Below are 72,089 nucleotides of genomic sequence, written 5' to 3'. Positions count from 1 at the left end.
TGAAAACTGTAACAATTAATAAGAAACTGAAATAAATGTACTGATGCAAGAAGAATACACAGCCCCCTCATCCCATAAATGACCCACCAAGACAGACTTTTACTACTATTACTACTACTACTATTATTAAAAGTGACCTCTCAGGACTTTCTTTGAATTGATGCCCCTGCTTTTGATGAATATGATGAAGATGAAGCATGTCCTAAGCTTCAAGGTACAGGCACAACCTTAAATTCTGAGGGCCCTTCATCAAGGTCATCCCTATCATCCTAAAACTTGGCAATCTTAATATATGTTTTAAAGACAGACTTAATATATGTTTTAAAGATTCTGATACCACACTGGTACAGAAGAGGGTTTGCTGCATCTGTGACATTACGTGTTTCCAATTAGGAGCCCAATTAGAAAAGTAAACAATATTTAGGGTCCAATCTATGTCTATTCCCACTGACACTTCTGACAATAATAGGAGCAGTATGTCCAGAGGAGAAACCAGAAGACATGGATCCAAACACACACATCTCAGGTGTGTTTGAATGGTTAGCAGAAAATAATGTCACATGTTGCAGAATTAGAAAAAAAAATCCACAACTGCATTAGAGACAAAAACACTGACATATTTAAATCTCTAATTTCTCTAACTTGGGAGGATGCTAAAGTTAAGAAATAAATGAAGGTAGGAAGTTACTGGTGAAATTCAGAGGCTGTAAGAGGAAAGCAAATTATTAAAAGATGACCTTCTGTATTAGTCAGCTCAGACTGCCATAAGGAAATACAACAGAGTGGGCTGCTTAAACAACAGACATTTATTTTCTAAAAGTGTGGAGGCTAAAAGTCCATGATCATGGTGCTATCAAATTTGGTTTTTGGTGGATAGAGGGGCCTGGTGGGCTATAGTCCATGGGATTGCCAAGAATTGGACATGGCTAGAGTGTATGACTGAGTATACACACACTCTATTTAAAGTTATTATAAAATGTTGACTATATTCCCTGTGCTGTACAATATATCCTTGCACCTTTTTTATTTTATACATAGTAGTTTGCACTGTTAATTCATTACCCTTATCTTTCCCCTCCCCCCATCCCTTCTGGTAATCATTAATTTGTTCTTTATACATGTGAGCCTGTTTCTGATTTGTTATATATATAATTTTAATTTTTTTAGATTTCACAAGTAGGTGATAACATGCACTATTTCTTTCCCAGTTGACTTATTTCATTAAGAATAATACCCTCCAGGTCCATCCATGTTATCATAGCTACAAAATTTCACAATTTTTAAGACTGAATAGTATTCCATTGTATATCTATATATCACATCTTCTTTATCCATTCATTTGCTGAGGGACACTTTGGTTGCTTCCATATCTTGACTATTATACATAATACTGGTATCAATATTGGGGTACATGTATCATTTCGAATTAGTGTTTTCATTTTCTTCAGATATATACCAAGAGTGGAATTTCTAGATCATATGATAGTTCTATTTTCAGCTTTTTGAGAAACCTCTGTATTGCTTCCCTTAGTGGCTGTACCAATTTATTTTCCTAGCAACAGTGTACTAGGGTTCCCTTTTCTCAACATCATCACCAGCATTTGTTATCTGTAGACTTTCAGATGATAGCTGTTCTGACAGGTGTGTGGTGATATCTCATTGTGATTTTGATTTGCATTTCTCTGATGATTATCAATGTTGAGCTTGAGCATCTTTTTGAATATCTATATGCCATCTGTATATTTTCTTTGAAAAAATGTCTATTCAGATCTTCTGCCCATTTTTCAATTGAGTTGTTTGGTTTTTTGATGTTGAGTTACCTGAGTGGTTTATGTATTTTTGGTATTAACTCCTTGTCACTCATATTTGCAAATATTTTCCCCCATTCAGTAGATTGTCTTTTCATTTTGTCAGTGGTTTCCTTTTCTGTGTAAAAGCTCTTGAGTTTAATAAGGCCCCATTTCCTTTTCCTCAAGAGATAGATCGAAAGAAATATTGCTATAATTTATGTCAAGTTGTGTTCTGTCTATATATTTTTTAGGAATTTTGTGGTTTTCAGGTTTGTATTTAAATCTTTAATCCATTTTGAGTTTATCTTTGTATAAGATATAAGAAAAGCTCATTCTTTTATGTGTAGCTGTTCAGTTTCCCCAGCACCAATTATTGAAGAGACTATCTTTTCTCCATTGTATATTCCTACCTCCTTTGTCATATATTAATTGATCATAGATGCATAGGTTTATTTTTGGGCTCACTGTTCTGTTCTGTTGATCTATATGTCTGCTTTTGTGTATACTGTTTGGGTGACTCTAGCTTTGTAATACAGTATGAAGTCAGGGAGCATGACACCTCTAGCTTTGTTCTTATTTTCTCAAGATTGCTTTGGCTATTTGGGGTATAAATTTTAGAACCATTTGTTCTAGTTCTGTGAAAAATATCATGCATGTTTTGATAGGGATTACATTAAACCTGTATATTGCTTTGGGTAGCATTGAAAGTTTAGCAGTACTAATTCTTCCAATCAGTGAATTTGTGAGTGAAAGTGAAAGTGTACAGACTGAAGTAAGCCAGAAAGAAAAACACCAATACAGTATACTAATGCATATATATGGAATTTAGAAAGATGGTAATGATAACCCTCTATGCGAGACAGCAAAAGAGACACAGCTATATGGAACAGTCTTTTGAACTCTGTGGGAGAAGGCAAGGGTGGGATGATTTGAGAGAATAGCATTGAAACATATATATTATCATATGTGAAACAGATCGCCAGTCCAGGTTCAATGCATGAGACAAGGTGCTCAGGGCTGGTGCACCTGGGATGACCTAGAGGGATAGGATGGGGAAGGAGGTGGGAGGGGGGTTCAGGATGGGGAACACATGTACACCCATGGCTGATTCATGTCAATGTATGGCAAAAACCACTACAACATTGTAAAGTAATTAGCCTCCAATTAAAATAAATAAATAAATAATAAAAACTTTGGGGGAAAAAAGAAAGTGTTAGTCGCTCAGCTGTGTCTGACTCTGTGACCCCATGGACTATAGCCCACATGGATTGCAGCCCAGGCTTTTCTGTCCATGGAATTCTCTAAACAAGAATACTGGAGTGGGTTCTTATACCCTTCTCCAAGGGATTGTCCTGACCCAGGGATTAAACCCAGTCTCCTGCATTGCAGGCAGATTCTTTACCATCTGAGCTACCTGGGAAGCCTGAACATAGGATATTTCCCCATTTATTTATATCATCTTTATTTTCCTTCTTAGAGTTTTCAGAATTCAGCTTTTTAAGTCTTTCACCTCCAAAGTTAAATTTATCCTTAGTTACTTTTTTATTTTAATGCAATTATAAGTGGAATTGTTCAATTGAAATAAGAATAAATGAAAATATATAATTCAGAAATCTCATTTTCAATCCCTGTAAGCAGATACCTGACAAAAGAATGATCTTAATATTAGAAAATATGTGATATTCACATGAGGAAAACTAGAACACTCTACCTAAATGCTTTTTAGTAAAAGATGCTTATATTAAGAAGAATAATTATTTTAAAGTATCAATCATTCACCCATAAATTATAGTTTCAATAAAAATTCCAGTGATATTTTCCCATGTAACAAAGTATTCTAAATGTATTTTGAAAGAATACAAAGTTATTATAATGGAGAACTTTCTATAAATCAAAGTAAGAGGGAAGGATTATTATTATAAAATATAAAAGTGTATCATAGAACTATTTTTAAAAGTCCATTGGTAGCAGAGCAACCAATGAAATATATTAAAGAACCCCCCAAAATAAGCTATAAAATAATTTAGTATGTGAGAGAGGATTTTTAATAAATCACTATAAAGTGAAAAAGCATATAGTAAACTGACTTTATAAAGTTAATTAACTATATTAGAACAACAGTATCAAGTTGTTATATTATACCATATACTAAAATAAATACCTACTAGATTAGGGAGTTAAATATTTAGTATTTCTTTCATTCAGCATATATTTATGGAGTACTTGGTACTTATGTCATAGATTGTATTCTGGGCACTTGGCTAAAGGATTAAACAAAGTAGAAAAAACTTGTCTCTTAAGGTCAGTGGAGGAGAAAGAAAGTAAACAAGCAAATATATCTAAAGTATAATACCATATAGTTGTAAGTATAAAGAAGAAAAATAAAGTGGGAGAAGACAATAAAAACTAGTGGAGATTCCATGTCAGATATAGGGGTAGGGAGTAGTGACACTTTGTAAGGGAAGAGGATGTTTAAACAGAGATCTGAATTCAGTAAAGGAGCAATCCATCAAGATGCCTGAGAGAAGGCCATTCTTGGTAGAGAGAATAGCAAGAGCTAAGAGCTACAATTAGGAATATGCAGGTGATGATATAGGAGCAATAAGAAGACCACCATGGCTGTCACAAAGAGAAAGAGAGAGAGTGAGTTGAAAATGATAACTTGTCAGGGGTCAGATCATGTAGAATTTTGTATGTCATACTGCAGGGTTTCGGTGTTATTCTAAGTATGATAAAAAGCCATTGAATAAAGAGAGTAAGCAGCTCTTTTGAAAATAATTACTGCAGTTTTTGTGTAGATGATAAACCATGGCAGGGCATGGAATAGGGTGGAGGGAGGCGGTAGTAGCTGAAAAGGAGGAAAATCAGTTGGGAGGCTATGCATAACTCTTGAAGACAAATGCGGGTGGCTTAGATAATGCTGAGAGTGGTGAAGATTAGGCTAAATGGTCAGATTATGAATGTTGAAAGGCCCAGATGGATTTACTGGTGGAATGGATGTATACTTTGAGAGAGAAGTATTCAAGGGCAATGGTAAGGTTTTGGTACTGAGCAAATGGTGGTGCTAATTGCAAGATAGGAAGAGTACATCAGAAGATAGTTGGAGATGGCTAAGACGTATCAGTAGCTCTTTTTTGGTTATCTTAACTTTGTGATGGCTACTAGACATGTAAGAAAGACATTCTGGTTGTTGTATATAAATTCTGAGAACAGGGAATAACTCATCTGTTTATAGACTACATTTACAATAGACAGTAATATCGAGGAAGTGAGTATAAATATAAAGGAAACTGAAAGATGGAGCCCCCAGGTGATCCACAGTTTTTGCAGAATAAGAGAGTGGATCTAGCAAAAGATTGAGAAGGAGTAAAGAGTAAGGTACAAAGAGAAACAGTTCAGTTCAGTTCAGTTTAGTTGCTCAGATGTGTCTGACTCTTTGAGACCCCATGAATTGCAGCACACTAGGCCTCCCTGTCCATCACCAACTCCCGGAGTTCACCCAACTCATGCCCATCGAGTTGGTGATGCCATCCAGCCATCTCATCTTCAGTCTTCCCCTTCTCCTCCTACCCCCAATCCCTCCCAGCATCAGAGTCTTTTCCAATGAGTCAACTCTTCTCATGAGGTGGCCAAAGTACTGGAGTTTCAGTTTTAGCATCAGTCCTTCCAAAGAAATCCCAGGGTTGATCTCCTTCAGAATGGACTGGTTGGATCTCCTTGCAGTCCAAGGGACTCTCAAGAGTCTTCTCCAAAACCACAGTTCAAAAGCATCAATTCTTCGGTGCTCAGCTTTCTTCACAGTCCAACTCTCACATCCATACATGACCACTGGAGAAACCCTAGCCCTGACTAGATGGACCTCTGTTGGCAAAGTAATGTCTTTGCTTTTGAATATGCTATCTAGGTTGGTCATAACTTTTCTTCCAAGGAGTAAATGTCTTTTAATTTCATGGCTGCAGTCACCATCTGCAGTGATTTTGGAACCCCAAAAAATAAAGCCTGACACTGTTTCCACTGTTTCCCCATCTATTTCCCATGAAGTGATGGGACCGGATGCCATGATCTTTGTTTTCTGAATGTTGAGCTTTAAGCCAACTTTTTCACTTTCCTCTTTCACTTCCATCAAGAGGCTTTTTAGTTGCTCTTCACTTTCTGCCATAAGGGTGGTGTCATCTGCATATCTGAGGTTATTGATATTTCTCCCGGCAATCTCGATTCCAGCTCGTGCTTCTTCCAGTCCAGCGTTTCTCATGATGTACTCTGCATATAAGTTAAAGAAGCAGGGTGACAATATACAGCCTTGATGTACTCCTATTCCTATTTGGAACCAGTCTGTTGTTCCATGTCAAGTTCTAACTGCTGCTTCCTGACCTGCATATAGGTTTCTCAAGAGGCAGGTCAGGTGGTCTGGTATTCCCATCTCTTTCAGAATTTTCCACAGTTTATTGTCATCCACACAGTCAAAGGCTTTGGCATAGTCAATAAAGCAGAAATAGATTTTTTTCTGGAACTCTTTTGCTTTTTGATGATCCAGCAGATGTTGGCAATTTGATCTCTGGTTTCTCTGCCTTTCCTAAAACCAGCTTGAACATCTGGAAGTTCACTGTTCACATATTGCTGAAGCCTGGCTTGGAGAATTTTGAGCATTACTTTACTAGCATGTGAGATGAGGGCAATTGTGTGGTAATTTGAGCATTCTTTGGCATTGCCTTTCTTTGGGATTGGAATGAAAACTAACCATTTCCAGTCCTGTGGCCACTGCTGAGTTTTCCAAATTTGTTGGCATATTGAGTGCAGCACTTTCATAGCATCATCTTTCAGGATTTGAAATAGCTCAACTGGAATTCCATCACCTCCACTAGCGTTGTTCATAGTGATGCTTTCTCAGGCTCACTTGACTTCACATTCCAGGATGTCTGGTTCTAGGTGAGTGATCACACCATCGTGATTATCTTGGTCTTGAAGATCTTTTTTTATACAGTTCTTCTGTGTATTCTTGCCACCTCTTTCTAATATCTTCTGCTTCTGTTAGGTCCATACATTTCTGTCCTTTATCGAGCCCATCTTTGCATGAAATGTTCCCTTGGTATCTCTAATTTTCTTGAAGAGATCTCTAGTCTTTCCCATTCTTTTGTTTTCCTATATTTCTTTGCATTGATCACTGAGGAAGGCTTTCTTATCTCTCCTTGCTATTCTTTGGAACTCTGCATTCAGATGCTAATATCTTTCCTTTTCTCCTTTGCTTTTCACTTCTCTTCTTTTCACAACTATTTGTAAGGCATCCCCAGGCAGCCAAAGAGAATCAGGGGACTATAACAACCTAGAATTTAAGTAAAGAAAATATTTTTCAAAAACAGAGATTTATTGATTCTCAAGTAAATGAATATAGAGAATTATATTTAATAATCTAAAAGTGATGGGTGGCTTTGGCAAGAGTAGATTTAATGCAGTATGAATGAATATTTTATTGTATAGTTTCAAGAGAGAATGAGAGATGAAACTGTGGAAACGAGTACAGACAACTGTTTTGAGTAGATTTCCAATAAAAAGGTGAAACACATGGGTGGTGGAGAGATTTTTATTTTACTTTATTTTCAAGAAAGTAATTATTATAGCATGTTTTCTGCACTGATGTGTATGATCCAGTAGAGAAGGAAAAATTAATAATACAAAAGAGAAAAGGGATAATTACAGATGCAAAGTCTGAACATGTTGAGGGTGGATGGGATGTTAGGCAAAAGTAGCACTATGTTAAATTCATGAGGGAGAGTTATGGTTATATGCTAAAATTAAAATAAGATAAAAATAGAATAAAACAATGAAAATACTATAATTTGATGTAGGTGGCTCAGCAGTAAAGAATCCATGTACCAATGCAGGATATGTGGGTTCAATCCCTGGCTCAGTAAGATCCCCTGGAGAAGAAAATGGCAACCCACTTTAGTATTCTTGCCTGGAAAACTCCATGAACAGAGAAGCCTGGCGGGCTGTAGTCCCTGGGGTTTCAGAGTTAGACACAACTGAGAACTGAGCATAGCAACTAAAGTGAAAGTGAAAGTGAAGTCGCTCAGTCGTGTCTAACTCTTTGCAACCCCATGGACTGTAGCCCACCAGGTTCCTCCATCCATGGGATTCTCCAGGCAAGAGTACTGGAGTGGGTTGCCATTTCCTTCTCCAGGGAATCTTCCCGACCCAGGGATCAAACCCACATCTCCCCCGTTGTAGGCAGATGCTTTACCCTCTGAGCCACCAGGGAAATCCCATAGCAACTAAACAACAACAAAAAAGGAAAGGATAATAATTTTTTTCAGTAATATATACATTAATGAGAGGAAAATACACACCTGCTAAATGTCTGATGGACAACCAGAAAGATAAATTATGGGAAATCCATGATAATAATATTATTTTAAATAATACATACAAATATGTTAATTTGACAGTAATACAGCATTCATAAATATACATAACCAAGATTAAGGGACAAAAAGGAAGTTTCAGAACACTATATTCATAGTACTATCTTAATTAAAAGAAGAAAGGAATGCATATGACTTTTTTGTATCTATTCACTGAAAATATTTGAAAAATATGCATTAACTTAAAAATGATCCATGAGAAAGTGTGAGATAATGTCTGTATTTCACTTTGGATCCTTCAGTGCTATTTGAAATTTTTTATAGAAACATCTGTTGAATTTAAAATGAAAATAAATCAAACAAATAAAAAAGGAATATACTGATAGATGCTACCCATAAAAATAAAATTAAACTTAAAAAAAAAAAAAAGTAGAAGGGAAAATGAACCAGAAACTATCATATACCACACACACACGCAAACAGACAGCCCTAATAGTTAAAATGAACAAATTCCGATAGTAGTAGTAATTCATTCATTCAACATTAAAAAGTATATGTATTTATTATGTGGTTACTAAATACCAAACATTTTTAGATAGTGTATATGCAAATGTGACTGTGGAACCCTGTCCTCAAGGAGCTTCCAATCCATGGAAGAGACAGAGAATTAAACATGAAATTATAACTCAAAGTGATAATGCCTATGACAGGGAAAGGATGGATTCCATAAAGAACACACGTATGATGAGTTTCTAATAGTAACAACATCTAAGCAGAAGCCCACCAGGCAATCAACAGTTATCCAGAGAAGGAGGAACTTTTCAGGTAGCAACAACAGCATGTGCAAAGGCCTAGAACAAATAAAAGCAGTACACACTGAGGGAACTGCAAATTAGTTTCGTTAATGTGTTCCCATTACTCACCACAGTGCCTAACATCCAATACTTGCCCAGTAAATAGTAAACTGCAAACAGTTTTGTCCATTTCCAGTGACAGCAAAGTTGAACACTTGAGATGAGAGTTTTGCAAAATAAATAAATAGCTTAAAAATTGTACATGTTCTAATCTAGTAAGTTGAGTTACTCTCCTGAACAGTTTTAGTTTCAGAAAAAAAAAAAAAGTCCCAGATCTGTATACAAAAATACCAGTTTCCATTTGACTTATTGACTTTCAATAAGTCAAAAGTAGAGGTAGCATGTCATAAGTGAAAAATATTCCAGTAGATTATCTGTTTTGTATCAACATACTTGAGGAAAGTTTAAAGTTCTCAGGAAAGACCTTGCTGATATAAAAATGTAAAGTACAAAAATAACAAACTTTTTTTTTTAAGGATGTGCTATGAACTGGAGGAAATGCAGTAAGATGTTGACCATTGATATTAGATGCGAGAACTACAAACAACACTTTTTCTTCCTTCTACCTCTCTATAATTTATACATTTACTATACTTAAGAAAACTACTAAAAATTAATTGTTTTTAAAATATTTACCAATTACCTTAAGTTTAAAATATCTGTAGACTTCTGTGATGCCGTTTAGAAATAATACCCTAAAGCCTGGTAGTGACTTTGAGAGCTATGTTATCTCCATATTAGTTTTATCTGCTTCCCAAAAGTAATTCAAAGGTAATTCCTAAAAATTAAAATTGGATTGGCCAAAACCGTTTATTCACAGGAAGGAAAAAAAAGAGGGAGAACTGTGTAGAAAGGGTTTGGCTTTGTAGTCAGCCTTGCTAGAGAGGAGAAACTTGAAACCAAGGAGTTCCTGGCAACGTGTAGAATGAGAAAAGACAGCCAATAGTGGATTCTGTGATAATGACAGTACAATAAAAGGAGGGATGATTTACTATCTAGGTTTTAAACAATTTATTGTAGATTCAGGTCTTCCAGTAAACCAGTTTTTTAGTAATAAATGTGTCAATGAGGTGAAAGTTTTTCTTGATATGAGATTGAATATTTGACTGCTTTTATTTTATTTTTTTTTAGTCCATTATAGAATTTTAATAACAGGGCACATTCCAGACAAGGGAATTGTACAGTAGCTATTGTAGACTTCTCTTTGTATAATAAAAAATAATCTCCTTGGTGCTAAGAGTTCTTTGTGTGTGTATATATATATATATACATATATACATACATATATGTATATGTGTGTGTGTGTGTGTGTGAAAGAAATTTGCCTTTTGTTTGTCAAATATGTTAAATATTTTGCTCTCATTTGATAATTTATCTTTTGACTTTGTTTTTAAGTTTTTGCCAGAAAATTTTAACATATAATTTCCTTAAGCTATAGTCATGTGTGTAAAAAATAAAATATAGTAGCATTTAGTAGCATCTTCCTTCATTATTGAACCTCAATTTCACTTCTGTTTTCAGCACTCTCTCAACCCCACCTCCTGTTCCACCTGATAACAGCTAATTTTAATTCACTTCAGTGTAACTCCAATCATTTCAAGTTTAAACTATGGCAACTCAGGATTCCCTCCATTCCTTTTCCCTCTGTATCTCCCTAGAGTCATGTAAGTTCCAGAGGCCTTTTAGAGGCTTATGGCATTGGGGGAGTGTGATTGGCCTTCAGCTGCATTTTGTCCTGTTTGGTGCTGCTGAGATGACTATAACACCCACTGATGTGGGCCTCACTAAAATGGTTGAGGTCCCTAACTGTACAGCAGTCCATGCTGCCATCTGCTGGTGTTTCCTCTTGTTACTAGGTAACAAGACCTCCTTAGATGTTCAAGATGGCTCCTGAAATTTATATCATAGTTGTGTACTTTTCAGCTGAAGAATTGATGCTTTTGAACTGTGGTGTTGGAGAAGATTTCTGAGAGTCCCTTGGACTGCAAGGAGATCCAACCAGTCCATTCTGAAGGAGATCAGTCCTGGGATTTCTTTGGAGAGAATGAGGCTGAAGCTGAAACTCCAATACTTTGGCCACCTCATGTGAAGAGTTGACTCATTGGAAAAGACTTTGATGCTGGGAGGGATTGGGGCCAGGAGGAGAAGGGGATGACAGAGGATGAGATGGCTGGATGGCATCACTGACTCGATGGACGTGAGTTTGAGTGAACTCCGGGAGTTGATGATGGACAGGGATGCCTGGAGTGCTGCAATTCATGGGGTCGCAAAGAGTCGGACACGACTGAGCGAATGAACTGAACTGAACTGATACTTTTCGGGGTAATTTCATCTTCTCACTTATTATTCTTGAAGGCTACAGAAGGTTGGTGGGATTGCTTTGGCTTCTTCATTCAGACATTCCTGTTGCTCTCATTCCTTTATGAGGATGCAAATGGAGACCCTGTGAAGAGGCCTTTTCCTTTTTGTTCCAGGAAGGAACAGTGGAAGGTACACAGGAAGCAGTGTACCAGTCTTCTTTGCTCTTAGATCCAAACCTTCTTCTACCCTTGAGAGAATTTTAATTTCCTTTTAGACAGACAAAAACTGTCTCAGCATTGTTCTGCCATATTTTTCTGCCTTGAAACTGGGCCACAGAAATGCTGAGAAACTGACAGAATTCTCTTTGCCTATGATGAGATTATCTTCCCTCTTTGTGTTAGTGAAGCCCTTGTGCTCAGTGCTGATGTGTAGATCAACACTGCAGTGAAGGCAAAGGTAGCACAGGAAATAATCCACCTGCTCAAAGTTAAAGGTGTCATCCTGTGTTCATTTTTATGCAGTGAAATATATCCATCCCTCTGCTTTTGCTTCTCGGCTTATGTCACAGTAATTCTAATGTCTTTTTTATATTACAATTTTGCAAAATTTCATCCACATATACTTCTAGAACTTTTATAAAACAACATTTTAAACATGTAAATCTTGGACTTATCTTGCATCTATTTTAGTATACACAAGATATGAATTCAGTTTACTAATTTCTCAAAATGATACTATAGCAACTTAGTGGTTTGGAGTTCTTGGGGGGATATTTTGCCTGAAGTATTCAACTTGCCAGGAATATTCACTGATTTCATGATGGGACCTGTGAACCAGTCTTTAGAGTTAAGAGTAGTGATTGTCAACTTTGACTGCCTATCAGAACATTTGGAGAGTTAAAAATACTGATAACTTGATCCCAGCTTCTCATGTAATTGTTTTGGAGTACAGTCTGTACATCATGATTTTAAAAATCTTTCTGGTTGATTATAATGCAGTAAAAATTGAGTACTATTAAATTATAAACCTGTCTTTAAGGCAAAAAAGAGCATGAGTGAAAGCCATGTGATGCTTTTTCATAGAGCAGTATGGAGCATGTATCCCAGTCACCTTGGATATGTGGGCTTGTTGAAACCCAGATTTCTGTGCCCCTCTCTCAGAGTTTCTGAGTCGGAAGCTGCAGAGTGATGCCAAAGAATTTGCATTTCTAACAAGTTCTCGATTCCTACTAATGTTACTGGTCCAGGGACCACACTTGGAGAGGAAATGTAATAGAGTATTAAAAGAACTTCTGGAGGAAAATAACTCTAGATCTTTTATTTGGTCAGAAGGTAGCATCCACATTTATACTGATACTTTTCATTCTCTCATTTGAATTTCAAAAAGATTATAAATGAAATTTATGCAGAATTTATTATTTAGCTACACTCATTCTTAAGATGTGATTTAAGGTACAATAAAATAAAACATAAATAGAAAGAAGGGGAGAAAATTAGAACATGAGTAAAATGATATCTGGAAAGACAAAATTAAAAGAGTAGTGTACATATGTACATTTGCTGATGTTGGACCATAAATTTGGTAAACTTTCAACAGTGAACATTAAACAAGGAAACAAAATCATAGCAAAATTTATAGTGCTCCTGAGATGAAAACAAGCCAGTACTTCAGATAAAAAACACATCACTGTCCTGACATCAGAGGAAACTTTCCTCTATATTTGCTTTCCAGATAAGTCTATACAACATTGTGAATAACATCTTTTCTCTTCATGTTTGTTACAATGAATGTAGATATTCTGTTGATCAAAGCTTAATTATAATGTTAAAATACTAGGTAATTTGATCACTAGGTTATTTAGAGTTTCTATTTTTCTTAAATGAGTTTCAGAGTACTTTTATTTAAATGATTCCTCAGTCCTCAATATAAATTATTGATTCCCATCAAAATATAGTAGAAGCAGTTATACTGAGGACACATGAGAGTGTTCAGATTTAACATTCTCAGTTTGTTGGTCTTGAGCACAGAAGAACTTTCCTTCATTCTGGATCTTGGTTCTTAGCTTAGAGAGTGAGAGATCATAGAACTTTTTGAGAATCTGGTGATAACAAAGCACCTGCTTTCTAGAAAATAATATACAGATCATAATTATTCATAAATTCTGAATTTATGGACTTGGTCCCTTGCTAAAATGTACTTGTAACCCTAAAAAGTCAATACTCCAGTTGTGGTTAGAACCAGGCAGTGTTTCATCTCTCAGACTATAAACAAGTGTTATTTTTAACAGCACATTTAGTGCCATGTTTTTCACATTTTTTGTGCTTTTTCTTTTTATTTCACTGGTTAAAATAACCCCTAAGCACAGGAAGGCCATGATGTGCCTCATGAAAAAAATGTGTGTTGGATACTCTTTATTAGCTTCATTCAAGGATGAGTTAGAGTGTGGTTAGCCATTAGTTCAATGTTAATGAATTAACAATAAATATTAAATGAAAGCAAAAAAAAAGAAAGTGAAAGTTTCTCAGTAATGTCTGACTCTTTGTGACCCCAAGGACTGCAGCCTGCCAGTCTCCTCTGTTCATGGGATTCTCCAGGCAAGAATACAGGAGTGGGTTTCCATGCCCTTCTCCAGGGGAATCTTCCCAATCCAGGGACTGAACCCAGGTCTTCCACACTGCAGGCAGATTCTTACCATCTGAATCACCAGAGAAGCCCAATATTAAATGTTCAGTCAGTTCAGTTCAGTCGCTCAGTCGTGTCCTACTCTTTGCAACCCCATGAATCGCACCACGCCAGGCCTCCTCGTCCATCACCAACTCCTGGAGTTTATTCAAACTCATGCCCATTGGGTCAGTGATGCCATCCAACCACTGCATCCTCTGTCTTCCCCTTCTCCTCCCGCCTTCAATCTTTCCCAGCATCAGGGTCTTTTCAAATGAGTCAGCTCTCCACATCAAGTGGCCAAAGTATTGGAGTTTCAGCTTCAGCATCAGTCCTCCCACTGAATATTCAGGACTGATTTCCTTTAGGATGGACTGGTTGGATCTCTCTGTAGTCCAAGGGACTCTCAAGAGTCTTCTCCAACACCACAGTTCAAAAGCATCAATTATTCAGAGGTCTGCTTTCTTTATAGTCCAACTCTCACATCCGTACATGACTACTGGAAAAACCATAGCTTTGACTAGATAGACCTTTGTATTAAATGAGGTGTCCTTAAATAGAAACACACATAAAACAAGATTATGTATTAATAAGTTGAAAACCAATATTGTGACCACAGGTTTGCAAAAACCTTTCTCTGTATTTTCCCAAGGAATGTAACCCTTCATTTCCCGTAAGAGCAATGATTCAGTAGTCACTAATTCTGTGTTTTGAGGTGACATTATAAAACATAACCACTCCAGATATCAAGAACTGACTGTATATACCCCAAATTTGCCTTCAGATTCAGGGATTTTTATAAGATACTGAGTATGTGTTAGGTAAGAGTCCTCAATGAAGAATGGATGTACTGAGTTTATTGGGAATTATCTTGAAGGAGTAATATTTCTCTTAATGAGCTTTATTTTAGGGTTATTGGCTCAAAACCAGACTGCTGGGTTTCAAACTATGTCACTCACTAGCTGTATGATCTTGGGCAAGTTTCTTAGCCCAAGCTTCCTCATTTATGAAATAAATAAAGGAATTAAGAAAAGGACTGGAACATCAAACAGTGCATATGATGTTATTAATACTTTAAATTAATTGATTATCAACAGAGAAATATGGGAATAATTATAGTTCTCATTACCCAGCAAAGATAAACTGCTTAATTTTTATACCTCAATGAGTATGACTTCTCAAACTGTTTACCATTCAGCTTCTCATGGCTCTGTTCACAAATGAGTTTGTTGGAATTAATAACTGAAGGAATAGCTCACAACAAAAGAAACTTCTCATTGCCCAACTTTGAGCTGAAAATAATCATGGGAAAAAATAGCTAAGCTTCAAAATGAAGAAAAAAGAGGTAGCAATGAGATTAAAAATATTAAAGTTAAGATAAAAGGCTAAAATAAAGGCAAGAAGCTTAGAGATTGTAAGAGGGAAAAAAAAAAAAAAAAGGAAAACTTACAAAATGCAATAAGGTATTTATGCCCAAGACAAAGCTCAAGGTATATCTGGTTTCCTGAAGGGTTGGGTCCCCTATTGTAACTATGGTATTAACTACTCTGCTACACAATTCTTCAGAGATCTTTAGTAACATAGTACAGGACCACTGAGTTCAAACAACTGGAAGGCTTTAGGCAAAGCATCAGTTTATCTCAGCTAAGTAGAGCACACTGATAGAATAAATATGATAATGAAATAATTTTGTGGACTAAAAAGTTGAAGTTTAAAGACTTCCAAGTTTGTTCTTCTTTATATTGCCTTGGTTATTTTTGACCCTTTGCATTCTAAGATAAGACTTATTTCCACTGAGTGTGTGTCCAATTTAATGCATGATGCAATCAGTTGGCAGTCTTACATATCTTTTGTTAGATATGTGTGTGTGTGTGTGTGTGTGCGCGTGTGTGTGCGTGTGCTCAGTCATGTCCAACTCTTTATAACCCCACAAACTGTAGCTTACCAGGTTCTTCTATCCATGGGATTTCCCAGGCAAGAATACTGGAGTGGGTTTCTGTTTCTTCCTCCAGGGCATCTTCCCAACTCCAGGATCAAACCCACATCTCTTGTGTCTCCTGCCTTGGCAGGTGGATTATTTTTTAATTAATTAATTTTAATTGGAGGATAATTACTTTACAATATTGTGGTTTTTTTTTTTTTTTACCATGTATCATTATGAATTGGCCATAGGTATACATGTGTCCTCTGCATTCTGAAACCCTCTTCCACCACCCTCCCCACCCTATCCCTCCAGGTTGTCACATGGCACCAGTTTTGGGTTCCTGCAGGCAGATTCTTTACTACTGCACCACCTGGGAAGCCCTTTGTTAGATTTATTTCTAGCTATTCGATGTTTTTTTTTGCTTTTATAAATAGAATTGTTTTAAAATTTCATTGTATATTTGCTCATTTTTTGTATATAGAGAAAACAATTGACTTTTAAAATATTAACTTTGTGTTCAGTGATCTGGTTTATTGTCTAATAGTTTTCATGTTCTTTTGGACCTTCTAACCTTCTAATGTACTATTTTTGCCTATGAATTATAACAACTGTAATCATTTCTTTCCAGTTCTTACAATTCTTTTAACTTTTTTTGCTCTCTCCTCCTCTGCATCTCTCTTCCTCTCCCTTTTATCTTTTCCCTAGTCCTCCGCCTCCTTTTTTGCTTAATGGGACTGGTTACAAACTTCATTTCAGTGTTGAATAGAGATGGTAATAGTAGGCATCTTTATCATATTTCATTTCCAGGGAAAAGCTTCAACATTTCTCCATTAATTACATTTTGTATGTTAAAATTATGAATAGATGCACATTAAAAGACATTATTAGCATTTGGAGAGGGCAGCCCCAGAATGGAAAATATATTTTCAATATATAACTTTGGGTAGGAGGGAGACTCAAGAGGGAAGGGATAATGAATACTTATAGTTGATTCAATTTGTTGTACAGCAGAAATAAACACAACATTGTAAAGCAATTATCCTCCAAATAAAAATAAATAAATGCCTATCTTTAACAAAACACTTTTGTTAAGAATATATAAACTCCTAACAATTCATAAATGAGTTTAAAAAATGGGCAAACACCTGAATAAATATTTTAGAAAGAAGATACCTAAGAAGCCAGAGAGAAGTGAAAAGATGCATACATTTATGAGTCATAAAGAAAACAGAAATTAAGACCACAGTGTAATGTCACTATATATCCACTAGAAGGGCTAAAATGAAAATGTGACTGACAGCATCAAGTATTGGTGAGTATATAGAGAGCTGGAAATTTCATAAACAGCTGGTAGGAGTAGAAAATGGTAAAACGACTTCCTGTTTAACAGCATATATTAAAGCTTACTGGCTTCCCAGGTGGCACAGTGGTAAAGAATCCATCTGCCAATGCAGGAGAGGCAAGAGACGCAGGTTTGATCCCTGAGTTGGAAAGATTCCCTGGAGGAGGAAATGGCAACCCCCTCCAGTAGTCCGGCCTGGAAAATTCCATGCACAGAGGAGCCTGGTGGATTACAGTCCATGGGGCTGCAAAGAGTTGGACATGACTGAGTGACTAAGCATGCATGCATGCGTGCACCTCAGTCATACACACACACTCAAAAGCTTACAGAAATCACAGAAAGAAAAGCCACAGATTAGGGGGCACTGGTATACAAGTCTACAGTATATATTCCTCTGAATCCAGAGTTGTTTGTGTGGCAATAGTGTCTTCTCATTACTTTACAGAATTATATATATATATATATAATTTATATATTTATTCTTCCTACTATTAATAGACAATTGAGTCACTTCCCAGTTTTCAGTTAAAATGTAATGCTCCTATGAGCAGTCTTGTACATGCACTGTAATAATCATAATTTGGCATATCTGTTGAATATATAATTGTTTGGACTAGAGAACACGTGGATATTAAGCTTTAGTTGGTTGAAGTTGTACTGTGCTCAGTCATCTCCAATTTTTTGCATCCCCATGGACTGTAGCCCACCAGGCTCCTCTGTCCATGGGATTCTCTGGAAAAAATACTGGGGTATATTTTTGGATCTTTAGGAGATCTTCCAGATGTAGGGATTGAAATGGTATCTCTTATGTTTCCTGCATTGGTAGGTGGCTTCTTTATCACTAATGCCACCTGGGAAGTCCTAAATGTTATCAAGTGTGCAGTATAAACTGGAATATCAGTTACTTCAGGTTGGAATTTAAAAAATTATTTCTTAAATTTTTATTTTTCAAGACTAGTCAAATCTATAAACCTATATTTTCTATCATCCCTTTGTTCAGCATATCCTGCTATTAATCACTTAGTAGCTGTCTTGGTTATCACATTAACTGTTACATATGCCAAAGAGAAAATGTAAAGTGCTTCCTTTAAGTGAAAAGTTGAAAGTTTTTGGACTAAATAAGGCAAAAAAAAAAAAAAAAAAAAAAAAAGGTATGCTGAAATTGCCAAGATCTATAGTTAGAATAAATCCTCTGTTCGTGAAATTGTGAGAAAGGAAAAAGAAATTCATGCTAATTTTGCTGTCACATCTCAGACTGCAAAAGTTAATGACTGTAGTGTATGATAAACCCTAAGTTAAGATGGAAAAGGCATTATTTTGTATAAGATATTATGAGAGACCACATTCATATGACTTTTGTCACAATATATTGTTATAATTGTTCTATTTTCTTATTAATTTCTTACTGTGCCTAATTTAAGTTAAACTTTATCATGGTATATATTTATAGGAAGAAGCAATACATATATGGTTTGGTATAATCTGAGGTTTCCAGCATTCACTGGTGATCTTGGAAAAACATGTTCCACAAATAAGGGAGAGCTACTAAATTGACGTAAAATTTAAAAACAAACAGAACTAACCTACAATACTAGAAGTCAAATTGGAAAAGTACCCAGGAGAAGGCACTAGGGCATTTCTAGAGTAATACTGGTAATATTAATTACTTGATCTGGAGATTGGTTATATAAGGGTGTGTGAAATTTCAGTGAGCTGTACTTGTGGTTTGTACAGTTTCCTGAATGTATGTTGTACTTCAGTAAAAGCAATGAAAACAAACAGAGAGCCTAAGGGATCAAATAAAGCTATTTGATTTTGAATAACTAAAGGGGTACCATAAATGCCTAGTGTGCCTCAGAAGAAAAAGTAATCCATACTTAAAGATATTTGAAATTTATGAACTGAAAGCCTAGACCTCTGTCAAAAATCCTGATGGGAAATTTTGAAAGGCACCCCTTTCAAAGGGGTATTCTGCTTGTACCTCAGAATAGGCAACCTGTACTTCTCCACTAGGAGAAGCAACTATTAGTAGGCAGGAAATTCTGCATTCTCACACCATCAACCCATGTTAACCCCTTCACCAAGAACATTTTAGCAGGAGTTTCTCCATTGAATTCCCCAATTCCATTTGCCCCATAGTGTTGTCTCACAGGGCTTCCCAGGTGGCGCTAGTGGTAAAGAACCCGCCCGACAACACAGGAGACCTAAGACTGGGGTTCCATCCCTAGATCCCAAAGATGCCCTGGAGGAGGACATGGCAACTCACACCAGTATTCTTGCCTGGAGATTCCCATGGACAGTGGAGCCTTGGCGGACTACAGTCCATGAGGTCGCAAAGATCAGACTCGACTGAAGTGACTTAGCAGGCATGTAGGTTCTCCTGGTGATACATGATCATTATTTGGTCCTCATTTGTAACTGAGTCTATTTGTCAGCCACAAACATATGGCCAAATGAATGCATCCACTGGCTGATGAACCTGATTGCTTTATTATATTTTCTTCTTTTCAAATAAGGAAGAAGAAGCATCCCCAGATAAAATATACCCAGATTTCTGAGTTCTCTGACTAATGACAGAATTTTCACTGTCTATTTCTTAATGCTAATTCAATTACTAACAAATTATGAAAATAAGGGAAAACATATAGCATCTCTTAAAACTGAGAAAGGTCCATAAGGATGTCAGAAACTCCCAGGAATTTCTGATACAAAATAATGGATGAGTCCAGACTAGAGTCCTTAGTTGAAAGTTGACTCAACACCTTACTAGGAGAAAATAAATCAGTATTCCCAAGATGAAAATTGAAAACACCCTGGAGAACATAAATTGCCTAATTTGAGGAGAGTTTTAGAGGCAAAGATAAATACAGAGGCAATAAGGACACAGTACTTAAAATTTTTTTTTTGATTTGATCAACCACAATTGAAAGCAGGGCACCTGAAATGTGGCAAGGATCCTGCAGTAACCAGAGAGATCATGCAGTGTTGAATAAAGCTGTCTTCTCTCTCTATTAGAATTTAAAATTGCTCTGGATTTTCCAATAGTTTCCATTAGATAATCAATCATCAATATAAAATGCATTCTCAGAAATAAAATAAATGTATTATTATTTTTAGATATGATTATTTGCCTAGAACACACAAAAAAGAAAAAAAAACTGATAGCAATCTTGATAGTAGAGTCTGTTTATTAATATGTCACACTCCATCAGAGCAACAATGATAGATTAGAAAAGAAAACATCAAATCAGAAACAATAGATACAAAATGGGTAGGAAAACTTTTCAGTAAGAACGGAGAACCCTCAAATTGTGCAGTTATTATAAACATGATAATTCTCCTTAAGAAAATAGAGCAACTCAAAGCAATCCCAATGAGATGCTTTTCTTTTTGAAATTTGATATAATGAATCTAAATGTCAACTGAAAGAATAATTTGATGTTTTATTTTCCCCAAATTACAGCGCTGTATTCAATGAAACACACAGACCTTATAATTATGATCAATCATGTTTGACATAATCGTCAAGATTTAAAAAAAAATAACCCAATTTGTTTTATTCCCAGAAAGTTATTTATTTTATACCTCCTTCAAATCAATTTTCATCTCCAAGCTTCCCCACATCCACAATCTCGACCATAGGCAAATATCATGCTGTTTTCTTTATTTTTTCCACTACAGGTATTTAGGTTAGTTTTTGAACTTTCAGTTCAGTTCAGTTGCTCAGTCATGTCCAACTCTTTGCGACCCCATGAATCGCAGCACTCCAGGCCTCCCTGTCCATCACCACTCTTGGAGTTTACCCAAACTCATGTCCATCGAATCGGTGATGCCATCCAGCCATCTCATCCTCTGCTGTCCCCTACTCCTCCTGCCCCCAATCCCTCCCAGCATCAGGGTCTTTTCCAATGAGTCAACTCTTCGTATGAGGTGGTCAAAGTATTGGAGTTTCAGCTTCAACATCAGTCCTTCCAAAGAACGTGCAGGACTGATCTCCTTAGAATGGACTGGTTGGATCTCCTTGCAATCCAAGGGACTCTCAAGAGTCTTCTCCAACACCACAGTTCAAAAGCATCAGTTTTTCGGTGCTCAGCTTTCTTCACAGTCCAACTCTCACATCCATACATGACCACTGGAAAAACCATAGCCTTGAGTAGACAGACCTTTGTTGGCAAAGCAATGTCTCTTCTTTTTAATATGCTATCTAGGTTAGGAATAACTTTTCTTCCAAGGAGTAAGCGTCTTTTAATTTCATGGCTGCAGTCACCATCTGCAGTGATTTTGGAGCCCCCCAAAATAAAGTCTGACACTGTTTCCCCATCTATTTCCCATGAAGTGATGGGACTGGATACCATGATCTTCGTTTTCTGAATGTTGAGCTTTAAGTCAACTTTTTCACTCTCCTCTTTCACTTTCATCAAGAGACTTTTTAGTTCCTCTTCATTTTCTGCCATAAGAGTGGTGTCATCTGCATATTTGAGGTTATTGATATTTCTCCTGGCAATCTTGATTCCAGCTTGTGCATTTCTCATGATGTACTCTGCATATAAGATAAATAGCAAGGTGACAATATGCAGCCTTGATGTACTACTTTTCCTATTTGGAACCAGTCTGTTGTTCCATGTCCAGTTCTAACTATTGCTTCCTGACCTGCATATAGGTTTCTCCAGAGGCAGGTCAGGTTGTCTGGTATTCCCATCTCTTTCAGAATTTTCCACAGTTTATTGTCATCCACACAGTCAAAGGCTTTGGCATAGTCAATAAAACAGAAATAGATATTTTTCTGGAACTCTCTTGCTTTTTTGATGATGCAGCAGATGTTAGCAATTTGATCTCTGAGTCCTCTGCCTTTTCTAAAACCAGCTTGAACATCTGGAAGTTCACTGTTCACATATTGCTGAAGCCTGGCTTGGAGAATTTTGAGCATTACTTTACTAGCATGTGAGATGAGTGCAATTGTGTGGTAGTTTGAGCACTCTTTGGCATTGCCTTTCTTTGGAACTGGAATGAAAACTGACCTTTTCCAGTCCTGTGGCCACTGCTGAGTTTTCCGAATTTGTTGGCATATTGAGTGCAGCACTTTCATAGCATCATCTTTCAGGATTTGAAATAGCTCAACTGGAATTCCATCACCTCCACTAGCGTTGTTCGTAGTGATGCTTTCTAAGGCCCACTTGACTTCATATTCCAGGATGCCTGGTTCTAGGTGAGTGATCACACCATCGTGATTATCTGGGTTATGAAGATCTTTTTTGTACAGTTCTGTGTATTCTTGCCACCTCTTCTTAATATCTTCTTCTGTTAGGTCCATACCATTTCTGTCGTTTATCGAGCCCATCTTTGCATGAAATGTTCCCTTGGTATCTCTAATTTTCTTGAAGAGATCTCTAGTCTTTCCCATTCCATTGTTTTCCTATATTTCCTTGCATTGATTGCTGAGGAAGACTTTCTTATCTCTCCTTGCTATTCTTTGAAACTCTGCATTCAGATGCTAATGTCTTTCCTTTTCTCCTTGGCTTTTCACTTCTCTTCTTTTCACAGCTATTTGGAAGGCCTCCCCAGACAATCATTTTGCTTTTTTGCATTTCTTTTCCATGGGGATGGTCTAGATCCCTGTCCCCTGTACAATGTCATGAACCTTTGTCCATAGTTCATCAGGCACTCTATCAGGTAGTCCCTTAAATCTATTTCTCACTTCCACTGTGTAATCATAAGGGATTTGATTTAGGTCATACCTGGATGGTCTAGTGGTTTTCCCTACTTTCTTCAATTTCAGTCTGAATTTGACAATAAGGAGTTCATGATCTGAGCCACAGTCAGCTCCCGGTCTTGTTTTTGCTAACTGTATAGAGCTTCTCCATCTTTGGCCGCAAAGGATATAATTAGTCTGATTTCGGTATTGACCATCTGGTGATCTCCATGTATAGAATCTTCTTTTGTGTTGTTGGAAGAGGGTGTTGTGTTGTTGTTTTGAACTTTAGATGATGATATAATAGCTAATCTTTTCTTCTGAACTGATTTTATTAGAAATATCATTTATGTTGTTGATCAATTGTTTATTCTTTTCATTGCTGAGAGTTTTATATTTTGTTAATATAACATTCAACTTTTATTTATTCTTCTGTTTTTTTCTCAATTCTTTTATTGTTGGCTAATTGGATTGTTTCCAGTTTTCAAGGGTATTTGTAGGCAAATAGCCTTGGAAAATAAAAATAGGGTCTCTCCATGGAACAAAGGGTGTGAGTTCGGCTGCTAAATCCTGTCTGACTCTGCAACCTCATGGACTGTAGCCCGCCAAACTCCTCTGTCCTTGGGATTTCCCAGGCAAGAATACTGGAATGGGTTGCTATTTCCTTCTCCAAGGTATCTTTTGGACCCAGGGATCGAGCATACGTCTTCTGCACTGGCAGGCAGATTCTTTACTGCTGAGCCGCATCAGGGAAGCCCTGGAACAAAGGGTAGGCATATTTTAACGCCCATAGCAAAAGACCTGGGTTCCCTAAGCTTAGGATTTTCCTTCTGCAATGTAACCCACTGTCTGTGCATGCTTTCATATGAGTCCATTAGCATCACTGTGAAGGGACTTGGCAACAAAAGAAACTGACCCAAATGTATTGAATATAGAAGAGTCTCCTCTGTTCTAGAATCCAATAAATTGTGGCAAGCCAACTTGGTAGCTTTTACAGTTTTTGATAGTACCTATGTTTAGAGGGATGTTGATGAGTAATTTTCTTTTTTATAATGTCCTTATCAGATTATGGTATCAGTATTATGTTTCACTCAAAACACAGGTTAGTAATTATTCCCTCCTTTATTTTCTGAAAGTATTTATGTAGTATTAGGATTATTTCTTCCTTAAACGTTTGATGAATTTTATTTGACAAATAACATTGGCCTAGAGGTATCTTCATGCCGAGATTACTTCAAATTCAATTTTTGTAATATACAAAAATGTAACCAGATTTTCTATTTTTTCTTGTGTCTTATTTGGTCCTTTGTGTTTTCTTAGAAATATATTCATTTAACCTAAATTGTCATATTTATTATGAAAGTCTTTTATAATATCCTAAATTATTTTTAAAATATCTGTATTGTCTATAATGTAATACTCTCAATACTTCTTTTGATTTTTTTTCTTTTTTATTTTATTTGGTCTTGCATTAGGTTTGTCAATTTATTAACCTTTCAAAAAACTAGTTGTGGCTTCATTAATGTTTCCTCTTTATTTTCTGGTTCATAGGTTTGTGCATTTATATTTATTATGTCTTCTTATTTTGGGGTTTAATTTGTTGTTCTTTAAAATCTTATATAATTGAGTTCAAATCTTCCCTTTCATTTTGCATTTAAGCCATAAATTCTTAGCTATTGAGTGCTCTATCTATATCTTTCTATTTTCTATATGTTCTATTTTATTATTATTTGATTTTATGTTCTTCCTTTTTCACCTTTATGTTCAAGTTTCTATATGACATGATTTTCCTTCAGCCTGAACAATGTTTTTTTTTTTAACATTTCTTCTAGTACAATCATCTGGTGGTTAATTTTCTCAGCTTTTTTAAAATCTGAAATATCACTGCTTCAATCTCATTTTCGAAGGATGCTTTCAGTGGGTGTAGTACATTTAGTACTTCAGAGTTAGTTTTGCCATTATCTCTGGCTGCCATTGTTCATGATGAGAGGTCGCATGTATCCTTATTTTTGTTCTTTTATATATATCTTTCTTCAATCCAGCAATTAACATATAACATTTATAAGTTTAAAGTGTGTGTGTGCTCAGTCACTTTGTCTGATTCTGTGACTCTTTGTAGACTGCCAGGCTCCTGTGTCCATGGGATTAAGAATATGGGGGTGCTCTCCTCTAGGGGATCTTTGACCCTGGACTCAAACCCATATCTCTGGCATCTCCTGCATTGCCCTTAGTGGGCAAAGAACCTGGAAAACCCCAATATATGCCTATATTACAAAATGATTGCCACAGTAAGGTCAGTTAATTTAATATGACTTGAATTCTGGTTGCTTTTTACATTTTTTCCCTTTATCTTTTGCTTTCAGCAATCTGACTAAGGTGTGTTGGGAAATGACTTTACTTGTATTTATCAAATTTGGAGTCTGCTGAGCTTCTTGGATGATCTTTATCAAATTTTAGAAATTTTCAGCTACTATTTTTTTAAGTGCCTTCCTTTTTTCTTTTTCATTCTGTTTTATTCTTTATAGCTTGAATCACGTTTCTTAGACTGGTTGATGTCACTTCTTTGTTCATGTGGCTCTGTTGTTTTTTTTTTTTTTTTTTGCTTGTTTTGTCTTTTCTCTCTGTTCTTCAGCTTGAATATTTGTATTTGTCCTAAATTCTATTGACCTTTTCTTCTTCTATATCCTAACTTCTGTTAAGCTAATTCAGTGGATCTTTCATTTCACTTATTATATTTTTCAACACTAGAACTTTATATGGCTATTTTTGAATATTTACAATTTCTCTTCTGAAAGACTCCACACATTCATTTACTCTATTCTTATATATACTTAAGCATATCAATGAAGGTAGTTTTAACATCCTTATTTGATGATTTCAACATTGAGATCATCTCAAAGTTTCTTTCTATGGACTGCTTTTTATTTAATAATATTTCATATTTCTCTACTTCTTTGCAGATACAATGATTTTAGGTTGTTTGCTGGGCTTTGGGTTGTTTGCTACAATCTGGGATGACAGATTGTAGGGATTCTTGATGATGTTGCTTTTATTTTATCAAATTTTGTCTTGACAAACAGTTAAATTTACTAGATCTCCTTAAATCTGTCACTCAGCTTTTGTTTTGTTTAAGCAAATGTATTACCATTTTATCATTAATCTACTTTTAGTACTTGATTCTTAGTCCTGCGTTTTATCATTTATGGGATCTCAGATGAATGTAGACAGGGTTCAGTAGAATCTCTTCACTCTGACTCAGACAATACTCCACTACATTGCAGTATTTCAAAACTTCAAGTGGCTTGTCTTTTTATCTCTTAGCTCTGAAGCAGCCTCTATATTGAAGTCTTTCTCTAGGTGTACAGCTTAGATGTTTGTCAAACACTCCAGAAAACCCCCTTGACTCCTGGGACTCACATCTATGTGTCTCCATCTATTCTGATATGCTGTTCTGAAAATTCCACCTCCTTTAAGATCCTTTAACCCATACTAGTGTCTTATCTGGAGAAGGCAATGGCACCCTACTCCAGTACTCTTGCCTGGAAAATCCCATTGATGGAGAAGCCTGGTAGGCTGCAGTCCATGGGGTCACTAAGAGTCGGACACGACTGAGCGGCTTCACTTTGACTTTTCACTTTCATGCACTGGAGAAGGAAATGGCAACCCACTCCAGTATTCTTGCCTAGAGAATCCCAGGGATGGGGGAGCCTAGTGGGATGCCATCTATGGGGTCGCACAGAGTCGGACACAACTGAAGCGACTTAGCAGCAGCAGCAGCAGTGCCTTATCAGCTCAGCATGTATGTTGCCTCTGATTTCTTAACCATAGTAGTCAGTGTGTTTCCAAGAAGAGAGCATAACTAATTATGGTGCTTACCACACTGTATCTCTTTCCCTTCTCTCAAGTTCTGTCCTGCTTGTTGAGCAATACCTGGAAACTTCTGCCTTACATATTTTGTTCATAGTCATATGAATGTGTACATATAAGAGGTAAATGCAATATCAGTTTTTCTGTCATTATTTGAAACAGAAATTAAGCAGCAGATTTTGTAAGAAAAACAAGATGAAGAGTGTTGCATTCAGGATACTAGATTATATTACAATATTTAAATAGGGCTGTAATTACTCCAAGATTAATAGATCATATTAAAACAAAGTAATTTATTTATAAAAACTTTCAATACCATGTGTGTGTTTGTGTATATGTGTGTACTCAGTCATGTCTGACCCTTTGTGACCCAATGAACTATTCCCTGGTGGCTCAGTCGGTAAAGAATCCACCTGCAGTGCAGGAGACCCAGATTTGATCCCTGAGTTGGGAAGATCCCCACAAAAGGAAAGGGCAACCCACTCCAGTATTTAGGCCTGGAGAATCCCATGGACAGAGGAGCCTGGCAGGCTATAGTCCATGGGGTTGCAAGAGTCGGACATAACTGGGCGACTGAATAATAACAACAAACTGTAGCCTGCCAGGCTCCTCTTGTCTATGGAATTTTCCAGGTAAGAATACTGGAGCGAGTTGCCATTTCCTATTGCAGGGGATCTTCTAGACCCAGGGATCAAACCTGCCTCTCTTGCCTCTCCTGCATTGGCAGGCAGATTTTTCACCAAGACACCACCTGGAAAACCCCTTTTTCAACAACTATTATGAAGTATCTAGTATATATATATTATACTAGTTCTCTCTTGGAGAACTAACTACCTTGATTTGTATCATTTTTATTTAATTGTTTCTTCCAGTAATATTCTCAATGTGACTTTATATGTAGCAATGTATCTAAAATCTTATATGCCTGAGAATATAAAGTTCTTAAATATTTTAAATGTACTAATTCACTGTTTTTTTGTTTCTAGTGGTGCAAACATCATGTAGAAATAACATCTAGAAATCTGATGTTATTCTAACTTTTGTTTGTAGGTGATCTACTCTTTCTCTTTTTTTGCTTTTATACTTCTAATATTGTGTTTGTTATTTTTCCCCACATTAAGGCTAGTTACCCTCTGTCAGCATACAGTTATTACAATATTATTGACTATATCCCCGACACTACATTTCATACCCAGAACTGATTTATTTTATTTTATTATTTTTTATTATTTATTTATTTATTTTTATTTTTTTACTTTACAATACTGTATTGGTTTTGCCATACATTGACATGAATCCACTACAGGTGTACATGAGTTCCCAACCCTGAACCCCCTTCCCATGTCCCTCCCCATATCATCTCTCTGGGTCATCCCAGTGCACCAGCCCCAAGCATCCTGTATCCTGTATTGAACCTAGACTAGCGATTCATTTCTTACATGATAGTATACATGTTTCAATGCCATTCTCCCAAATCATCCCACCCTTTCCCTCTCCCACAGAGTCCAAAAGTCTGTTTTATACATCTGTGTCTCTTTTGCTGTCTCACATACAGGGTTTTCATTACCATCTTTCTAAATTCCATATATACGTGTTAGTATATTGTATTGGTGTTTTTCTTTCTGGCTTAACATTTGTATATCTTAATTTCCCTGATCTATTTCTCTCATCCTCTCAAAACCTTTCCCTTTGGGCAACCCTGTTTGTTCTCTATGTCCGTGACTCTGTTTTATTATGCTTGTTCATTTGTTTTAGTTTTTAGATTCCACATATAAGTGAAATCATATGATATGTATCTTTCTCTGATTTACTTCACATAATATAATGCACTTTAGATCCATCCATATTGTGCAAATGGCAATATTTCATTATCTTATGGCTGTGTAATACCCCACCTTCTTTATCCATTTGTCTATTGATGAACATTTAGATTGCTTCCATATCTTGGCTATTGTAAATAATGCTGCAGTGAACATGGGGGTGCATATATGTTTTCAAATCACTATTTTCATTTCCTTTGGCTAAATACCTAGGGTTGTAATTTCTGGGTCATATGGTAATTTTATTTTTCAGTTTTTGAGGAAACTTCACACTGTTTTCCATAGTAGCTGTACCACTTTATTCTCCTACCCACAGTAATGAGCATTCTTTTTTCTCTGCATTCTCTCTAATACTTGTTATTTGTTGTCTTTTTTATAATAACCACTCTGAAAGATATGAGGTGATTTGGTGGTTCTGATTTATACTTCCTTGATGATTAGTGATGCTGAACATCTTTTCATGTGCTTGTTGACCATCTGTACATATGCTCTGGCAAAAATGCTCTATTTAGATCCTCTGCCCATTTTTTGAGTTGTTTGGCTTTCTTGATGCTGAATTTTATGAGTTCTTTAGATACTTTTGATATATTATTCTTTTATAAGATTACAATTTGCAAATATCTTCTCCCATTCAATAGGTGACCTTTTTTTGTCAACAGCTTCCTTTGCTATGCAAAAGATTTTTAGTTTAATATAGTACCATTTCTTTATTTTTACTTTTATTTATCTTGCTTGATGGGACATAGCCCCCAAGACATTGCTAAGACTGATGTTAAAGAGCATACTGCCTATCTTATCTTCTAGGAGTTTTATGGTTTCAGATCTTATATTTAGGTATTGAATCTATTTTGACTTTATTTTTGTAAATGATGTGAAAAAACAGTCCAGTTAAATTCTTTCACACGTAGCTGTACAGTTTTCTGAACACCATTTCTTGAAGAAGCTGTGTTTCCCACCGTTTAATGTTTTTGCCTCTTTTGTCAGAGGTTAATTGACTATGTAAGTATGGGTTCAATTCTGGACCCTCTGTTCTGTTCTCTTGTTCTGTTTTGACATCAGTACCAGAGTGTTTTGATTACTGTAGCTTTGTAGTAAAGTTTGAAATCAGGGAATGTGATATCTCCAGCTGTTTTTTTTTTTTTTTTTCCAAGATGGTTTTGACTATCTGTGCTCTTTTGTGTTTTCATTCAAATTTAGAATTATTATTTTTAATTCTGTGAAAAATGGCATTGGTATTTTGATAGGGGTTGCACTACATAGTAGATTGTCTTGAAGAATAATTGCTTTAGTCATTTCAACAATATTAATTCTTTGAATTCATGAGAACAATCTGTCTTTCCGTTTGTGTTGTCTTCATTTTCTTTCATCAGTGTCATGGTTTTCCAAGTGTAAGTCTTTTACCTCCTTTGTTACATGTATTCCTAGATATTCATTCTTCTTCATACAAATATAAGTTGTATTTTTTCTTAATTTCTCTTTCTGATAGTTTGCTGTTAATTTATGGGAATGTGACAGATTTCTGCATATTAATTTCATATCCTGCTACTTTTCTGAATTCATTGGTGAATTCTAATAGTTTTTTGGTGCATCTTTAGGATTACTATGTATAGTACCATATGCCAGTTTTACCTTTTCCTTTCCAATCTGGATCCCTTTTATTGATTTTTCTCATCTGATTGCTGTCACTAGGACTTCCCATAATATCAATATTAAGGATTTCTATGATGGAAAAAGTAAAGGATGGAAAAGATGATCAAGTTCCTCCTGTGAACTAAATTATTATGTAAGTCTGGTGAATTTACACACCGCTGAGGTAAGACACTGAAGGTTTATTGCTGGTCTTGCCAACTGAGAAAAACCTTCAGATGGTCTATACAAGCCATCAAAACAAGTACAGGTTGAAAAGTGTTGGTCAGATCAGTAGTTGCCTACAAGGTGTTAGGGGATGTATTGATTTGTTCAAGCAATAAAACATCTGAAATTGCAACTGTAAATTTGTGTCACCATCACTTGATTGAATTTAGGATAATTCAATGTCATTCCCTAATATTACTCTATCTTCTGCACAGACTAGTAGACAGACTGAATTAGAATGTTGTAGGAAGGAATTTAATACTAAATGTTTGTGAAGATGTAGGAAGATGGGGAACCTTATGAATGTTCAAGCATAAACACTTGCATAGCAATTCAGGAGATCAATCTTGTAGTAAACAGTAAAACTGCCCTGCCCTCTAAGCCAACAGCATAATCATGTATACATTATTTCATATATGTTTATAAGATTATGTGTATAAAAATACATATTATATGTGTCCAAGAGATATTCTTTCATAAGTTTATGAAAGACAAGGAAAATCTGAATTCTGAAAATATAGTTCCTATAGACTTTAGTACATAGATGCTATTTAAAATTAACACATAAGATCACATAAAGATAGAAGAAAAAGTTCTTGAATGTAATAGTATAGCAGTTTAATTTTTTGATAAACCTGTTTAAATAGAAAAAATGAAAAGTTAAGAAAATATACATTAGAAATGTAGAAATGGAAATATACATTAGAAATATAGAATTCTAGATTTTTAATCTAGAATTTTTAAATTTTTTAATCTAGAATTTAAAATGTGAATTCTAGATTTTTAATCTTTTTGTGAATTCTAGATTTTTGTCCTTTTTTCACCTTGATCACATGGTTTAGGTAGTAGTTACCACTCACTCAGTTATAAGTTGAATAATATATATGGCTATAAGAAAAGTATTCTAATATAATATATAATCAAGAAAGCTGTTTTTTATAAACTATATGTGTAAGATACATTTAAAAAGGTCTAAAGGAAATATGACAAATGTTAATAGCTTTTATCTTTGAATATTATCATCAAACACTTTTTCCTTATAATAAACATATTTTCTTTATAACTAATGTTAGTCAATATCTTCTTAAAATGTTTATGCATTTGATTAAGTTTAGAACAATTTATAGATATATTATGTGAATAGCTAAGAGATTCTTATAAAGATTTATTACAGAAAGAATTGGGATCATTCTATTAGAAATAAATAATAATTGTAATATATATAGCAGAACTACTTAAACTATAAAAATTAGTTTTTTAAATTATTACTGATAAAATATATGATATATTTTAAGCTTAAAAAAGCAGATTAAAGTACATTACTATGATTTTATAAAACATTGCATACATTTATACACTATAAAAATGCTAGAAGGATACATCAAATATAGTCCTGGTTTTATCTTTATAACTATGCATTGGGAGAATAGTTGGATTTTATTTTCTTCCTTATGCTCTTCTGAATTTTCCAATGTGGTTTTCAAGTACAAAAACTACATTAAAAAAAGATTGTATACTTTAAAAGTGGTGTTTCTCCCTTCATACCTTCCTTTTAAAAACTTAGCAGAAAAAGAGCACTAGACAAGAAAAAATAGCGGAAAGAAATATGGAAAAAAGATTGAATATATAACTAGAAAATGACAGAAAATAAAAATATAGGAAAAGTAGAAACAGATGAGATGTGATAGATTCTAAGTATATATAAAGACAATGTTTTACCACTTATGTTAATGACAAGTATTTGAACTGTGGTGTTGGAGAAGACTCTTGAGAGTCCTTTAGATTGCAAGGAGATCCAACCAGTCCATCCTAAAGGAGATCAGTCCTGGGTGTTCTTTGGAAGGACTGATGCTGAAGCTGAAACTCCAATACTTTGGCCACCTCATGCAAAGAGTTGACTCATTGGAAAAGACCCTGATGCTGGGAGGGATTGAGGGCAGGAGGAGAAGGGGACGACAGAGGATGAGATGGCTGGATGGCATCACCAACTCAATGAACATGAGTTTGGGTAAACTCTGGGAGTTGGTGATGGACAGGGAGTCCTGGCGTGCTGCGATTCATCGGGTCGCAAAGAGTCGGACATGACTGAGTGACTGAACTAACTAACTAACTAATCTATTATATTCAAATGAAGTCTTTCATAATACTTTACTGTATCTGATATTTATATAGAAACTTGAAGCTTTCAATAGTTCTTTTCTAAAAGTTGCTTAAGAAGTTTTTTCTTTTTCTTTAAGAAAAGCAGTCAGCTATTGAGATTTAAATTAAATCTGTACCAAACTTAAAAGTATGTCATATTGTTATTTTGATGTGTACTTAGTGAAGAAAAAGGGATGTACAACTTAATTATAAAGTTTATTAGTGATGATATTAATCTAGTTATTTTCAGTGCAGATTGACACTAAATAACACATAGTAATGACATATTTCATCTTCAAATATCTGAGCAAGCACTATCTATAGTAAGTGTATGTTCCAGGCTGTTGTAGATGCTCTTATGTCAAAAATGTTTATGTGAAAAACTGTGCAAAAATTTTGAAAAATCTTGGGTATTTATCTGTGCTCCTTGGGTAGGGAGGTGGGAGGGGGGCTCATGTTTGGGAACGCATGTATACCCGTGGTGGATTCATGTCAATGTATGGCAAAACCGATACAGTATTGTAAACTAAAATAAAGTAAAAATAAAAATTAAAAAAAAAAGTTGTTTAATGTGATGTATGTCCACTTTTCATAATATAATCCTTTCCTTGGACCCTTATAGGAAGTTATTTAAAATATGTGTAAATATTTTGTTCTTTTAAATATATCTTTCTTACCAGTTGGTAAGAAAACTTACCAACTGGTTATCTATTGAAAACAGTGCAAACACCTTATCCTGGGGTTCAAAACTCTTTAGAATCAGTCAGGTCTCAATATACTTTTTAAATCTTATAGATGTATATACTTTTCCTCTTCCTTCACCCTAAATGCCTTACATTCCTTCCATAACAGTATACTCCTCATTTTCTGAACATACTCCATTTTCTCATGTCAGTTTCTTAGCCCAAAATATCTTTCCACTGTATCTCCACCTGTCACGGTTCTACCCATCTTCCAAGAACTATATCATGTCATCTGCTCCACAAAGCTGTCTCTAATTTTAGATTATGCTCATTATTCAGGTATTTTAAGATATTTAAAATATATTTTTGACTGAGAGAGTGGATTTTTTTTTAAAATAAAAAGTAGATGGCAGTGACCTCAATGTTTATAGAATCTCTTTAGGTAAGTGATTCCGTTCAGCAACAAAAGCAAGAACAGTGGCTAACATGACATTCATTTTTCTTCCCTTTAGTAAACTCTTGCTGAATTGTCACACTGGTGATTTTTATGAGCCTGTAGGAAACATTTTTAATTCATTATGGTGAATATCTTATAATAAGGCAAAAAGAAATTGATCCAGATAGATGGATATCTAACGTAAGACACTGACTTCTTCTGAGGTAAAATTTCAATTAAGGCTGCAGAACAGAAACTTTATCATGTATATGATGTATCATTCCTCTAAAAGTATTTAGATGGAAGATTTGGCATGAAATCTAGCTATCAAAATTACTCATTCTACTCTCACTATGTTGGGAGGATAGCAACCACACAGTTTTTCGGGTAAAGTACAATCCCATTCCTCATGTCAGAGATAAAAATATTTTTTTTCATTCTGTCCTGGAAATGAGTAACTGTAGTTAGCAGATCTCTACAACTGGAGATAGCCTGAAATGACTACCAGCTCCCAGGTGTACTCAGGTTGGAATATCAGTTCTACCTCTTTCTAACATGACTTATAAGGGTTGTGTGATTGTGAGGTTTTAAGGACTTTCTTCAGTAAGTAGAAGTCAGAGGGCTCTGTGATTTTCAGTTTTTCCAGAACTGAATTAGGCCAGTTTCACCTACAGCTCATTCCTGGCAGTTAGCTATATAATGAAAAAAGCTCTGAGGAATGATTATTTTATACCATGTATTTTATTGTCCAGTCACTTCATAAACTAATGATTCAGTTTTAATGTTGGTGTTGTTATTTAGCTAAGTCATGTCCGACTCATTTGTGACCCTATGGACTATAACTGGGGCTTTGCCAGTGGCTCAGTGGTAAAGAATCTGCCTGCAATGAGGGAGACACAGGAGACTCAGGTTTGGGAAGATGGGTTGGGGTCAGTGTCAAGACTCTGAGTCAGGCAGATACCCTTGAGGAGGACATGGCAACTCGCTCCAATATTCTTGCCTGGAAAATCCCATGGACAGAGGAGCCTGGCAGGCTACAGTCCATAGAGTGGGAGAGTTGGACAGGACTGAAGTGACAGTATGCATGCTTATAGGCTTTTTTTAATGCAAGGCAATAAAGCAGATGAACATTTAAGGTTACTAATGACATTATCCACTACAGTATGAATGAATACTTAAATTTACAGTATTAATGCTTGTGCATGCATGCTCAGTCATGTCTGACTCTTTGTGACTCCATGGACTGTAGCCCTCCAGGTTTCTCTGTCCATGGAATTTTTCAGGCAAGAGTACTGGAGCGGGTTGCCATTTCCTTCTCCAGGAGATCTTCCCAAAAGAGGGATAGAACCCATGTCTCTTGAGTCTCCTATACTGGTAGGCAGATTCTTTACCACTGCACCACCTGGGAAGCCCAGTATTAACATATCATTACTTATAAATAATATAGTGCATTTTCCCAGTGAGCACAAAGGCATTTATCCTGTTGAAATGACTAATTTTAGCCATATGTTTACTGATTAAAATTTTGAATCATAATTCTGTATATTCATTGAAAAAATTTTAAAGCAAAGCATGCCCTTTAATAACTTTTTTTTAAAAAACAAATGGAAAACAAAAAAAATTAGGAGGCATTTGATTAAAGAAACTAGATTTATAAATGTTTAGAAAATTGCTATTTTCGTAACAGTTTAATATTAAATCAGAATAAACATACACTTGGTAGAATACTATGTTCATGGTAATATTTTAAAGTCTACATTAGTTATTGTTTTGAGTTCATTGTTTTATTCATTTTCTAGGATACGTGAACAATGCTTAGCAATTTAAGGAGAGAACCACACCAATTTACTAGTATAAAACTTGCAAATTCTGTATACCCAGAAACAATACATGATTATGTTATTTAATTTTCTTTGGGCATTGTTAGTTGAGGGTTAAAGGAAACTCTCAAACAATTCATATACTTTGGTTTGAGATTAAAATAATCTTTCTTTGAAAAATAAGAATTCTGTAAATGATGAACCTTACTGATATTATTAGGGATATAAAAAGGAGGGTATATATGAAATTCCATTCTATTGTGGGACATAACATTTTAGTGAGGACGATTCCTTGATCTTCATAACCTTCATTGACATACATTTTCTGAATACAGTGGTATGCAAGTCTAAAACTAGAAAATAAGAATTCCAGTTCCTGTTTCCACAAATCCCTCATCTGTGTCTCTTCATGAAGTCACTGTTTTAGTGATAAGATTGGTGACAGTAGGTTCACTTGAAAATTAAAGTTGCTATAGTTTAATGTTTTGGTATATCAACATTTATGCTAAAATATAATCTTAAAATCTTCTAAAAAATTTGTGACAGATTTGCTTGCCAAAATTTATTAAAAACAAATTTGTTTTGGTATAATTTACTTACAGATTTTCAAAAGCCAAATAAATTGAACAATGTTTAGCTATATATTCCTCAACTGCTCAAACATTTTCATTATTAAATAGTAAATTAAGAGACATTATTAACTATGTCAAATTCAACTTATTTGAACATCAAAGATATTCTATTTAAAAGTTCCTGGGAACTCATACAACTCAGCATCAAAAAAAGAAAAGAAAAATTCTGGTAAAGATTGGGCAGAGGACCTGAATAGACATTTTTCTGAAAAAAGCATACAGATGGCCAATAGGCTCATGAAAAGATGCTCAGCATCTCTAATCATCAGGGAAATGCAAATCAAAACCACAAAGAGATGTCACCTCACACCTGTCACAATGGCTGTTATCCAAAATGCAACCAATAAGAAGTGTTGGTGAGGGTGGTGGAAAGAGAATGCTCCTGCACTGTTGGTGGGACTGTAAATTGGTGCAGCCACTATGGAAAACAGTGTGGAGGTTCCTCAAAAAGTTAAAAATGAAACTACCATATGGCACAGCGCTTCAAATCCTAGGTATTTATTCAAATAAAATAAAAACAGTGTTTGAAAAAATATATGTAACCCCTGCATTCATTACAGCATTATTTATAATAGCCGAGATATGGAAGTAACCATAGATGAATGGACAAAGAAAGTGTGGAAGACAAATACAATGAAATATTAGTCATAAGAAACAATGAAATATTGCCATTTTTGACAACAGGTATGGTCCTAGAAGGCATTATGCTAAGTGAAATAAGTCAGACAAAGTCACATATAGTATGATTTCACTTACATGTGGAATCTAAAAACCAAAGCATAGGAACAAACATAACAAAACAGAAACAGAGTCATGGATACAGAGAATAGGTGTTACCGGAGGGGAGGCGGTGTGAGAGGACAAGAGAAATAGGTCAGGGAAATTCAGGGGTAACACTTTCTGTTACAGAGTAAATGAGCCACAGGTAAGATTACACAACTTGGGAAATACAATCAGTAACAATTTAATAACATTGTATGGTAAGAAATGGTAATGGGACTTACTGTGGTGATCATTTTATAATGTATAAAAATGGTAAATCACTGAGCACCTGGAACTAACAGTTTTATAGGTCAGTAAAAGTTTTTCTAATTAAAAAAAAACTTTAAGTGCCTGGGGAAACCTTAAAAATTTGAAGCATGCATGAAATGAAAATCCTTGGTTTAATTCCTTGATCTGTGTTGGACAAGTATTTTCAGGCAGGATGGTATAGTAAGTATATATTCTACCTCAGAAATAAATTTAGTCAAGTCATCACTTTCTCTGACACTTGGTTTACATTTTATTAAGCTCTTTAATACTCAGATTTGAAAAGATCTAATGTTTGACATGACTGCATAAAGATCATTCTGCCAACCATATTGATTTTTTTAGTGATTTAGAAAAAATTTCAAATGATTTAAACCTGGAAGCTTAAATCATTTGTCTGGATATGATCTGCTTTCAATTGACCAGCCTCTTTAAGTCAGGCCTGCTATTCTACGATCAAAACTCTTCAAGAAAAGATCCTCTACAATATCAAGTGGTATTTGATAATTAAATAAGTCATGTTCTTTATAACTCAGTGTTCAGTACCACAGGGAACTGCTGTTCTGCATTTGGTCATTCATTCATTCAGTGCATGTTTATTAAGCAGTTTTTATGCCAGGCAAAGTGCAAGGCTTTGGGATGTTGAATGAGTAAGAGTGTTCTTTACCCTTGAACTGCTTGCAATTAGATTGAGACATAAAGACATTTCAGTTCTATGTAACTGCTACAGTAGATATGTGAAAAAGTGCTATGAGGTCATTGACTAGGAGTAGAAAGGGGTACCTTTCAGTAAATGAAATGAAGCAAAAGTTCAGGTGCTTGGTCACTAAAATAGACTTGTTTTCATCAGAGAAAGTCTTACTTAGAAATAGTAATTAAATAGCTGTCCCTTGGTATGGAGAGTGGAGGGAGATATGAAACTCCATGGATGCTCAAGTTCTTTGTATGAAATGGCATAGTACAGTCAGTCTTCTGTAGCTGCTGGTGAGGAACCCACAGATACATAGAGCTTACTATAATAGGTAATGATTACCAGGTACTTGCTGAGTGCCAAACATTGTTCTAAACATGTTATAAGTAATATTCATCTAGCTATTCTTATCCAATTTAAATCAGTGGGCTAAAGGAACATAGCTTCTGTACTCCAAGGTGCCCTGGAGAAGCAACATGGAGGCATATTGGCTTTTTCAGGGAAACATCAGTTCAGTTCAGTTCAGTCACTCAGTTGTGTCCGACTCTTTGCGACTCCATGAATTGCAGCACGCCAGGCCTCCCTGTCCATCACCAGCTCCCGGAGTTCACTCAGACTCACGTCCATCGAGTCTGTGATGCCATCCAGCCCTCTCATCTTCGGTCATCCCCTTCTCCTCCTGCCCCCAATCCCTCCCAGCATCAGGGTCTTTTCCAATGAGTCAACTCTTTGCATGAGGTGGCCAAAGTACTGGAGCTTCAGCTTTAGCATCATTCCTTCCAAAGAACACCCAGGACTGATCTCCTTCAGAATGGACTGGTTGGATCTCCTTGAAGTCCAAGGGACTCTGAAGAGCCTTCTCCAACACCACAGTTCAAATGCATCAATTCTTCAGCGCTCAGCCTTCTTCACAGTCCAACTCTCACATCCATACATGACCACAGGAAAAACCATAGCCTTGACTAGACGGACCTTAGTTGGCAAAGTAATGACCCTGCTTTTGAATATACTATCTAGGTTGATCACAACTTTCCTTCCAAGGAGTAGTGATTTTGGAGCCATCTGCAGTGATTTTGGAGCCCCCCAAAATAAAGTCTGACACTGTTTTCACTGTTTCCCCATCTATTTCCCATGAAGTGGTGGGACCGGATGCCATGATCTTCGTTTTCTGAATGTTGAGCTTTAGGCCAACATTTTTTACTTTCCTCTTTCACTTTCATCAAGAGGCTTTTTAGCTCCTCTTCACTTTCTGCCATAAGGGGGTGTCATCTGCATATCTGAGGTGATTGATATTTCTCCCGGCAATCTTGATTCCAGCTTGTGTTTCTTCCAGTCCAGCATGGTGTCCGATATCAGACATTGTATGAAATACTAGGTTGAGGTATGTCACAATAGCTGCATGAAATTACACTAGAGTTTTAAAAATTAAAGTAATATCTCTGGGTCTTCACTGGTGGCGCAGTGGTAAAGAATCTGCCTGCCAATGCAGGGGACACGGGTTCGATCCTTGATCAAGCAGATCCTAAAGGCCGTGGAGCAACTAAACCAATGCACCAAAACGATTGAACCTGTGCTCTAAAGCCCAGGAGCCACAACTACTGAGCACACATGCCACAACCACTGAAGCCCGTGAACCCCAGAGCCCATGCTCCCCAGCAAAAGAAGCCACTGCAATGAGAAGCCCACACACTGCAACTTAAATTAATTAATTAAAAGTCTTAAAAACCGTATCTTTGCAGAGTTGGGTTTTCAGCAATTTCTCTGATAAAAAGTAGTTACTATTTAAAAATCAATATGGAACAGAAAAACAGGGTGATTGACCTTATTTAGTCTGAATGCACAGTTTGAGAAACTGTGTAGTGCTCAACAGCCATACACATCTCATTAGTAAGTAACTGCAGTTATTTAAAAGTAAAATTAAAATCTTTTTCTTTCAAATTTTTTGCATTACTTTTCCAAATAGCAGTGGTTTTGTTCAGGTATAAAATGTATTATTAACTTGCTGGCCCTAATTACTTAATAAAAGGAACTGTTATTTATTTTTAATTATCATTTTGTTTGTTTTGATTTTGATCACTTGTTAGAAAAGTTACTAAGACTGTGAAGGTGCTTTGAACTAAGAAAGTTTAGGAATCTCTTATCTTTGTTGTTGTTGTTTAGTCACTAAATCGTGTCCGACTTTTGAGACCCCATGGACAGTAGCCCATCAGCTTATCTATCCATGGAATTTTCCCAGCAAGAATACTGGAGCAGGTTGCCTATTTTAAAGTTTATGTAAATAAAAACAGTTTAAATAGAATTAATTAAATATGCTTTACATCTGTTCCTTATCTTCTATAAGGAACAAAATTATTCCAAGTTTGTATTGAGGGGCTATAAGATATAAATTAATGCAATATCTATTTTCCTTACCTAAGTAATAGGAATATAATCTGGTTCAATGAACTCATGGTCAGTTTGACTATGCATGAAGGCATGCCCCACTCATGTAAATGATCTGGATAGCAAAAAACAAAGACAAAATACATATAATCTAATTCAGTTTACAGTTTAGTCCAAGGCAGTCATTTAGGTGGTCCCTTTAGTTTTCTCTCTGTTTCGTTTGTATACTTGCTTCGTCTTCCACAAACCTCTGTTTCTTTCCCCTTATTCATCTCTAGGAAATGAGAAGTGATTGTGCCCTTGCTGTGTGTGTGGGGGGTGTGGGGGGGAGATCATCTCCATGTAATCCCCTTCTCTTTCTCAACCATGTGGATGTTCCTCATCTGCCTGTGCTCTGATCAGCCTGCCAACACTTGGACTGAACTTGCGTATCAATATACACACATCTGGTCTGACCTCTTCTAGAATGCTAGGAGCTTGGCACCCTTTCCTCATCTTGCTTGGCTCCTACCATTGCCTGGTACCCACTGAAACTCTGCCACACTTTCTATCCTACCCATGGTCTAGTAAACACCATGCCAGGCCTACTGGCTCACAGAACAGCTACTTTATCTGCTCCTTCTAAGATCAGAGACCTTCTGGGTGCTGTCCTCAACACAAGCAAATGAAGAGCAGTACAAGAAAGCAAAACCAAGAACATGTGCATATTATTTCCTGCCTCTCTTTCCTCATTATTCTCTTTTCTTCCCTTAATATCTTTGGATCAGAAGAGGAGGACCTTCTTTTACCTTATGCATGTCCTGGTGTCTTATTATAGTCTCTGGCCTCTTAGTGAAGTATTAATGGAATTCAGGTGTCAGGGAGAGAGAGAGGCTTACAGATAAGGGGTCTTGAAATAGGAGTAGATTACAGTCTTGTCTGACTCAGTGAAACTATGAGCCATGCATGTAGGGCCACCCAAGACAGACAGGTCATGATGGAGAGTTCTGACAAAACATGGTCCACTGGAGAAGGGAATGGCAAACCGCTTCAGTATTCTTGCCTTGAGAACCCCATGAACAGTATGAAAAGGTAAAAAGGTAGGACACTGACAGATGAACTCCCCAGGTCAGTAGATGCCCAATATGCTACTGGAAAAGAGGGGAGAAATAACTCCAGAAAGAATGAAGAGATGGAACCAAAGCGAAAACAGCACCCAGTTGTGGATGTGACTGGTGATGGAAGTAAAGGCCGATGCTGTAAAGAACAATATTGCATAGGAACGTAGAATGTTAGGTCCGTGAATCAAGGCAAATTGGAAGTGGGTCAAACAGGAGGTGGCAAGAGTAAATATCTAAATTTTATGATTCAGTGAACTAAAACGGACTGGAACGGGCAAATTTAATTCAGATGACCATTAGATCTACTACTGTGGGCAAGAATCCCTTAGAAGAAATGGAGTAGCCATTATAGTCAACAAAAGAGTCCAAAATACAGTACTTGGATGCAATCTGAAAAACAACAGAAGGATCTCTGTTCATTTCCAAGGCAAACCATTCAATATCACAGTAATCCAAGTCTATGCCCTGACCAGTAATACCCCAGAAGCTGAAGTTGAGTAGTTCTATGAAGACCTATAAGACCTTCTAGAACTAACCCCCCAAAACGATGTCCTTTTCATTATAGGGGACTGGAATATAAAAGTAGGAAGTCAAGAGATACCTGGAGTAACAGGCAAATTTGGCCTTGGAGTACAAAATGAAGCAGTGCAAAGGCTAACAGAGTTTTGCCAAGAGAACACACTGGTCCTAGTAAACACCTTCTTCCAACAAGAGACGACTCTACACATGGACATCACCAGATGGTCAATACTGAAATCAGATTGATTATATTCTTTGCAGCCAAAGATAGAGAAGATCTATACAGTCAGCAAAAACAAGACCAGGGGCTCTGACTGTGGCTCAGATCATGAATTCCTTATTGCCAAATTCAGGCTTAAGTTGAAGAAAGTAGGGAAAACCACTAGACCGTTCAGGTATGACTTAAATCAAATCCCTTATGATTATACAGTGGAAGTGAGAAATAGATTTTAGGGACTAGATCGGATAGAGTGCCTGAAGAACTATGGACAGAGGTTTGTGACATTGTATAGGAGGCAGTGATCAAGATCATTCCCAAGATAAAGAAATGCATGAAGACAAAATGGTTATCTGAGGAGGCCTTATAGCTGAGAAAAGAAGACAAGCTAAAGTCAAAGGAGAAATGGAAAGATACACCCATCTGAATGCAGAGTTCCAAAGAATAGCAAGGAGAGATAATAAAGCCTTCCTCAGTGATCAGTGCAAAGAAATAGAGGAAAGCAAAGAAAGACTAGAGATTTCTTCAAGAAAACTAGAGATACCAAGGGAACATTTTATGCAAAGATGGGCACAATAAAGGACAGAAATGGTATGGACCTAACAGAAGTTAGAAGAGGTGGCAAGAATACACAGAACTATACAAAAATTATCTTCATGATCCAGATAATCATGATCACTCCTCTAGAGTCAGACATCCTGGAATCGGATGTCAAGTGGGCCTTGGGAAGCTTCACTATGAACAAAGCTAGTGGAGGGGATGGAATTGAAGTTGAGTTATTTCAAATCCTAAAAGATGCTGTTGTGAAAGTGCTGCACTCAATATGCCAGCAAATTTGGAAAACCCAGCAGTGGCCACGGGACTGGAAAAGGTCAGTTTTCATTCCAATCCCAAAGAAAGGCAATGCCAAAGAATGTTCAAACTACCACACAGTTGTACTCATCTCATACTCTAGCAATATAATGCTCAAAATTCTCCAAGCCAGGCTTCAATGGTACATGAACCGTGAACTTCCTGATGTTCAAGCTGGATTTAGAAAAGGCAGAGGAACCTGAGATCAAATTGCCAACATCCGATGGATCATCAAAAAAGCAAGAGAATTCCAGAAAAACATTACTTCTGCTTTTTGACTACACCAAAACCTTTGTGTGAAAACTGGAAAATTCTTCAAGAGATGGGAATGGCACACCACCTGATCTGCCTCCTGAGAAATTTGTATGCAGGTCAAGAAGCAACAGTTAGAACTAGGCATGGAACAACAGACAGATTCTAAATCAGGAAAGGAGTACGTCAAGGCTATATATTGTCACCCTGTTTACTTAACTTACAGCAGAGTACATCATGCAAAATGCCAGGTTGGATGAAGCACAAACTGGAATCAAGATTGCTGGGAGAAATATCAATAACCTCAGATATGCAGATGACACCACCCTTATAGCAGAAAGTGAAGAAGAACTAAAGAGCCTCTTGATGAAAGTGAAAGAGGAGAGAGCGAAAAAGTTGGCTTAAAACTCAACATTCAAGAAACTAAGGTCATGGCATCTGATCCCATCACTTCATGGCAAGTAGATGGGGAAACAATGGAAACAAAAAGACTTTATTTTCTTGGGCTCCAAAATCACTGCAGATGGTGACTGCAGCATGAAATTAAAAGATTCTTGCTCCTTGGAAGAAAAGTTATGACCAACCTAGGCATCATATTTAAGAGCAGAGACATTACTTGGCTGACAAAGGTCTGTCTAGTCAAAGCTATGTTTTTTCCATTAGTCATGTATGGGTGTGAGAGTTGGACTATAAAGAAAGCTGAATGCCAAAGAATTGATGCTTTTGAACCGTGGTGTTGGAGAAGACTCTTGACAGTCCCTTTGACTGAAAGAAGATCAAATCAGTCAATCCTAAAGGAAGTCAGTCCTGAATAGTTATAGGAAGGACTGACATTGAAGCTGAAACTCCAATACTTTGGCCACCTGATGCAATGAATTGACTCCTTGGAAAAGACCCTGATGCTGGGAAAGATTGAAGGCAGGAGGAGAAGTGGCCAACATTGGCCAACATAGTAATAGATGGTTAGATGGCATCACCGACTCAATGGACATGAATTTGAGCAAGCCCCGTGAGTTGGTGATGGACAGGGAAGCCTGTTGTGCTGTGGTCCATGGGGTGCAAAGAGTGGGACACAACTGAACGACTGCACTGAACTAACTGAAACAAAGTTGACATATATGTAATAAGGAATTAGAAGCTAAAGACAAATGTATGGATATCAGACCTTTGTATTTTAGATTTTTGCAAAATGATCAAGTTAGGGATAGTTAAATATCAATAGGTTTTGTAATTCCTGTTCTTTTCATTTATTTTTTTTTATTTGAGGGTAATTGCTTTACAATGTTGTGTTAGTTTCTGCCGTACAAGAATGTGCATCAGTTATATATATATATATATCCTTTCTCTCATCAGCCTCCTTCCCCAATGTAAAAAAGGTTTGATTAAAAATTATCTCTCCATATAGTAGGGCAGAGAGGACTGAAACACATGTTTTCAAAGAAGCTTGCAAATATGTGTCTAGCACTGATGACTCTGGGTGGAAGCAAGGTGGAAGTTTTATTCAGCATTCCTGGACTCTTCTTTTATGCCAACTAACATTGAATACCCAGTGCGTTATTCTGTTAACTGAATCACCCCCTTCCTCTTAGTCATCTACCACAGTTCCTGATTGTAATTACCAACCTGTGTTTAAGCTCTGTGGACACCATGTTCCACAATCAGAATTTTTCTGTGTTCACTGCCCTCTGCAGTGGGTCCTGTCTAGGTACCAATTCCTTGGTATGTTCTGTAATGGGATATAAACAAATTTGCATGTTAACTAGAGTTTTCCCAATAATACCTTAATATTTAACAGCAAATAAAATGACCATATATTCATATAAAGCAATAGACATGGAGAATCAATTTTGGACTGTGAACTCATTCAGTTACTCAAAATGCACCATATAGAAAACTACACGTTTAAGTTGACCCTATTTACTAGTTCATTTTTCCATGAAGTATCAGTTTACATGAAAATGTGGCTTCAGGATAGAAATGAAAGATCCGGGAAAGCAAATATTGCATTTCATTGTCAACTAACTAACTTGTATAAGAGAGGCAATGAAGTACAATAGAAAGAATACCAGCCACAGAATTAGATGGCTTTTTATACAGCTACTTGCAGGCACTTGGATAAATCCATTCTTCTTTTGGAGTGGCATTTTCCTTATTTGCATAAAATAAAGTTCAACCAGATGATGCTTCTGGTTGAAACAGCTGTTATTCTAATGATGCATATTTTTTACCATATTTTAACATTTTTTAAAGAATATAATCTTTGAAAAATCATTTCAAGAAACTCACTGAATAGTCTATCTAAGTTTTATCATATACTGAAAACTTCTATTAAATAGATAAAGAGAAGGCATCACCTGAATTCTTTCCTTCATGGTCACTAAACATGATAAAGACCATTGAGCAGTATAGCTCTTAACATTTGATTAAGCAAATTAAACATTTGAGACTGAGAGGCCTTGTCTTTTTTGCTATGCAGCCAAACTATAAAATGAACCTATCCTTTTGGTATCTTGCTCAGATTGCACTGTGGTTTCCTACATATGGGGCATTGGTGCATGTAAACAAAATAGTTCCACTTAGCAGAGCACATAGCTCAGAGCCTTCTGTCCTGTTTGCAGTGACCTGGAAAGTACAAAGAGAGCAGTGTCACAAAAATGGCTTTACTAGTATATATGTGGATGGATGGAATCTTCATCATCACCACAAATTTAAGACCTGTCAACTTCCTCCAAGTACACTATTACAGGAGAAATAGTAATACTGAGTTCTGTTTCATAGCCATTTCATTTGGGAAATTGTGAAAAATAAGAGGGGAAATGAATTGGGAACATCTTTTCTCCTGATGTGAAATAATAAATTATAATCTAAAAGAGGAAGAAAATTCTACCAGCAGCTTATTAAATGAATTCTATTCATAATCATACTACTTTTATAAACAATATTTTACTTAATATACCTACAAATTACTTTTCTGTACTAAGTTCATTTAATTACTGGCAATGTTTCCTTTGGTCTTCCCAAATAGAAAAATATATAAACCCAAATGCATCAGATGGTTTTATTGCTTACTAAACAGGTGATGGAGAAACTTATTGCAACATATTTAGATGTTAAAAACTTACTTATGGTCATCACTTTCAGTGAAGTCATTTCTTTTATGTACACATTAAAGATATAATCCACCAGCATAAATATCCATTTTTTTTAGAAATTCATGAATAAGATTTAATATTTCTTAATGGAAGAAAGTTAAATTGATTTGAAAATGTGTTTTTATAGAATTGTACTTCAGATTTGTTTTGTTTAATTTTTAAATTGCAGGTCTATTATATTTTCCCCTGCAGCATCAGACATGGTGGAATATATTTATATGAAACAAAATATCTATTCTCTGCTGAGGTAGTTAATAAATGAGATTCCATTATAAGTAACTATTAAAAAAAAATCTAGATGTCAATGGGATTGAGAACCCACGTACATCTTTCTCGCTTGGCAAAGTAAAAGAAGAAACCTCAATCAAAGCTGATCAGTTCCTCTGACTTTGATATTTTAAGACTTCATAGTTTATACCTAATACTGTGGTTTGTAAACTTGAAGAGCTTATATAAATACCCAAGACATTTATATTTAATGTTCCCATTTGTGCAAAGGAAGGCAGCTTTACATGTTTTTTCTTTATACACAGATTTCTGACACTGAAATAGACTTGAATTTTTGTATGCTGCCCTTTAAGATATCACTTTAAGAAGCTATAATTCATTTATTAAAATTTTGTTTTTATTTTTGCTATTAACAAGTAGGGCTTTATTATTGTGGTCAGTAGACAGTATTTTCTATATTAAAGCAGGCATTTTTATAATGCTTTATTTCAGTTACTATTAGGTGATTGAATTCTGTCTTGTTGTTAGGGATTTTTATTCTGTATTACTATTTTCATAAATTTTAGTGTTGCCTTTATTAAATTAAGCTATAGCTATGTTCTCAAATGGATGTCTACTAGTATTTAGAAGCCTAGTGAAGACCCTCTCCCTTACCACTTTTATTGATTCATTTGATTTTTCCCTTTAATGTTGAACCTCTATAAATATTTATCTATATTTTTAAAATACTTGTATGCTTTAAATATCAAGGTTAGCCTATTTAGCAAGTCAGTCCATGTAAGCACATCTCTCATTTTAATTGTATTAATTCGCCTCCTCAGAGAAAGAAGGTGAAGCTTCCATCTGTCCCTGTCAATTTTGTTTATTCCCAAAGAGATGACAAAGACATTTTTACTGTATAGGTGTGAAATGCACAAGTATGGTAACTCAAGTTCACTCCCACACCTACTTATTTTTCCATAAAACATTCTATCAACAAGTAGAGCGCTTAAAGATGAGTGACACTAGTGGGCTCAGCATCCTTACTTTCATCTCAGTCTCCAATTAGAAAGCAACAATTCCAAGCCAGAAATCTTCAGTGAGTCTCCTTTTTAAAAAAAGTAATTAATTTATTTTAATTGGAAGCTAATTGTATACACAGAAGAACTGTACAAAAGAGATCTTCACGACCTGGATAATCATGATGATCACTCTTCTAGAGCCAGACATCCTGGAATGTGAAGTCAAGTGGGCCTTAGAAAGCATCACTACAAACAAAGCTAGTGGAGGTGATGGAATTCCAGTTGAGCTGTTTCAAATATTGAAAGATGATGCTGTGAAAGTGCTGCACTCAATATGCCAGCAAATTTGGAAAACTCAGCAGTGGCCACAGGACTGGAAAAGGTCAGTTTTCCTTCTAATCCCAAAGAAAGGCAATGCCAAAGAATGCTTAAACTACTGTACAATTGCACTCATCTCACATGCTAGTAAAGTAATGCTCAAAATTCTCCAAGCTAGGCTTTAGCAATATGTGAACCATGAACTTCCTAATGTTCAAGCTGGTTTTAGGAAAGGCAGAGGAACCAGAAATCAAATTGCCAACATCCGCTGCATCATTGAAAAAGCAAGAGAGTTCCGGAAACACATCTATTTCTGCTTTATTGACTATGCCAAATCCTTTGACTGTGTGGATCACAATAAACTGTGGACAATTCTCAAAGAGATGGGAATAACAGATGACCTGACCTGCCTTTTGAGAAATCTGTATGCAGGTCAGGAAGCAACAGTTAGAACTGGACATGGAACAACAGACTGGTTCCAAATAGGAAAAGGAGTACGTCAAGGCTGTGTATGGTCACCCTGCTTATTTAACTTCTATGCAGAGTACATCATGAGAAATGCTGGACTGGAAGAAACGCAAGCTGGAATCAAGATTGCCGGGAGAAATATCAATCACCTCAGATATGCAGATGACACCACCCTAATGGCAGAAAGTGAAGAGGAACTAAAAAGCCTCTTGATGAAAGTGAAAGTGGAGAGTGAAAAAGTTGGCTTAAAGCTCAGCATTCAGAAAACAAAGATCATGGCATCCGGTCCCAACACTTCATGGGAAATAGATGGGGAAACAGTGGAAACAGTGTCAGACTTTATTTTGGGGGGCTCCAAAATCACTGCAGATGGTGACTGCAGCCATGAAATTAAAAGACACTTACTCCTTGGAAGGAAAGTTGTGATCAATCTAGATAGCATATTCAAAAGCAGAGACATTACTTGGCTGACTAAGGTCCGTCTAGTCAAGGCTATGGTTTTTCCTGTGGTCATGTATGGATGTGAGAGTTGGACTGTGAAGAAGGCTGAGCGCCGAAGAATTGATGCTTTTGAACTGTGGTGTTGGAGAAGACTCTTGAGAATCCCTTGGACTGCAAGGAGATCCAACCAGTCCCTTCTGAAGGAGATCAGCCCTGGGATTTCTTTGGAAGGAATGATGCTAAAGGTGAAACTCCAATACTTTGACCACCTCGTGCGAAGAGTTGACTCACTAGAAAAGGGTCTGATGCTGGGAGGGATTGGGGGCAGGAGGAGAAGGGGATAACAGAGGATGAGATGGCTGGATGGCATCACTCACTCGATGAAGGTGAATCTAAGCGAACTCCGGGAGTTGGTGATGGACAGGGAGGCCTGGCGTACTGCGATTCATGGGATCACAGGGTTGGACACGACTGAGCGACTGAACTGAACTGAGTGGTTTTTGCCATACATCGACATGAATCAGCCACGGGCGCACATGTGTTCCCCATCCAGTACCCCCCTCCCACCTCCCTCCCCATCTCATCCCCCAGGGTCATCACAGTGCAACAGCCCTGAGCACCCTGTCTCATGCATCGAACCTGGACTGGCGCCACTTCTATGAGATTTAGAGCTGCAGTATTAATGATGACTTGTCCTCCAGGAATATTTCATAGCCTCTTCATGCATGAATTTAATTTCTCAGTCAAGGCAAAATAACGTCACATGAAGCCCCATCACTGTAATTTCCAAAGAACCAAGACAGGAAATATTTGAGGAAGAAAATGTTTTATGTGAAATATAAAACATAGGTTTTTAGATTTGACTAGTCTTGAGAAAATAAAGATTTTAAGAAATGTTTTATATGGGCTTTGCTAAATTAGTTAACATGTTAAACTAGTAAAATTGTCCAACAGTAACATACTTTTATACTTAAAAAGTAATAGGATCCTCAAGCTACAGAATTTCTGCCTGGGGCTGCAGGACACGATATTACTTCTCCTTATGGCAGGCATAAAATCTCTCCTCCCTGTGACTGTTTTTGCACTGTGTCCGCATTTACTCTGAACTTTTTTCCTATGTAAAACCATGACCTTCAGCTTTCCCCTTTCTTGAGATTCTCTTGATTACCACAACTACAGTTTTAGCAATCCAACAACCCAAAATATACTTTCTTGATCACTATGGCTTCACAGACAGTCTGGTAGTCTGAGAATTCACAGAGTAGGGATGCATGGAGAAAATCAGTCTATCTACTCTTGCTCTGGCCTTGTCTTTCATTAACTTTAATGTATTTGAAACAGCGCAGCAGGATCATCCCCAGTCAAGTTTCTGGCTCTTCAGCTTATTTGTAAAGCATTAGTTGACAGCAGGTTCCTAAAAGCAATCCTTTTTTTCATTCAAGGGAAGAATTTTGTATAGAGAAATATTTAAAAAAAGAAACAGAAGGTTTAGTTTAGCAATAACCTTAGGAATAAAGTATTTGTGTTTATCCCAGTGATTCTACTGAAGAAAGATATTGAGCCCCAACATGCCTGTGTTTTAGCAGAGGTCTCACTCTTAATGCCTAAATAGAATCCCATTTACTCCTTTTCTAATCACTGAATTGCTGAGAAACACTCAATTTTCACATGTAATTGTAATAACCTACTAGTACTTATTATCATAACTAACAGTTGTTGTGTTAGGATAAATATTGAATTTACAATAAGAAGAATGAGTATCAAAAATACATACTATAGGTCAACTACTGGGCAATTACAGTTGGGTCAAACATTTAGGGAGAGAGTGGTTGGAAATTTAAATAAAGAAAAAAATATTTCTGTGACGTTTTACATGCAGCTCTTTCTCTTAATTTTAAAAAGTTAACAGTAACTTGTATCACAACTTTTTTTTTTTTTAATCAATAAGCTTTATTTTTTAAGCATTTTAGTTTATCAGCAAAACTGACCAGGAAGTAGTTTCTGTGTGTTCCCCACACATGCACAACTTCCTCCACTATGGACACCCCAGATGACAGTGGTACATTTATCACAATTGTTAGACCTACACTGTCAACTTACTATCACCCAAAGTCTGTTGTTTACTTTAGGATTCACTCTTGGTGTTATATGTTTCATGGATTTGGCCTGATGTATAATGACATTATCCCCTAGTGTAGTATCATATCTATGTACGTAGATTCACTCCCCTAAAAATCCTCTAGGCTCTTCCTCTTCATCCCTCCCTCCCCTCCACCAACCCCTGCCCATCACTGATCTTATAATGACATATATCCACTAGTGTAGTATCATATCTATGTACACAGATTCACTCCCCTAAAAATCCTCTGTGTTCTCCCTATTCATCCCTCCCTCTCCTCCACCAGCCCCTGGACACCACTGATTTTTTCACTGTCTCCATTTTCCCCTCTTCAGAATGTCATATCAGTTTAGTTCAGTAGCTCAATTGTGTCCGACTCTTTGCGACCCCATGAATCGCAGCATGCCAGGCTTCCCTGTCCATCACCAACTCCCGGAGTTCACTCAAACTCATGTGCATTGAGTCAGTGATGCCATCCAGCCATCTCATCCTCTGTCATTCCCTATTCCTCCTGCCCCCAATCCCTCCCAGCATCAGAGTCTTTTCCAATGAGTCAACTCTTTGCATAAGGTGGCCAAAGTACTGGAGTTTCAGCTTCAGCATCATTCCTTCCAAAGAAATCCCAGGGTTGATCTCCTTCAGAATGGACTGGATGGATCTCCTTGCAGTCCAAGGGACTCTCAAGAGTCTTCTCCAACACCACAGTTCAAAATCATCAATTCTTCGGTGCTCAGCTTTCTTCACAGTCCAACTCACACCCATACATGACCACTGAAAAAACCATAGCCTTGACTAGATGGACCTTTGTTGGCAAAGTAATATCTCAGCTTTTTAATATGCTATCTAGGTTGGTCATAACTTTTATTCCAAGGAGTAAGTGTCTTTTAATTTCATGGCTGCAATCACTATCTGCAGTGATTTTGGAGCCCCCCCCCCAAAAAAAAAAAAACAAATACAAAGTCTGACACTGTTTCCCCATCTATTTCCCATGAAGTGATGGGACCAGATGCCATGATCTCAGTTTTCTGAATGTTGAGCTTTAAGCCAATAGATGGGGTCATAACATATGTAGCCTTTTCAGATTGGCTTCTTTCACTTAGCATGCATTTAATGTTCTTCCAGGTTTTCTTCTTCTTTTTTCCCCCTAAGTTTTAGTAATATTATTTTCCCCAACTCTCTTTTCTATTGTCGCTGAAGTATAAAATCATTCAAAGATGAAAGAGTAAGATTAGTAGGGTACAATGAAGCATATGCCTGAATCACTTGCTTCTGACGCTGTAAGTTACCTTTGAGTTTTAAGAGAATTCATAGGAACAGTCTGGTCTATTCACAGAGAAACTGAGCACATCTGGAAAAATGTAATTAAATATCTTGGATTTTAAAAATCCTTTGAGTATGGCTTTATCACATCTTTTCACAAAACCTCATTTAAAGGAATTCCAACATTTACTAAAGCATCATCCAAAATAATGTGCTTCAGTATTAAGGGGGCATGCACAGGAATGCAAACTGAAGGACTTAAGGAAAGAATATTCAACAACCTAAAACTTGAGAGGCATCAAAAATACTATTTAGGACATTCAGAAATCAAATCAAATAATTTCTTCCTCAGTAGGGACATGACTTTCCATCTAGATCATTCATTTTTATTCTTGTCTAGATGACTGTGCTTATATGGGAAGATCATCACAAAATCGTACCTTTGCCTTTCTGTTATTCTGAAAATGAGCTTCAGCAATCAAAAGAGATTCTAGTAATTAAGGAGGAAATGTGGAAAATAAAATTTTAAGAAGCCATATTGGAGCCTATCAAACTGAAAGAATTATAAACATTATATTCTCAAAAATGAAAAAAAATCCAAGATTGAAACTGCAGCTTGAGTGCGAGATTTTAGGACTCAGTTTCCTGAAATTTACAAGAAAGATCATTGAAACCTATTTTGAATTAACATATTTCAGGTTTAATTTTGTCAGCTATATAAAACAAAGTTGTCTTTAAAATATATAGAGTTCAGTTATCTTTCTTATTCTTCTTCTAATATTTTTTTCACAGTAATGCTTGCAAAAAGGTTAAAAGGATCATGTTAGTGAAGAAGAGATTATTAAGTGTAACTGTCCACCATCCCACTCAGTTCACAAACTTATACTATTCCTTGTTCTTCCTATCATAAAAATATCTCTTCTCAATTTTTATGCATTATTACAAAACAACTAAATATTAGACATAATTTATTTATTAATGATGGCATAATATTCGGTTTATCTATTGACCAAACTGATCACATAGACCACAGCCTTGTCTAATTCAATAAAACTATGAGCCATGCTGTATAGGGACATGCAAGAGGCAAAAAGGTAGGACACTGACAGATGAACTCCCCAGGTCAGTAGATGCCCAATATGCTACTGGAAAAGAGGGGAGAAATAACTCCAGGAAGAATGAAGAGATGGAACCAAAGCGAAAACAGCACCCAGTTGTGGATGTGACTGGTGATGGAAGTAAAGGCCAATGCTGTAAAGAACAATATTGCATAGGAACGTAGAATGTTAGGTCCGTGAATCAAGGCAAATTGGAAGTGGGTCAAACAGGAGGTGGCAAGAGTAAATATCTAAATTTTATGATTCAGTGAACTAAAACGGACTGGAACGGGCAAATTTAATTCAGATGACCATTAGATCTACTACTGTGGGCAAGAATCCCTTAGAAGAAATGGAGTAGCCATTATAGTCAACAAAAGAGTCCAAAATACAGTACTTGGATGCAATCTGAAAAACAACAGAAGGATCTCTGTTCATTTCCAAGGCAAACCATTCAGTATCACAGTAATCCAAGTCTATGCCCCAGCCAGTAATGCTGCAGAAGCTGAAGTTGAGCGGTTCTATGAAGACCTACAAGACCTTCTAGAACTAACACCCCCAAAACGATGTCCTTTTCATTATAGGGGACTGGAATGTAAAGTAGGAAGTCAAGAGATACCTGGAGTAACAGGCAAATTTGGCCTTGGAGTACAAAATGAATCCATGCAAAGGCTAACAGAGTTTCCCAAGAGAACACACTGGTCCTAGTAAACACCTTCTTCCAATGAGACGACTCTACACATAGACATTACCAGGTTGTCAATACTGAACTCAGACTGATTATATTCTTTGCAGCCAAAGATGGAAAAGCTCTATACAGTCAGCAAAAACAAGACCAGGGGCTCTGACTGTGGCTCAGATCATGAACTCCTTATTGCCGAATACAGACTTAAATTGAAGAAACTAGGGAAAACCACTAGACCATTCAGGTATGACTTAAGTCCCTTGCAATTATACAGTGGAAGTGACAAATAGTTCCAAGGGATTAGATCTGATAGAGTGCCTGAAGAACTTTGGATGGAGGTTCATGACATTTTACAGGAGGCAGAGATCAAGACCAAACCCCAGAAAAAGATATTCAAAAGGAAAAATGATTGTCTGAGGAGGCCTTATAAATAGCTGAGAAAAGAAGACAAGCTAAAGGCAAAGGAAAGATGGAAAGATATACCCATTTGAATGCAGAGTTCCAAAGAATAGGAGAGATAAGAAAGCCTTTCTCAGTGATCAATGCAAAGAAATAGAGGAAAATAATAGAATGGGAAAGACTAGAGATCTCTTCAAGAAAATTAGAGATATCAAGGGAATATTTCATGCAAAGATGGGCACAATAAAGGACAGAAATCATATGGACCTAACAGAAGCAGAAGATATTAAGAAGAGTTGGCAAGAATACACAGAAGAGCTATACAAAAATGATCTTAATGTACCAGATAACTATGATGGTGTGATCACTCACCTAGAGCCACACATCCTGGGTGCAAAGTCAAGTGGGCCTTAGGAAGCATCACTATGAACAAGGCTAGTGGAGGTGATGGAATTCAAATTAAGCTATTTCAAATCCTAAAAGATGATGTTGTGAAATTGCTGCACTCAATATGCAAGCAAATTTGGAAAACTCAGCAATGGCCACGGGACTGGAAAAGGTCAGTTTTCATTCCAATCCCCAAAAAAGGCAATGTCAAAGACTGTTCAAACTACCACACAGTTGTACTCATCTCACACACTAGCAAAGTAATGCTCAAAATTCTCCAAACCAGGCTTTAACAGTATGTGAACCATGAACTTCCAGATGTTCAAGTTGGATTTAGAAAAGGCAAAGGAACTAGAGATCAAATTGCCTATATCCAATGAATCATCAAAAGAGCAAGAGAGTTCCAGAAAAACATCTGCTTTATTGACTACCTCAAAGCCTTTGACTGTGTGGATCACAACAAACTGTGGAAAATTTGGAAAGAGATGGGAATAGCAGACCACCTGACCTGTCTCCTGAGAAATCTGTAAGCAGGTCAAGAGGTAACAGATAGAACTAGACATTGGAAGAACAGACAGGTCCCAAATCAGGAAATGAGTATGTCAAGGCTGCATATTGTCACCCTGCTTATTTAACTTATATGTAGACTACATCATGCAAAATGCTGGGCTGGATGAAGCACAAGCTGGAATCAAGATTGATGGGAAAAATATCAATAACCTCAGGTATGCAGATGACACCACCCTTATGGCAGAAAGCAAAGAAGAACTAAATAGTTTCTTGATGAAAATGAAAGAGGAGAGTAAAAATGTTGGCTTAAAACTCAACATTAAGAAAACTAAGATCTTGGCATCCGATCCCATCACTTTATGGCAAATAGAAGGGTAACAATGGAAAGAGTGAGACTATTTTCTTGGGCTCCAAAATCTCTGCAGATGGTGACTGCAGCCATGAAATTAAAACACACTTGCTCCTCGGAAGGAAAGCTATTATCAACCTAGACAGCATATTATAAAACACATTACTTTGCCAGCAAAGATCCAACTAGTCAAAGCTATGGTTTCTCCAGTAGTCATGTATGAATGTGAGAGTTGGACTATAAAGAAAGCTGAGCACTGAAGAAATGATGCTTTTGAACTGTTGTGTTGGAGAAGACTTTTGAGAGTATCTTGGACTGAAAGGAGATCCAACCAGTCCATCCTAAAGGAAATCAGTCCTGAATATTCATGGGAAGGACTGATGCTGAAGCTGAAACTCCAATACTCTGGCCACCTGATTCAAAGAACTGACTCACTAGAAAAGACCCTGATCATGGGAAAGATTGAAGGCGGGAGGAGAAGGGGATGACAGAGGATGAGATGGTTGGATGGTGTCACTGACTTGATGGATGTGAGTTTGAGTAAGCTCCAGGAGTTGGTAATTGACAGGGAAGCCTCACATGCTGCAGTCCATGTGGTCTCAAAGAGTCAGACACGGCTGAGTGAACTGAACTGAACTGAACTGAATTGACTTAGCATTGTGAAATTTGAAGATTCATTTCAGTAAAATCTTCTCCATTTTAATAGTTATTAGAGTTTTTTATTTGTTAACTACTTTTGTAATATAAAACTGTATTTCTGTATTTCAGTTTCTGGTTTCACATGTAAGGTTCATGGAAGTTTCTACTCCATCCTGACAACAAGTGAAAAGCTGAATACTTTGAAAAAACAGATATTCTTCTTGATCCAGAAGAGAGGGGAGGACACTGGGGAAACCACTGTCCCCCACCCAGGTTGGAGAGATAAACAGGTCAACACAAAGAGTCATGGCCTCCTGTAGCAGAGAGTCCTAAGTGGAAACTACAAGGGGAACCAGTGACAAGATAGGAAAACTTGAACTGTAATTGATGAATTGCTGGAAGGTGAGTGTGTACAACTGTGACTGTTAAAAATTCCCAAAGGACCAAGTGAAATTGGGGGTCACTATACTTTTGTTAGTTTCACATATGGAGCTCAGTCAGATCTTTCAGTAAATATTGGATAAAAATATGTAAAAAAAATAAGTGACAGTAATGATACAAGGTCAGGAAGGATAAATTAGGATTATTTTATTATAAGATACTCACATAATTATGAAGCAATGTGGTTTTATTCAGAAGTGGCCTTCAGTTAATTGTAAATGTATATTGCAAACTCTAAAGCAACCACTAAAAACAGTTTAAAAAAAAAGTGTAAATGATACTCCTAGAAAGGAAAGAAAATGGAATTATATAAAATCTTTGGGTAAAAACACAAAAGATAGAAAAACAGAGAAGACAAAAATAGGAACAATGAACAAGGGTAGCAAACAGAAAAAAATAACAAATATGATAGATATTAATCCAATGATATCAATAATTACTTTGAACATATATGGTTTAAATTCACCAGTTAGAAGACAGTGATTGTTAAAGAGGACTTCCCAGGTGGCTCAGTGGTAAAGAATCTGCTTGCCAATGCATGAGAGGCAGGTTCAATCCCTGGGTCAGGAAGATCCTCTGGAGTAGGAAATGGCAACCCACATCAGTTTTCTTGCCTAGAAAATTCCATGGACAGAGGACCCTGGTGAGTTTACAGTCCATGGAGTTATAAATAGTCAGATGTGACTGAGCATGCATGCATATATTGTCTATAATAAAACCACTTTAAATATAAAGATGCATCTAGAATAAAAGTAAATGGATGGAGAAATGTATACCATGCTATTACTAATCAAAAGAAAATAAGAGTAGGATTATTAATTTCAGACCATAAATTTCAATGCAAGAAAGTTATCAGGGATAAAGAAAAGCATTTCATAGTGATGAATTCAGTTCATCAGGGATCAGTTCACCAAAAACATAACAACCCTGAACATGTTTGCACCTCACAACAGAGCATCAAATTATGTGAGGCAAAAACTAATGGAACTGCACGGAGAAATAGATGACTCCATTATCATAGTTGTATATTTCAACACCTCTCAGAAATGGACAGATACAGTAGATAGAAAGTTAGTAAGGACACAGTTAAACTCAACATCACCATTATAAATACATGACTGTGTTCTCTGTTCTGTTCCCTTAATCTTTGTGTTTATTCTTTTGCCAGTGCTACACACTTTCTTGATTAGTTTAGCTTTATAGTAAGTCTTAAAGTTAGGTTGTGACAGTCCTCCATCTTTGTTCTCCTTTAATATTGTGTCATCTATTCTGGTTTTTATTTTTTTGCCTCTCCAAGTAAATTTTAGAATTAGTTTGACAAAAGAACAGAGGCAAATCAGTGAAACAAAGATAGTCTTTTCAACAAATAGTGCTGGGACAACTAACATCTACATGCAGGAAAATGAATCTGTATACAGACCATACACGCTTCACAAAAGTTATCTCAAAATGAATCATAGAGCTAAATGTAAAATGCAAAAGTACAAATTTATACTTCTATAAAATTCCTAAAATTCATATCAAAACAACTGTGAGATACCAATACAAATCTACTAGTATGGCCAAATCTGGAACACTGTAACAACAAATGCTGGTAAGGATGTAGAACAAGAAATTTTCCTTTCTGGTGGTAATGAAAAATGGTACAGCTCCTTTGGAAGACTGTTTGGCAGTTTCTTAAAATAGTAAACATATTATCACCATATGTTCCAGCAATTGCACACCTAGTGTTTACCCAAAGGAGTTGATAACTTCAGTTCAGTTCAGTCACTCAGTCGTGTCCAACTCTTTGCGACCCCATGAATCACAGCACGCCCGGCCTCCCTGTCCATCACCAACTCGCGGAGTTCACTCAGACTCACGTCCATCGAGTCAGTGATTCCATCCAGCCACCTCATCCTCTGTCGTCCCCTTCTCTTCCTGCCCCCAATCCCTCCCAGCATCAGGGTCTTTTCCAATGAGTCAACTCTTTGCATAAGGTGGCCAGAGTACTGGAGTTTCAGCTTTAGCATCATTCCTTCCAAAGAAATCCCAGGGCTGATCTCCTTCAGAATGGATGGGTTGGATCTCCTTGCAGTCCAAGGGACTCTCAAGAGTCTTCTCCAACACCACAGTTCAAAAGCATCGATTCTGTGGCGCTCAGCTTTCTTCAAAGTCCAACTCTCACATCCATACATGACCACAGGAAAAACCATAGCCTTGACTAGACGGACCTTTGTTGGCAAAGGTCTTCTTTTTAATATGTTAACTAGGTTAGTCATACACTTCCTTCCAAGGAGTAAGCGTCTTTTAATTTCATGGCTGCAATCACCATCTGCAGTGATTTTGGAGTCCAAAAAAATAAAGTCTGACACTGTTCCGCTGTTTCCCCATCTATTTCCCATGAAGTGATGGGACCGGATGCCACGATCTTCGTTTTCTGAATGTTGAGCTTTAAGCCAACTTTTTTCACTCTCCTCTTTCACTTTCATCAAGAGGCTTTTTAGTTCCTCTTCACTTTCTGCCATAAGGATGGTGTCATCTGCATATCTGAGGTGATTGATATTTCTCCCGGCAATCTTGATTTCAGCTTGTGCTTCTTCCAGCCCAGTGTTTCTCATGATGTACTCTGCATAGAAGTTAAATAAGCAGGGTGACAATATACAGCCTTGATGTACTCCTTTTCCTATTTGGAACCAATCTGCTCATGTCCAGTTCTAACTTTAAGGTTTCTCAAGAGGCAGGTCAGGTGGTCTGGTATTCCCATCTCTTTCAGGATTTTCCACAGTTTATTGTGATCCACACACTCAAAGGCTTTGGCATAGTCAATAAAGCAATAAAGTTGATAACTTATATGTAGTCAAAAACCTGCACACAGATAGCATCTTTAATCATAAATGCCCAAAGCTAGAGGTAACCAAACATCCTTTTCAGTAGGTGAGTGGATAAATAAACTGTAGTACATCCAGGCAATGTAATATTATTCAGGACTAAAAAGAATGAATTTTCAAACTGTGAAAAGATATGGAAGAATCTTAAATTATTTCTAAATGAAAGAAGGCAAGCTGAAAAGGCCACATACTGTATGACTCCAACATTCTGGACAAGGCAAAACTATGGAGACAGTGAAGTGATGAGTGGTTGCCATGGATTCTGGAACAATGGGAAAGGGGTGAATATGCAGAGGTTGGAGGATATTTAGAGCATTGAAAATGCTTTGTATGATAGCATAATGATAGATGCATGACACTATGCATTTGTCCAAACCCATAGGATACAACACCAAAAATGAATGTTAATATAAACTATGGACTTTGGGTGATAATGAAATGCCAGTGTAGGGTTATCAGTTATAACAAATGTACCACTCTGCTGCGAGGATCTTGATAATAGAGGAGACTGTAGTTGTAAGGGGAAAATGGGTTTATGGGATATCCCTACACCTTCCTCTCAATCTGCTTTGAACCTAAAACTTCTCTGAAAAGTCAAATCTTAAGTGAAAACTCTATTTCTTGCTCCATCAAACTTTAGAGAGCATCTGTTGATCACTCAACCCCCAACTGTTTCATGAGGTTATTAATGTCCCTCTGCTCTCTCCACTTTGTCTTTCCATTATAACTCTGTCTCTCAGCTACACCATTAATTCCACAGACCTATGACTAAAAACATTAATATTCTGTTTTATAAGCATATTTAAGCCCTACATCAATTTATTAACCACTATTGACTCTCTTTTGGGCTTCCTCTTAATATAGACAGTGCCATCATAATAAACAAAAACAATGAACAACTTTCACTATCTGCAAATTTTAGTTTTTTTAAGCTTAAGACTTTGCTGTTGCTGCTAAGTTGCTTCAGTCATGTCCAACTCTGTGCGACCCCATAGACAGCAACCCCCCAAGGTCCCCCATCCCTAGAATTCTCCAGGCAAGAATACTGGAGTGGGTTTGCCAGTTCCTTCTCCAATGCATGAAAGAAAAAAGTGAAAGTGAAGTCACTCAGTCGTGTCTGAATTTTTAGCGACCCCATGGACTGCAGCCTACCAGGCTCGTCCGTCCATGGGATTTTCCAGGCAAGAGTACTGGAGTGGGGTGCCGTTGCCTTCTCCGTTGCAAGACTTTACTTCTTGATAAATTATTAAACTGAACTTATTGAAATCAACCTTTTATGACAGGGATAGATTATGATTTAGGCTCTGTTACTGTTTTTGTCATCACTGGACAAATTTATCAGGAACAACACTTGATTATATGTAGCTTTTATGGATCCTTTTATGGCCTTTGACTCTAATTACAGAATTAAAGGTATAACCAAATGAATTCAGTACAGGCCAGAAGCTTTTGATATAACCTGCACTTAGAAACAGTCTCCTGATGAGTCATGTAATTATTTCCAGTGAATAAAACATGACTGTGTACTGGCTTCCCTCTTCAACTAGTTATTTAATAACTCCATACTTTTTTTTTAGTGAGTTTGGAATAAACACCTGCTGGCTCTCCAACTAGAGAGAACAAGAAAATAATCTCTTTTGTGTGTTTTGGGAACATTATATTACTGTCACAAATTAGGAGTGGTGTTAGCAGTGCTATCCAATTAATGTCAGATAGAATGACTAATCATCAACTATTGCAAGAAGAGAGTTATCATTTTAGGTAATGAGCATCCAGCTTTCATCTAGTTTATAGTGAGCAGGCTTGCAGTGTTCCCTAAATCCGGATGCATCAGAATTACTTAGGAAGCATTTTAGGCATACAGTCTCTGGGGACCCACCCACAGAGATTCTCAGTTAGTGGATGTGTTGGAATGATTTAGAAAATCTTCTAAGTGATGCTAAGACAAAGCCAGGTTTTGTAACTACTGTATTCAGCAAGCCAGATTGCTCATTATTTAAAGACATATTATATAATATAAGAGGGCCATCAAAAAGTCACATGATTTCTATATAGATAAACTTTAAAAGGATTTTTTAAAAAAATGTTGATATCTACAGTAGGTGTTTAGTAGCACTTGCTTAAATGTTCTTTTTTTTTTTCATTTTAAATGTATCATGGGCATTCTGTTGATGTTTCCTTTGGACACTAGATTATCCATTTTTATATAAGTTGGAATGAATGCAAAGTTGTTTTCTAAGGGTATTTTGTCTCCCATGGTTACCCATAGAATCATTTACACAAAAGTGAGATTTCTGTTGTATTTCAACTCATTTGCTCGAAGAGCTAACGTACGCTTCTTTTTAGGAACATAAGCTTTATGTCTTTGGTTCTGTTAACCTGAATTTCTACCTAAATGTTTGATCATTAACATATATAAATCAGCTTATACTAACTGGTTACATAAAATATACTCTGGATACTTCTTATTAAATGGTATAAACTTGAACTCTCTGCTGTCCAATATTTATAAAACTTCTGTTTAAATATTACTCTTGAAGGAATAAATTAAACATATGCATTCCAACTCAAATAAAATTGAGTCTTGAATCAAGTCAAGCCAACAGAGGATTGAATAGTATTCTGCATTGTTTTAGTCCCTAGCACATGGCTTTTATTAGCATTAGACAACCAGTTTCCACTGAGAGAACACAAATCTATATAAAACCATGATGCTAGTTATTTTAGGATTATATATTAATATATCCAGTGTTTAAATTAATGGAAAGTTTTCAAAAGCAGAATATCTAAAACCTTCAAGAGATAGGGGAGAATGTATCAGTATCTTTCAGTTTATGGGATCTAACTGTACATGTAGAAATTAATTGTAGACTCACATTTTTTCCTGCTACTATATCCATACCAGTGTTGATTTTACAAATAATGATTTGTTCCGTTCAGTCACTCAGTCATGTCTGACTCTTTGCGACCCCATGAACCACCACACACTAGGCCTCCCTGTCCATCACCAACTCCTGGAGTACACTCAAACCCATGTCCATCGATTAAGTGATGTCATCCAACCATCTCATCCTGTGTCACCCCATTCTCCTCCTGCCCTCAATCTTTCCCAGCATCAGGATCTTGTCAAATGAGTCAGCTCTTCACATCAGGTGGCCACAGTATTGGAGTTTCAACTTCAACATCAGTCCTTCCAATGAACACCCAGGACTAATCTCCTTTAGGATGGACTGGTTGGATCTCCTTGCAGTCCAAGGGACTCAGGAGTCTTCTCCAACACCACAGTTCAAAATCATCACTTCTTCAGCACTCAGCTTTCTTTATAGTCCAACTCTCACATCTATACACGACTACTGGAAAAACCACAGCTTTGAGTATACAGACCTTTGTTGGCAAAGTAATGTCTCTGCTTTTTAATAAGCTGTCTAGGTTTATCATGGCTTTTCCTCCAAGGAGCAAGTATCTTTTAATTTCGTGGATGCAGTCACCATCTGCAGTGGTTTTGGAGCCCAAGTAAATAAATTTTGTCACTCTTTCCTTTGTTTCCCCTTTTATTTGCCATGAAGTGGTGGAATCAGATGGCATGGTCTTAGTTTTCTGAATGTTGAGTTTTAAGCCAGCTTTTTTACTCTCCTCTTTCACCTTCATCAAGATGCTCTTTAATTCCTCTTTGCTTTCTGCCAAAAGGGTGGTGTTATCTGCATATCTGAGGTTATTCATATTTTTTCTTGCAATATTAATTCCAGCTTGTGCTTCATCCAGGCTGGCATTTTGCATGATGTACTCTGCATATAAGTTAAATAAGCAGGGTGATGATATATAGCCTTGATGTACTCAGTCTGTTCCATGTCAGATTCTAACTGTTGCTTCTTGACCTACATACAGATTTCTCAGAAAGCAGGTCAGGTGGTCTGGTATTTCCATCTCTTTCAGAATTTTCCACAGTTTGTTGTGATCCACAGAAAGGTTTTGGCATAGTCAATGTAGCAGAAGTGGATATTTTTCTCGAATTATCTTGCTTTTTCGATGATCCAGTGGATGTTGGCAATTTGATCTCTGGTTCCTCTGCCTTTTCTAAATCCATCTTGAACATCTGGAAGTTTTCAGTTCACGTGCTGTTGAAGCGTAGCTTGGAGAATTTTGAGCATTGTTTTGCTAGAGTGTGAAATGAGTGCAATTGTGCAGTAGTTTGAACATTCTTTGGCATTGCCTTTCTTTGGGATTGGAATGAAAACAGATGTTTTCCAGTCCTATGGCCATTGCTGAGTTTTCCAAATTTGCTGGCATATTGAGTGCAGCATTTTCACAGCATCATCTTTTAGGATTTGAAATAGGTCAACTCGAATTCCATTACCTCCACTAGCTTTGTCCGTAGTGATGTCTCCCAAGGCCCACTTGACTTTGCACTCCAGGATGTCTGGCTCTAGGTGAGTGATCACACCATTGTGGTTATCTGGGTCATGAAGATCTGTTTTTTATAGTTCTATGTAGTCTTGTTACCTCTTCTTAATATCTTATGTTTCTGTTAGGTCCATACCATTTCTGTCCTTTATTGTGCTCATCTTTGCATGAAATGTTCCCTTGGTATCTGTGATTTTCTTGAAGAGATCTCTTTTCCATTCTATTATTTTCCTCTGTTTCTTTGCATTGATCACTTAGGAAGGCTTTCTTATCTCTCCTTGCTGTTCTTTGGAACTCTCCATTCAGATAGGTATATCTTTCCTTTTCTCCTTTGCCTTTCACTTCTCTTCTTTTCTTGGTTACTTGTAAGGCCTCCTCAGACAACCATTTTGCCTTTATGCATTTCTTTTTCTTGGGGATTGTTTGGGTCACCACCTCCTATACAGTGTTATGATCCCCCATCCATAGTTCTTCAGGCACTCTGTCTCTCAGATCTAATCGCTTGAATCTATTGGTCACTTTCACCGTAATTGTAAGGGATTTGATTTAGGTCATATCTGAATGGTCTAGTGGTTTTCCCTACTATCTTCAATTGAAGTCTGAATTTTGCAATAAGGAATTCATGATCTGAGCCACAGTCACCTTCTGGTCTTTTTTTTTTTTGCTGACTTTATAGAGCTTCTCCATCTTCAGCTGTGAAGAGTATAATCAATCTGATTTTGGTGTTGACTATCTTTGATGTCCATGTGTCTAGTCATTTCTTGTGTTGTTGGAAGAAGCCATCTTGGGTGGAACAATGACAGAGCTAACATATGATCCAGCAATCCATTCCTGTGTATTTATCCAAAGAAATGAAAGCACTATTCAAAAATATATGTTCATCCAAGTGTTCATAGCAGCGTTATTTATAATAGCCAAGATATAGAAGCAATATAAGTGTTCGTCACCAGATGAATGATAAAAATGTGGTGTGTGTGTATATATATATATATATATATATATATATATATATATATATATATATATATACATACTCACAATGGAACTTGCAAATTCATAAAAAAGAATGAAATTTTGCCATTTGAAACAATATTCATGGACCTGTAGGCATTAAGCTTAGTGAAATAAGTCAGATGGTGAAAAGAAATATCATGTTTTCACTTATATGTGAAGTGAAAAGATAAAACAAGTGAACAAATATAACAAAACAAAAACATTAAAAAAAAAAAAACAGAGAACAAACCAGTGGTTGCCAGAAGGGAAAGGGGTGGGGGAGAGGGCAAAATAGATGAAAGAAATTAATTAAGAGATATAAACTACTAGGTATAAAATAAGTAAGTTACAAGGGTGTAATACACAACACAGGGAACATTGTCAATATTTTCCAATAACTTTGTTATGAAATATAATCTATAAAAAAATCAGATTATTACGTTGTACATCTGAAACTGATACAATACTGATAACTATACTTCAGTTAAAAATATATTAATGAAAATGAACAAACAAAAGTATCTTGTGGTGGGACACTTTGAGGCTATGTAAAAATCTTATTCCTCATTAAACTTTCACCCTCTGGTTTTAGTTCATCCATTGATGAGTTTTCCTTGACTCAGTTATTTTGCTTGTAGTTGCTAAATGATGATTTTCTAATTCTGTCATTCCTTCTATATTTAGTGGCTGTTAAATGCTCTTCTATAAGAAAGAACATTTCTCTCTTATTGGTTAATTGATTTTTTGATTGGCAGATAGCAATATGTATTCATGTATTCTTATTTTAGTTATGGGCTATAGCTTGTTATGGTTATTATTCAGATGTTCAGATTGTTGCAGATTTAACTAGTGGGAACATGTTCAGCTTGGCTTTTGTGATCTTTTGCCATTTTCATTATTATTTATGAACTTCCTTATTGTCTTTCAATGCAAGCTATTCCACTAATGGGCTTTATCGTTTGTTGCATAGAACTCCTTGCTTGGCCTTGGGTGTTGCCTATTTATGACGCCACTTGTCTGACATTTTGTCTCTCTGCGAACCTAAAAATGCTTATTTAGCTTTATCTCTACCAGCTTCTTGAACCTTCTCTATGCTTCCAGAATGCTGGTTGTATGTGTTCTATCTTGTCTATTTTGAAACCTGTCAGATATTATCTCTGGCACTCTGTATAATGCTACATCCTGTGGGCATTCAGTAGGTATTGGCTGATAGACGGTCATACTCAGAAATGCTTGCTGTGTTATAAACCTCAGGAAGAAGAGCAAGCTAAAAACATGACTTAACCTTTGCAATAGTTAGGACCACAATAACCTAAATGGCACATGATTTGAGTGGAGACCTTAGGATTATTAATTTTTGGAAGAGTCTAAATGTTAATAGAACACCTGTAGTGAAGAAAATGTGTTTGTACTTGCTGAACAGAAGATTAATGGAACAAAAATGTGTCTAACATTGAAATATATCTTAATGAGATATTTTGTGTTTTCTATTCTATTTATATTAGATTCAGTACTGTTTCTCTCTCTTGTCATCTCCATTTTGGTAAAGGATCTTCTTCTTATCCCTGTTGTTCAATCATCTTGGCTTAAAGTAGACCAGAATTCAGTGGATATTTGTTTCTAGCTTTTGTCAAGGGAACAAAGAGGAAGTAGATGGGGAGGAAAAGAGGAAAGTAGTAGAGAAAATAAAAGGTGTGAAGCTCAGCACTTGAGAGTAAAGTTGCTGTTTAGCAGAGCAATGGGAAAAAAGATACATTTGGTAACTTCAACATCAAAGATAATTTTATTGACACTTTTTTCATTTTTATCTATAATTTTCTCTGTGATATAATAGGTAATTTACTAAGAGAAAGTACATTTTAAGTGTCATGCTAGGCATCCTTCAACACAATGTAGGGCAAGATATATTTTAAAGTAAAGAGTGCAGAAACTGGAATCAGTAGGAGATGCTATTTCCGCTCATTAGTTTTGAGACCTTGAACAAGACCATGAATGTTAGTTTCATCATGTTGGAATTGGGGATAAGATATCTATTTTATTATGTTGTTGTAAGATATAGAAACTGTATGTGCATAAAGCTTAGAGTTCCTAACACATAATAAATGCTTAACAAATGTTGCTATTAGACCAGCAGATCCCACAGTTCCACGATGATAAGAATTGTCTAAAAGTATTATTTTAAAACAAAATAAAACAAACAGATCTCTAGGCCTTTCTTTGAAGATTCTGATCCACTCAGTGTGGGAAAAGACTTGGGGATATCATTTCTTTAAAAAATTTCCTTAATGAATATATCAAATGATCCATATGATCACAAAAAGTGGGCAACCCTATAACAGAGAATCCAGTGCAGCGTTGTCCTCTTAAGGGGGAGGTTATGAGGACTAAGGAAACTTATACCCACAGGATCATGATGCCCATAATCTATTTCTAAATGATCTTTTTTTTCTGAGCTCCTGTTCCCTATTTCTGTGTTGTACATGCCTTTGAAACTAGAATATCCAAACTGAACTTGGCCTTTCCTTCACTATTCACCTTTCAAAGGAAGAAAATTCTTTGTGTTTCATTTCTAGGCAGAAGCACAGCTATCTTTCCAGTTTTCTAACAGAGATGAAAGGGCATCCTTCATTCCTTCTCTTTTTCTTGCTAACTGGTTTTCTGCCTGCAATCTTGCTCCACTCTTAATGTCAGAGTATTAAGGATCTTTCCAAAATATAAATCTAGCTGTGTTTGAACATTTTTAGTGTCCCCTTACAGATCTTTAGAATGGAATCCAAATTTCTCCTGGAAACATTTGAGAACTTTTATGATCTGGCCCTAGAAATCCTCTCTCTAGCTTTGCCTTAGACAATAGTCTTCGTTTCTTACCCTTCTCTCCAGGTAAACTACTCTACAGGCCATGTCCCACTGGTGTTTGACTTTGCTGTTTCTGGTCTTTCCTGGAATTATGTCCATATCAGCAGCCATACTTTGCTATAGTTTCAGGAGACTCCTTTACCCTTAGTCTCCTAGATAGCTCAAGGCTCAGATCAAGCATGACATTCTCCTGAAAGCTTTTCTTAGCCCCCTTTGCTCACATTTGCTAACTTTTTCCTATGATCTTCTTTTTGCTTTCATAGCCTGATAATGGTATATGTTAAGAATCAATTTTCAAATTCGTCTTTCTCTAGAATGGGATTACTTTGAGGAGAATGATTATATTTTAATCATTTTTATTTTCTCAATTACTTGAACAACTTCTGATTTATGGAAGGTCCTCACTAAATATGTGTTAAATGAATGAATTGGGTACAAAATAGCTATTTCCTTTTTATCCATTAACAATTCCCATTTTACAATTAGACATAGTAACATTTACCAGTTACTAAGATCTTACCCTAATTACAATTACATAGATTTATCCTTATCTCAGGCACATCCTAAAAGTATAGTAGGCTGTTTCCCAGGGGATGTGATTAGGGGTAAAAAAATGTCTCTTAAATATCCTGCAAAATATGGTTATTATCAATTTCATCCACATAAATTTGAGAAATGAGAAGTGGTAATATTTCAGAGATTATTTCTTAATTCTATTCCAGCAGACATGGGGAAGATAGCCTGGGTTTCATCTGCCTCACTTAGTGTCCTTTATTTCATGGATCATCCAATCACTAGTGACAACTTAATCATTTCTTCCTGTCACTAATGTGAGTAGATAGATTCTATCAGTAGAAACTGGCTCAGGGGAAATGATTCAGAAAGGAAAAAAAAAAAAGAAACCACCCAACTTTTAACAAATATCCAGGATGTGTTTTATTGAGTTTTTACTGATGAAAATTGCTAATTTGTATAGTTACTGTCCTTTTGTGTAATGGGAGCTATATGTAGACACTGATGATTTGCATGTCAATTCCTGAGGAAAATCTCTCAGAAGGATGCAGAAGTCACGGTGAATTTACAATGTCTTACTTGAAGTCATTTTCAAGAAAGCCTTTTTCTTCAACTTAAATGTAATTTATTTTCTGGAAGTAAACAGGAGTTTCTTTGTAACTGTATTCAGCATAGTAGTGGTACTGTACAGTAGTGGTACTGATCTATTCAAGAAGACTTCTACTACTGAGTACCTCATAGTAGCATGCTATCTTACTTATTGCGTGAGTCCATTCTATAGAAAAGTATTTTACAAGAAGTCTTTCATTAAAGCCTTTTCTCTACGGGGGTAGAGATACAGAATATAACAATACAAGTTACAGTGTCAAGGATAAGGAAGAATAACTAGGGAATTACTGTGTGCTCAGTAGCTCAGTCATGTCTGACTCTTTGCAGCCCTGTGGACTGTACCCTGCCAGACTCCTTGGTCCATGGGTCCAGAATACTGGAGTACATTTCCATCCCTTCTCCAAGGGATCTTCTTGACCCAGGGATTGAACCCACATCTCTTGTGTCTCCTGAATTGGCAGGCAGATTCTTTACCCATGAGCCACCTGGGAAGCCCATTTATTCCATATCTTCTATATAATTTTCCAGTTATGAGTAACGGCTTAAGTATTAATGAAATATATTATAAATTAATACTACCCAGCAATGAACATCAGTAACTAACCTATGTTTACATTGCACAAAAATGTATACACTTAAGTTTTACATCAAGTTGCTAATATCAAACATAGCACATCCTTCAGGAACCTCTTACTAAGACAAAAAGCCTGATTTAGGCACACTCAGTTTTGCTTTTTGATGAAAAGAAGGATTAATTTGTTTGTTCCTTCCTGCTGCGTTTAGTCAACACAGCTTGCAGCCTAAAAAAATGAAAAATACACTTACATAATAGAGCTATCAAGTGATAAGAACATTTCTTTACTAATTCACAAAGACATTTTTAATGAATAGAATTAATGTCTTAAGACATTTTCTCCTCCACACAAGTAGATTAGCTTTAACATTCTACAGGAGACTTGGGCTTCCGATTTTTCCAAGCTCATTAGACTGTGATGGTCCCTTATCATTGTTGGCATTGTCAGGGATTGGACAGAAGTCCAGTAAAGTTGTGCATTGATTAGACAAAAGCGTGAATATCCTCCCCACAGTTTCTGCATGTATAGTTGTGTGTCAGATCCTATAAGAAAGCAGAATAGCAGGAGTTAGACATTTTGTAAGCTTTGCATTTTAAGTAAGGACATGAGAAATGTTAACACTTTCAGCAGTTTTCAAAATTGTGCAGGCAAGGTAGTCCTCCCACCCCAAAACCCCAATTTGTTTCCTCTATAATCATTCTCTTCAGCAGTAGACAGAGATAGGCTGGCATATTCTGAATTCACAAAATCAAGGGCATTCTTGTTCATTTCTGAATTAATATTTTTGCATTAATTGATTGAATTAATCCTGAGAATAAAACAAAAATTTTTAATTTTATTATTATGGTGAAAGTTTGAATAGCACTTTTAGTGCTATCTCAACTACAAGGAATGGAAACCAAATTCAAAGTAGTTTCATATGGAAAGGAGTTCAAGTGAAATATTCATTCAAGTTATAAAATTATAAGGAAGACTAAAGTGAAATAGCCACTGGGAATGACTGGAACCATGGATTTGCATGTTTCAGTGTCTGTGTGCCTATCCTCTTTTTCCTACCTTCTCTCCCCGCTCCTCTACAACCTCTTACACCTCTCTCTCTTTTGTTTTCAGTCTTAAATCAATGTTTGCCACAAAGTAAAGAATTTGCCCTCCAGGAGCTCCCGACTTACCTTATATAAAATTTTGCAACTGGAGAGGAAAGATGCTTCTCCTTCAACTGTAGTTGGGTAATATTTAAAGGAAGAAACAAAGAACAAGAGAATAGAAATGGTCTCTGACTAGACACTTGAAATGCCTCCAGTTCAGTTCACTTCAGTTGCTCAGTCAGGTCCTACTCCTTGCGACCCCATGAATCACATCATGCCAGGTACCCTGTCCATCACCAACTGCCGGAGTTCACTCAAACTCATGTCCTTCGAGTCAGTGATGCCATCCAGCCATCTCATCTTCTGTCTTCCCCTTCTCCTCCTGCCCCCAATCCCTCCCAGCATCAGAGTTTTTTTCCAATGAGTCAACTCTTTGCATGAGGTGGCCAAAGTACTGGAGTTTCAGCTTCAACATCAGTCCTTCCAATGAACACCCAGGACTGATCTCCTTCAGAATGGACTGGCTGGATCTCCTTGCAGTCCAAGGGACTCTCAAGAGTCTTCTCCAACACCACAGTGCAAAAGCATCAATTCTTTGGCCCTCAGCCTTCTTCACAGTCCAACTCTCACATCCATACATGACCACTGGAAAAACCATAGCCTTGAGTAGATGGACCTTTGTTGGCAAAGTAATGTCTCTGCTTTTCAATATACTATCTAGGTTGGTCATAACTTTCCTTCCAAGGAGTAAGCGTCTTTTAATTTCGTGGCTGCAGTCACCATCTGCAGTGATTTTTGGAGCCCAAAAAATAAAGTCTGACACTGTTTCCACTGTTTCCCCATCTATTTCCCATGAAGTGATGCCTTAGGCCAGAATAAATATTGACAAACATAAAAACAAATGTACAGATCATGCTTTTATTCTGAGGGATAATCTTTTGTTAGTTTATAATCTTTAGGTGCTGCTTACAGGTCACCCATAAGAAAACTATGATCTCAAAATATACAGAAAAACACATTTTTTTAATTTAGGAAAAACTAATGACTTCATGAAGAAGCAATATATTGCTTTTAAAGAAGTGAGCAGATGAACAACAAGATAATAAAGTATAAAAGAATTCCTCTAATTGAATTTGCTTGTTGGAAAAACTGCTAGAGATCTTAGTCATTTGTTCTTGACATGCCTTCCTTCTTACCCCATGCCCTGCCACACAATTTCATTAATCATTCTTCAGTCTATTGAGAAACATTAACAAGTTATGGGGTTCCAGAGGCCTAATGAAACCAAGGTTTGATATCAATCATGTGGAAGTTGCATACACAAAGAAAATCGGAGAAAACTAAGAGTTGCAAAATAATTCTGAGGGCTTCTAACCTTCCTAATCCCAGATTCTCTACTAAACATCTGACATTACCTCCTCAGGAAATAAATATGGCCAGTCAGATTATTGCCCAATGGCTCTCCTATTTTAATTTAATT

This window comes from Budorcas taxicolor, chromosome 4, assembly GCF_023091745.1.
Source record: "Budorcas taxicolor isolate Tak-1 chromosome 4, Takin1.1, whole genome shotgun sequence".
Classification (NCBI taxonomy): Eukaryota; Metazoa; Chordata; class Mammalia; order Artiodactyla; family Bovidae; genus Budorcas; species Budorcas taxicolor.
This window is presented reverse-complemented; position numbering follows the sequence as displayed.